Raw genomic sequence first — 72089 nt, 5'->3', positions numbered from 1 at the left:
GACTCACCCTTCTTCTATTACCTGCATCTGATTCTCCTGATATTACAAAATGTTTAGACATTTTCTTTCTTTCTTTCTTTCTTTCTTTCTTTCTTTCTTTCTTTCTTTCTTTCTTTCTTTCTTTCTTTCTTTCTTTCTTTCTTTCTTTCCCAGAAGTTGCTTTCGTTTTTTAAAAAGCCTATATAAAATCTGATTTTCTGTCACTACATGGAAAATTAAACGGAACCAAATGGTCTCCAATAATATCAATAGCGATGTTTGTTCCATCCACCGACTCAAGCTGAGCTCCTTTCCCATTTCCCTCTATTCAATAATACAAAGTATCTGATAAATTGACTTCCTTCAGAAACCCATACCAAAAGCACTAGTTTGTCCCATAGTTTGTATCATATTGCTCAGCTGAAACTATTGTTGATGTTGTTGCTAAGCAGCTAGATTTATAGACACTGATAGAATTATGCAATTTATCCAGCCAAGTTCAAATTAAAGGTCAGCCATCTCCAGTAGTAGAGAAAATGAAGTAAAATAAACAGCCATCTTCCTAAATAATGTTGTTTTTCATAATACAGCTAGCACAGGTGTATCACAACATGATTATGCAACTGAACTAAACATCTTTGGCTCTGCTTTCCTCTGATTTGATTACCGAGACAGTGTAAACCTATCTGACCCTATTTTGTTCCCATTTCTTTTGCGGTTTACTCTGAAAGTGCAAGACAAATTTGTATGCTCATTTGGAGAGAGAATATTTTAAAAAAAGTTTCAAATTTTAACAATATAGTATTTAAATCTTCAAAAAAGCGAAGAAGGTAAAGAGCTGTTCATTTAACTGTAAGCCCTAGAAGCATCTGCAACATGCCTCCCTTCATGCACAGTGAAGGCAATTAGTGATACATTTGAAGATAAATGATGATGTGGTGAATGCAATGGTTTGTCCCCCAAACATACCAAGGTGCCTCATAGGAACATGGAAGGTCAGACCATCTGGCTCAGTACTGTCTACCATGAGTGGCAGTGGCTTTCCAGGCAGGGGACATTATGTCCACTGCAAACAATCCACAACTCTAATGATGTTCAGGAGTAGCCAGGCTTCCATGGCAGCCCCCTCCATTTCCTAGGCAAACCCATAATGTGAAGAGAGGGAACCAGAGAGGAAACTGGCAATGCAACAGAGGCCCTGTAGACCACATCCTTAGGGCCTCAATGCCCCTGAGAATATTTCTGAGCATCAGTCACCATTGGGACGCATGGGAATAGTAGCTGTTTCCAAAGGCATCTGATTCAATGAGTAAGGCTGGGAAGCATTAGAAACTGCAGTTTCCATGCAACCCAGTGGCAATGGATGATCCTGAGCATGTTTAGGAACATCCAAGCTGTCTGTTTTGCCAGACCTCTTCCTCCCGCAGCAATACATTTGCCCGGGAAAGAGAAAAATGCGGAGGTCTGTCCAGGAGCTCATCTGAGCTTTGTCTTTCCAACCTTTCTTGGTTTATTCTAAGAAAGCCATGAAGCATTCTCTGAAAGTTGTCTGAGAGAGCTTGGAAAAACCAAGCAAATTGCAAGGTGAGCCGGGGAATCTCACCCATTCTCAAAGCAGGAGCAGGTCACCTAGTGGGTCTCAGGCTGTATGGCAAAATATGTGTTTTCCATTTTTGGTTTTGTATTAATCAACTTGCTGGCAAAACACAGCATCATTCTGTCAGAGGGAGATGGAAAATTGCTTTACTATGAAAATTATGTTTGCAAGCTTCAGATAAGAAAATAACTGTGAACAATTCTCATTTTTAACATAAAAAGTCAAAATTAGAGGAAAGCACATAATTCATCTGGGGAAGTGTTTTTAAAGTAAAAACATTGGAGGGAGTAAACAAGATGTGTTCAGTCTGTCCTTAATACCAACTGTGCATTATTAAACTCTTGGCAATGTAAAATGCAGACATTATAACGCGTTTGAGAGTATATTGATTTTTTCATTATTAGCTAAAGGTTTGCAAGCAGGATAAACCTTGTTCAAACACCATAGCAGCAAGCAGTCATGTTTCTAGGATTCTTTTGTAGAATGCAGCAGGAGAGCAAAGAGCACTTTGCTTTAGTTAAGTCAGTTGTGTGGTTTGATTTCTTTTTAAAGAAGTAGGAGGCTCAGGTTTTCTTCTCCATTTTCATGATGACAGCTGTGCATCAATCACGTTAAAGTCTCTTTAGCATGGCTTTGCTTCTCCTTCTAATCCTGAAAAGGATAAAATCAGGGGCATGATCCGCCCACCCCTCAGCTGCGTGACAAGATTGGCATACGGATCAATGGGCCCCTTCATCTCCTCCCAACTCCATGACAGACTGGTCCTTGCACAGAAGTAGCTTGTGGCCCTTGGCTCCAGGAAGGGGACCATCAGCAGGATCAGTAGAAACCAGGGATGTACAGATGTGCCTCAGTCCATTTCAATGTTCATTTGCACGTTCATCTGGTATTTTCCATTCAGCTGCAATTGGTCTATTTTACAGAAGCCTTTCTTCTGTTTCATTTCCACTGATGTGGAAATAGAACTTTAAAAAAAAACTTTTTTCACAGCAGATAATATACATGGATATCTCAGCCATCGACAGATATTTACATATCAGTTGCCTTCCCAGTGTGTTCCTTTCTGAAACTAATGATTATCCAGATATTTGCAGCAAAACCAACAAAAGTCTTGTGGCACCTTAACGAAGTGGCTAATGGTCCATCTCAAAGCCATCTACGGCTGCAGTTCTAACCATGCTCCATTGAATGCAGTGATCCATAGATCAGTGTAAACTTGTCATTCTGTGTCAAGCATCCTGTTGATATTTTGCTTTTTGTATTCTGGATTGTATTAATTACTCCTTCACTCAGGGTAATGTCAAATTTCTTTTTTTATTGTAATGTTTTCTTTCATCAGTGCCTATTTTATTCAGAAAATGGTTGTGCTGAAACATAACACTCAACCTAATTTAAAAAATAAATGTTTGCAGTAAACATGATTTTATGTGTGATAGCTTTAAGTCCTTTCTTGTGCTCATGTATTCCTGCCATGTGAAAAAGAACAATAATGAATGACGGGAGTGGTGCAAGGGCACTTAGTTGGTAGATGGATGGTCAAATATGAGCAGTGAAATCCAGATGGGACTCCCCCACTTTGACAAAGAGGCTCAAACTTTAACTAAGGAGCACAGATAACGTATCAAAAGATACCATTTCTTTCCATATGAAAGAACTATAATGCACAATGCATTACATTGGTTTTTAAAATTCACAGTAGGAAGCAGATTAATGGCACAATCCAACTCGCATTTACACTGGGCTGAGGGGAGCTGAATGTGGCAGATCTCAGCTCAGCCGGGTTACGCCGGCATAAGTCCCTCAGCCTGGCTTAGCCAGGGCTCAGCTGGCCCAGCCAAGGCTGGCGAAAGTGAAGCTGGCATAAGCTTGCGTAAGTCTCAAAAAAGGGCCATTCCAGGAGTGTGTTGGGAGCATGTCAGGGGAGGGGCTGAGGTGAGGGACTTAGGCCACATCCAACTCGTGCTCAGCATTCCTGCAGGTCCCAATCCAGGCAAAATTTATGCTGGAAAAAAGGTCGGTCTAAGAAAATAAATAAAGTAGAAGTCAATGAAGAGGGCTTACTTCCCAGTAGGGAGAGCAGGCGTTTACTTTCTGGTCCATATGCGCAGCTCCTGGCTGAGCTAGTGTTCAACCAACCTAGAGGCTCCTTAATGGCAATTAGATGCGGTGGAACTTTATGCCGGCTTCTCTTGCGCCAGCACCACTTACACCTGCTTTCCCTGAGTTGGATTGCTCTTTAAGGCTGTAATAGAAACTCACTGGCCTGAGAGAAAGTCCTGTTGAATTTCAGTGGGACTGATGTCTGAGTATACATGGCTAGGATTGCTGTCTTAGTGCATATAGGCTGCCTTTTCCAGTGAACAACTTACACAAAGTCAGCAACCAACTCCTCAGAAAAAAATAAAAGCAATAAGGCACATGTTGGGACAGCACCAATTATACCTCTGTGAATAGGTAATTATGTACATTGTAAAACAAGTTACGCATCTATTTATATAATGTGTGAATGTTAAAAAAAACTTTTCGGTTGTAGAAAGCTAAGATGAAAAGCATTCATAGCAACAGCCCATGCCATGATGGGTGACAAATGGACAGAAGGAAGGAAATATGCTTGATAGTCTGTTTTCAGCAGATTCCTTGAAAAACTCTAGTAGAACTGAGGGGGGTTTTCCCTTTCCAATAAATATTTATACAGTATTCTGCATCCTGCCTGGATACCAGTGTTTCCTGAACTGAAAAAGTATCACAGGAGGACAGGGATGTAGTGGTCCAGGCTTTATGGGGGTCTTAGACCCCTTACTTTTTTGGGAGCAGGGTCCCTATGTCTCCAATGTCCTATGAGCGAGCATGAAAGGAGAGCATGTGAGCCACTGAGAAGAGTCTTCTAACATGCTTCCTTGTCCTTTCCTGCTGATTGGAGTCAAACAGAGTGAAAGGAGATGAGGCAGTCACTGAGAAGACACTTCTCAGTAGCTAACACACTCCCGTTTCATGCTGATTGGCTCCTAGGGACATCTGTTGTTGTGGGAGAAGTTGCACATGGGAAGAACTGAGGAGTGTGGAGATGATAATGGAGAGCAAGCGAATGAGGGAAGGGGTGTGGCTGTGAGGGGATGTGGTATGACTATCAGGAAGGGATCCTGCATTTGTCACTACCCTATTGCGGAAGGAATTACTTCATGTTGTCTTCTGGATTTTAACTGAAGCAATGGAAGGCTTGCTACCAAGTGCCCGAGACTGGTTCACCTGCTGATTTTGTTTTTAATAGAAGCCTTTTCTTTTCTTTTAATGAACATCTTTTCACCCTGATTTTCTAAAAGTAAAGAGAATTCACTTTTAAAAATTAACAGTGAAGAGCTGCCAGGCACATGGTAGGCAGCCTCCCTGGTTTTCTGTGCTTACAGGAAAGCCCAGCCAAGGACATCATGGGGTTTTCAGGAAGCATGGACACTCGGGAAGGCTGCAGAATGAAGAATCCCAGAGGAATGATTTGTATAATGAAAGAAAAGAAAAATTTAAAACCTCACAGCCACCTTGATAAGTGTAAAAAAGACCCTGCATCCCATCCATGACAATCTGAATAATTTTTTCTCTCCTCTTTTGAATGCAATTTATTTTCTCATTAATTGACAGAGGCCTGAAAAAAATGCAGGAGACATTTTCAGCACAGCACTAGATCACAACAACTTGTTTTTGTTGCTGTTGTAGATTCAGTGAGACAAGATGTGTGTTTTTGAATGTATTGACATTAATTTTATGAAGATAATTTCTACAGTTATGCTCCACAGTGCACTTTCCAGAAAGCAGCACAAATAAAGTTATTATGCTGAAATGAAAAAAATGATAGTTAACAGCATTTTGAATGTATTGGTAAAACACTAAGATCAAGTTTCTTTTCGCAAAGCAACAGTGACAACAGTATCTTCACTTAGTCAGCTTTTTCTCTTCATTCCCAACAGTGTTCCCCTTACTTGTTACTCAGTCGTGTTTGTTCCTGCTGAATGGAGCAAATCCTCCGTTGTACTACATATGCACAAACAGTTTGTACTGTTAAGAAAACAGTTTTATGTTTGACCACACTGAACAACAGCATGACACTTCATCCATCTGGGAAATAAGATTTGATCAGAATTGCATAAAAAATTACAAGCAATTTAGGAGGCAGGGCTGTGGCTCAGTAGTATAGATCTGTTTTGCATGCAGAAGGTCCCAGATTCAATCCCTGGCATCTCCAGGTAGGGCTGGGAATGTCCACTGTCTGGTTTGGGTGAGTCACTGCCAGTACGTTTTGCTAATACTGAGCTAGATTAACCAGTGGTACAAGGCAGCCACCTGGGTTCTGACAATGATGACAGACAGGTGAATAGTATACATCACTGCCGCTGTGAACCACAAACCAGTTAAATCTTGCAGCGAGATTGCTCACAAACATTTTTGTTTGGTGGCATAGCGTGTTAACAGTGCCAGTGTGGAGATTGTACACACGATCAACCCAATCCAAATCCAAGTGATAGACAGTTTCCTTTGGCCCTTGCATGGGCACGCTCTATTAATTTTCAGACCACAACTGTGAATTGCACATGCAAAGGCACCTGGAATTGCCTGAAATCCAAGAACTCTTAATTTTAACAGTGGTTTCTGGATTGGGCTGCCAGAAGATATAATTTTCATTCATAAGATTAGAGTGATTAAATCCTATTAGTAGAAGATTTCTTCCAAAGGCTACCTAGACTTGCAGCCTGAACTAGCCCTATTTGCTCAACAATTGTGGGCATGAAGGGGGAGTGAAATAATGGAAGCAAGCCCTGTTCCCATCCTCCATGCAAACAGTGACTCTTCTGTTCAGAAACTACAAGCTGTATGTATGTAGGTTCTGTAGTCACAATCTGGAACCCTACAAGCAAACAAATCTAATCACAGAAACAGAGCCTACATTTGTACAATTTGCAGACTAACCCCTACCCTGCCTCTGTGGTCCTACTTTCCCCTTGCTTAGACATAGAAATGTCTTGCATGAGCAGAAGGCTGCCTGCACAAGGCACCCTGTCAATCTCTCCTAATTTCCTCATACCATTGCAGCACATACATCTCATGCCATTCCAGAAGGTCTCTCAACCATTGGTAATGACCTTTTGAGGGGTTCAGAGAGCTGTGCTGAGGAGAGGGGCCAGGAAAGCCCAGTTGCACACACGTTGTACACATGGAGTTCTGCTTATGTGTCTTTGCATCAGACCCACTATATCCGCACGGTTTGTTGGTTTGAGGGTAGGTGGAAGCGTCTGCATAATGCTTTCTTATTTTAATGTGCCCTTACCTTCTGTTGGCCATAACTCATAACTTATTCTGGTCCAGCCACAGAGTAATGGATGGCATTGACTTCTGACAGAACTGGAAGCTACTTGGAGCTGCAACAAATCTAGAAGTGTGTATGCAACAGAATCCTGTGTATGCTTACTCAGAAATAAATCTCACTGCCTTCAGTGGGGCTCCCTCCATAGTAAGTGTTTAGGATTGCAACCTAAAATGAATAAAGTCTGGTTGGATCCAGACTTTGCCTTCATATGTTTCTAAGAGGATGCATACAGACTGGAACCTGCTGCAAAATATTACAAGCAGCCAGCATCTAATGCCAACTTGAGCTGGGCCTCTTTCCAATCGATCAAGTTAATGTGGTTATGCAACACCAATATGTACAATAGACAAGGACATGAAATGTCCATCCCCGTGGCTAAGTAACTACCCTAACCTAATGTCTCCAAGACCCAGGGACTGCTGAACAGAGAAAGCAAAAGCAGCGATCCAGTGTGATAAGTGCCGCCTTAACAATGTGATCACCACAGTCCATTTTAAATAGTGGTTGGCAAGCACAAAAGCTTGTATGAAGATTCTCTCTCTCTCTCTCATTTAGAAAGTAGTGTACATTCAGTATTCCTTAGAACAGCCTTTCCCAACTAGTGTGCCTCCAGATGTTGTTGGACCACAACTCCCATCAGCCTCAGCCAGCATTGCCAATGGTCAGGAAATATGGGAATTGTGGTCCAACAACATCTGGTGGCCCACTAGTTGGGAAAGGCTGCCTTAGAACATGAGTCTTTAGCTTTCTGTGCTTCTGGTCCATTTTCAGCCCATTGACAGGCCACCTTGATCTTCTTAAATACTGGTTATTTTCAGTACATTTTACATTACATGACATAGTTTCTTTTTTATGCGGGGCAGAATGTAAAACAAAATACAGAATAGATAAATTAGCAAATCAATCAAGGAAAGAAAACAAAACAAACAGGAATAGTAAACTTAGGTTTGCTTGGATACCTGCATAAAATAATTTTGTAACAAGTATATATCATGTAATCAGTAAGCTCCTTTTGAAGCATTGCATTTCTAGTTAGCCACGTCAGCTATAGAACCAGGCACCATTTTTCTATGAAACCATCATTATATCTGGGATTAACTGTAGCCATTAATTGATGTGTGATCTTATCCATAGTTAATATTTCTGTTCAGGTGATGCTGAGAGAAGGGGAAGAAATCACTTTTGCTGATTCCCCCTCCCTTGCAGTTCCCAGCCCCCTCTCCCACTGTGCTGGGGGGTACAAGTGGAGGGAGAATTAGCAAAAGTTACCTACCACCCCAGTCCATTAGTGGGATTCCTCTGCTGGAACAAAAGCCTTCTGTGGACAGAAATAGCCTTTCCACCTGTAGAAGGCAAAGTCTGGATCCAACCCAATATATTTTTCATGTTTCTTAAAAATATGCACCAGGCAGATTCTGACATCTTATGCTCATGGCTGAGTCTGCATATGATAGTACATGCTTGTACCTGACCATATTTTCAAGAAGGGCTTGTTTTTAATTAATTTATTTAAAATATTTCTATCCCGCCCTTCTACCCTATAATACCCTGACTGAAACAAATCGCATCCTTACAGCGATCTTGAATAGATTCGATAATAAGGAGCATATTGTATCAACCACTCAACATTCTATTCCTGATCCTTTAATTCGATACCCAGATGCAATCGAAAAGACAAACAACTTAATGGCGAATAATTTATCTTTGAAGAAACCTTTTCCAAATCAAAAGCCTACAAGAAGAAAACCTGCTGATAAAAAACCATTATTAAAAAAAACTAGCAACATCAAAAAATATAAACATCAACAAAGAAAAATGAACTTTGGGAAACTATTTAAATTAATTGATCAAAGCGCAGCCTCTAAAAACCATCTGGGCCCATTAAAAAAGACAGGACTATCTGCTCAAAAAATTGAAGAAAAACAACTCTTGGGTATTAAGCCAGCAAAAAGAAACCTCGGGACCTCTGAACTGACGACGGAAATATCAAACCTTCAGGATGAAGCCCTACCATCGAGAACGGATTCTCCCAATATACCTTTGACTTTGCAGAGTAATACTCAAAAAGAAGTGGAGAATTGTCAAGACCCGTGGTCTGAAATATTGCTGAAACAGCCATTACAGCCATCTTCCAACAAAAGCTCCTGGTCCATAACTTTGGAAGCATCGTATCTAGTGTTTATAAATTTTCCAAAACCGACGGGTTTTTAAAAACAACACGATCGTATTCTTCATATTTGCAATTTCCTAAAGCCAGTGATAATGTTGTCTCCATCCGATGTGCAACAGGTACAATACTTGTACTATAATAGTCAAAATGCTTGTGCCATAGTCGAATTTTCTTCTCAATCTACTGTTCAAAAACTGTTAAAGTTTAGACCCTTTTTTCTAGTCTAAATATTAATATAAGTAGATATTTTGTTAACAAAGCTTTACCTATACCACTGGCAGTGAAGTTCTCCAAAGTCGGAAATTTGAAACAACCACTGAATGACTTGTTGTCACTTAGCCAACCACTTATAGATCTTAAATCAGATCCGTTGGCCCAATTGCAAATTCCTGATCCTCTAGCACCAATACAGGTTAATAATAATAATTTTACCTTGGAAGAATTAACGTTAATAAATACTTTTGGCACACTGTCAGAAACAGCCCAAAATGAGATATTGGCAAGACTGGATTGCCTAAAAATGCATCTTGATACAATCAAAGATTCGAAATTAGGTCTTAATAGACCAGAAATGGCAAACCCTATGACAACTAAGACTATTGAGCCCATTGAACCATTGGCTAACATACTTAAGACCACTGAGCTCAAGGAAATTTGTTCGCTGGGAACTTATAAAGATTTAAACAGGGAATCAGGTGTCACGAGCACTCGCAGGCAGCTGAGTGTTGAGATTAACATGATGAATGTTCCCTCTATCCCCACGGAAGAAAATAATCAAGGGGAAATTTCCCCCCGCTATAAACTTGCCAAACAGGCGAAAATTGACCCTCTCGGGAGGTGGAAAGAATGCGTGTTTTGGAGGCGACTGAATTAGGGTCTCCGCCTAACATCTTGGAGCCCAGGGAAATAGAATCTCAGGAGGTCAAACAAAAAAAGGACGACAAAACTACAAAATTGTCTAGATGTAAAAGTAAGCTTTTGCATCAATCTAGAATTTTACCAACCCCTAATGGATGTATAGTCAGTACAGGTCCGTTTGATGAGATCTCAGCTGTATGACGGATACCATTGTTATCATGGAATATCAATGGATGGACCAACAAATGTGAGGATCCTGATTTCCTGATTTTTATAACTAAATTTAAAATTATTTGTTTTCAGGAAACATGGACTACTTCCTCAAATACCCCGCATCTATCTGGTTACTGTTCTTTTTCAAGCCCAGCAATAAAGTCTCTGGGCAGAGGCCGCCCCAAAGGGGGCCTATTAACTTTGATATCAAATAACAGCTCACTAGCGGCTGATCTTTTACCATCTGTACATCCTCAATCGTTCCTGGTACTCAGAATAAGAGGTATAGGAAAGAAGGCTCTAATATGTATAAATATCTACATCCCCCCTTTTCGAACTTCAGCTGTGGATGCCATAAAAACATGGGATATGCTGGATGAAATGCTCAAGCATTACGAAAAGCAATATCCAAATGACAAACTGCTATTGTGCGGAGATCTCAATGCCAGAATTGGGACCTCCGGGCAACATAACATTGATTCTTCCAATTGGGCCCCTTCCAGTCAGTATGAGTTTGAAAACCGAAACCTAAAAGATAATAAAATAAACAAACAGGGTTCTCTTTTGCTAGACTTAGTGGCATCACACGCATTGGAAATCTTAAACGGTTCCGTAGCTGACCACTCTGCCGGTTCGTTCACTTACTGGTCCTCTTTCGGGGCAAGTGTAATCGATTATATAATTACATCTCAATCATTGTTACCTGATATTATCGATTTCAATGTACTTTGTAGGTCAGAGAGCGATCATTTTCCTTTGCAATTAATCCTGCTGTATCCTCTGCCCAATGCACCCTCAATTTCCCACCAGGTGAAATTCAGACCACTAAAAAGAGTTTGCTGGTCTGAAAAAAAGAGGGATCAGCTAACACATAGTCTTTGGAGCCATCCTATTGAATCTATTCGTCAGGGAATATTAAAAGATGCTCTAGACCCGATACTGGCTTTCCAAAATATTGCCTCTTTACTTAAACCAATACTGACACAGAAGGTGGAGGCAATAAATAGGACCCAAATTTCTCCCAAATGGTTTGACTTGGAATGTAGATCAGCGAAAAGAAATCTTAGAGCTCAACTTCGGCTAACTCTTAAACAGGATACTGACAAAACCCAGACTCTCATATTTAGAACAATGAAGGCGGCTTATAAAAATCTGTTGAGCCAAAAGAAACTGGATTTTGCAGTTTCTTGTTGGCAGAAGTTAGCCAACGCGGTCTCTTTAAACCAAGAGCATCTATTCTGGAATATAGCTAAGCAGGGGATGGGTTTGTTAAACCAGAAAAAACTACCCCAAATATCAATTATGACTTGGTATTCTCACTTTCACAATTTGTACTCCTCTATATCATCTTCCCAGATTAATACTCTCGATTTGGATATTGGAAATCTTCATCACTGGCCCCCCGTTTCTGCGGATGATATTACATCATTAATACAATCGTTGAAACTTGGGAAAGCGCCAGGGGAAGATTTTTTACCCCCTGAAACTGGTTGCCAGTTTTACCCCCTGAAACTGGTTGCCAGTTGTATACCGGGCCCAATTCAAGGTGTTGGTTTTAACCTTTAAAACTCTATACGGTTCCGGCCCAGTTTATCTGAAGGAGCGCCTCCAGTATCACCAAATATGCCGCCAAACAAGATCAGCCTCACAGGACCTTCTCTCGGTCCCACCGACTAAGACAGCTAGGTTGGTGCGGACCAGGGAGAGGGCTTTTTCGATCGTGGCCCCCACCCTCTGGAACTTACTTCCTTTTGACCTTGGGCATGCCCCCTCCCTACTGACTTTTCGCCAAGCCTTGAAGACCTGGCTTTTCAGGCAGGCCTATGGGATCTCTGGGGTGGGTTAGGTTTTACATTGTATTAATGTAAGATGGTCTTCAGATGAGATGTTATGATATTAATAATGTGATGATTATGTATATGAGTAGATTGTATTTTATATTGTATTTTATATTGTAAGTCGCCCAGAGTGTCCGTTCAGTCGGACAGATGGGCGTCTGCTAAATAAAATTTTATTATTATTTTATTATTATTATAAATATTTCTCAGATTGGTGGGCTCCTTTATTAGCACGGTTATTCACCAGAATTAACAACACTGGTGTTATCCCTGATGGATGGAGATCTAGCATCAGCGTTCCAATTTATAAAAAAAACGATCCTGCTGACCCATCCAATTATTGTCCCATCAGTTTAATAAATGTGATAGCCAAGATGTACGGTAAATTCCTTCTCCAGAAACTAGAACAGTGGGCGGAAAAAAACCAGCTCATATCCCCTGAACAGATTGGATTCAGGAAAGGGTCTTCAGCGATAGACTATTGTCTCACATTATATTTTCTGGCAAAAAAGAATATTATGGGCCCAGTAAAACATCTTTATGCAGCTTTCGTAGACCTGGCTGCAGCATTCGATTCAGTGGATAGAAATACCTTATGGTTCAAACTATTTAACATGGGAATTGACCGACGGCTATTATTTCTTATAAGAGCCTTATATAATGATACTAATGCTCAGGTCAGGATTGACCAACAGGGAAACATGACCCCCCCGATAGTGGCAGAGAGGGGTGTCAAGCAGGGTTGCCCATTAGCTCCCTTATTATTCAATCTGTTCGTAAATAAAATAATTCTAAATCTTTCAGATCAGCAATACTTCCCTCCCTCTATCGGGCAAAGGAAGGTAGCTACATTATTCTATGCTGACAACATGGTTTTGCTCTCTTTGGCCCCTATTGGCATGAGAAAGATGATAAAAAGCCTACATGCTCTTTGCAAAACAGAAAGATTGAATATAAATTATGGAAAAACAAAAATTATGGTTTTCGGCAAAAGACCCGTGATTCATCGCTGGTCTCTGGAAAATCACAATCTAGAACAGTGCCGAAACTTTAAGTATCTGGGGGTGACCTTCTCAGACACCCTCTCCTGGAAACACCACCTTTACTCCATAAAGCAACTAGCAATAAAAACTGTGGGGGCAATCTTAAAATTCTACCGATCCCCCGGGGGCAACCTGATTCTGCCAGCCTTAAAGATATTCGAGGCCAAAGTAATTTCGCGTGTTATATATGGCGCACCGGTCTGGGGATGGGAAGCTGCATCTATTACAACCCTAGAGACCATCCAGACAAACTTTCTTAGGCGCCTATTATTTCTCCCTCCTGGAACTTCTGCAGCTATGCTTCGGGCGGAGATCGGTATCCCTCCGCTCAGCGCCCACATACACCTAGCTCTTCTGAGATTTGCGAGAACCTTTACCGCGATACAAGGTAAAGAATTACTAAAATGTTGTTTTTGCCACCCCTTCTCAAACAAAATTTGGGGCAGCAAAATAGAAGAATTATTGCACAGATACCACCTAACTCCTCAGCAATTTTATACTATAGGCTCAAATAAGACGCTCCGAGAAACGATTTTTAACCATTGTAAATATTTAGACAGACTTACTTTACTTAATTCTCATGCAGCCCCATGGTATTGGAGATTTAAAACGGACCCTATTTGTTCCCAATATCTTCTGCACCCGCTTCACATTAATTTAAGACATGCATTCACTGCACTTCGATTTTTCACTCTTCCTAATGCTGACAGACTGGGCTCAATAGCAAACGTTCCTAAGAATTTGAGAAAATGTGTATGCGATTTAAATGTGAAGGAAGATCTCCCGCACATTTTGCTATATTGCCCAATATATTACAATCTTAGGCTTCACCTTTTGCAGGAATTGTTGGATGCAGATGGGTTGATTACGGATGAGGAAAAAATAGTCTTTTTAATGTCAGATCAAAATTTTCAAATAACATGTAAGGTAGCTTTATTTGCTTTAATAGCTCAGAAACTGAGAGTTAAATTTATTTATTTATTTATTTATTTAATTTCATTTTTAAACCGCCCATAGCGAATAGCTCTCTGGGCGGTGTACAAAAGATTAAAAGTACAGAAATACAAAATATCACAATAAATAAACTGAAACAAAGAGAAACAAATTTATCGCAGAATCATCTTCCATAAATGCTACGAATATAATAAATGATAATATAAGAACATGATTATTGTTATTGTTATTGTTATTTACTGACCTGCTGTTATAAACATTTTTAGCTTATTCCTTTTTTTTTTGCACATATATATACATATACATATGTAAGTATATTCATTGTATTTTTTGTATCGAATATTATATCTTTGTGTATATTGCGTTGGCCTATGACCCTGCAATTAATAAACTATGCTATGCTATGCTATAATAGGGCGCTCAAAAATAAAATCAAACACATATATAATAAAATTGTAAACAATAAAATCACAAAAACATTAAAATAAATTAAAATACATAAAATACAATTAAAATATATAAAATACAATATGCACACATATATACATATAGAGAGAGAGCGGTACTAAAATTTAACGAAGGCATAAAATCATAAAATCAGTGTCAGGCTATTTAATGGGACTGTCAGAACGCTGAATTGCCCTTGTCTATGAGCTTTGCCATGTCCTCAACTAGAGAATCACATTTCTGTTAAGAAGATAAACTGAGGAAGCATAGCCAGGAACTCTGCATGGGCAATATATTCCCTAATCTAGCTTTCATAAAAAGGATATGAAGTCAGACCATTAGTCCTTCTAGCTCAGTAGACTGGCATCTGCTCTCCAGGGTTTCAGACGGGGCATTCCCATCCCTACCTAGAGATGCTGGGGATTGAACCTCCTGCATGCAAACCAGATGCTCCAACAATTTAGCCACAGATTTTCCCCTTTCAGCTGTAAGGGGCATATCCCAGCAGAAAATACAATACTGTGACTCACACAGATTAAGACCTAGCAGCAAGAAGAGTCTGTTTTGACACAGAGGCAGTGGACACTCTTCCAGCATAATAGGAATGAAGCATTTTGTGTCTCCTTAAGGGGGCAGGCGGCTGAATTCAGCGGATCCCATGGAACACCACAGAGCCAAATAATGTGATGGTTATTTCAAGCTGAAGCAGATGCTTGTGTGCTTATTTGTGTCCCGGTGCTTTGCTCTGAAATGCTAAGAACTCTTTTAAACATGCACTACAGTGAATTGGGAAAGATGATGGAATGACAGTGGGCCCCTCATGGCTGAATTGGAAGGCAATGACTGCTCAGAGTATTTTGACACAGTAATCAGACGAATACATGTATTACTTGAACTTGTGCATCCTAAAGTGATTGCATCAGAATATCACTTCTTCCTTTTTTTTCTGTTTTGTTAAGCACAAAACTCGGCTCAGAATTCAATTTGGCAGGTGCTGAGCTTCCTTAATATAGTAGCAGATGAACCCAGGCAAGGCACAGATCTATCACTGTATCTGACTGATCTTTCTGCTTATGCACAGTGACAAGATTCTCACCTCTCCATATAGATCAGCAGGCACTGTAACCAGTCAGTCACACAAAAGTTGTGACAGCACATCACATGCTTGGCAATGTGGAGCCCTGGAGAACAAGGTGAAACATGTATTTCTTTTACATGAAAACAGCAGCTTTTCCCACAGCAATTGGCTGGGTTTTGATGCATCCTGTTGCAAAAGGGTGTAAATGTTCTCCTCATTAATTCTAAAATATATACAAAAATGTCTCAACGAGGGAGACATCTCTTTCTTCATGGAGTCAATAATTATACATAATTTTAAACTAAATTAGGAAGAGTAGAATAATCTGTGATAGTACTCTCGTTTATCCACTTTTGCCTCTCTGGAATATATGGGCGGAATCCACCTATTGTGTCTCATCAGCAAAAGGGTTTCCACTTGTGCAATGGGATTTCCCCTCTCCTCAGCCACCTGCAACCCACACCCTCCCCAAATCTGCTCCAGAGGGCTGCAGGAGGGGACACATATGTATACACGCACACATGCCTGCTTTCCAATTTGCAAAATAATGCAGAATGGGGGGGGGGAATCATTAATTATATCTTCATATACCCACTCACCCATCCATTCTATGGCTTGGCACATATCACTGGGTCAAGTCTTTTTCCATGTGGCTCATCTAAAATCCCTATACAAAATTGGGACTCTTTGAAAACAAGTTTCTGCCTATTAGATTCATTTTTTATAAAAGATAAAAGCACTAAAATAGCTTTAACTTTTTATACATTTTATCCATTTTCATATCCAGGTGTCATTTTGAGAGGGAACAACGGGGGAAAAAGAGTCCTTTGAGGCACAGGAAGGAACAGTGACTCTTAGATTACACAGAACCCCCTGAGGTTTTATTATCTACTTACAATGTGTTAAAACTCTAAAAAACCTCCCATCCCATAATATGGATAAATTCCATTAGACTGACCTTTATAGATGACAGAGCCTTTTTACACATCGAGAGATAGCCAAGGACAAAGCTGGTTTAAAACTCTGGACTAGTCCATCTCTCTAATCTGAAAGGAATTTCATAACCATCTAGTATCTCTTTCAAGCACAGTAGCAGTTCCCAAACTTTTTGAGGAAAGAAGATCTTCTGAAGCACTGGAGAAGTAACTTGCTACAAATTCTCCCTGTCATGCATTGACATTTGCCTAATATGAAACAAAGTTGATATTATAGATGGATGAACTCACTCAAAAGAATTCCATGGGGAAATCCACCCCACTGCTCCATGGAATTTGGGAGATCCTGCAAAGTGAGACTTGTCCAAGTCCATCACCCAATTAGTCTATACCTGAAATTGGATTTAAAATGGTGGTCAAACACTTGGACCATTGGTATATCTGATTACTAACATGAGTAGAAAATGCAGGTGGATCTTCTGAAAAGTATGGCATTCAGAAGACATGTTGACTCATTAACTGAATCTTAGAGTCAAACTACACATTTTGTCTAAGGCTGCAATCCAATACATGTCTGCTCAGAAGTAAGCTGCATTGGGTTCAGTGGGGCTTACTCCCAAAGTAAGTGTGTATTGGAGTGCAGCCTTAGTAGGGACGGGGGAGAAATTCAGTTCAGATCACATTGAAAGGGAATTCCACCTAATGTCCATTTTTGGAAGCTATGCACAACCCAAAACACAGCCATCCTTCAACATTTGCACTTCTCTGGATTTTGCATCAGTTATGCAGTCAAGTAATGTATATAAAAATGCATATAACTAGGGTAAAGTGTTCATAAAAATGCACATATTAGTGAAAATAACAGACAAAAATGCATCACATTAAGGAACATTGCTTTGCCAAAATGTGCATAGTAGGCAAAATCACATACAGATATTAGGAGAAATTTGCATGAAAATGCTGATGACTTTTCATGAGGACTTTTTTAAGAAAGAAAATTCTCAAACTGGTGTGGAAATGTGGAGATCTAAAATTGGAAAAATGAGAATCTGAGAGAAACTGAAATTGACAGGTTTGCCCATCCCTATGTCTAAGCTATGTATGCACTTTATTCTGACTCAAAACTAATTGCAGGGCTGTGATCCAGATGAGGGACCATAGGAAAAGAGATTTAATCCTTCCCTCCCCAGCTACAACTTGCAAACTCTCAAACCTCTCCCCACCTCTGGTGACATGACTGTCAGTTTAAAGCAGATAATTTAAAGTAGCTAATCTATGGCTCTTGAGATGTTTCTGGACTCCAATGCCCATCATTCCTGATCACTGCCCATGGTAGCTGGGGCTGATGGGAGGTGGGCTCCAGCAACATCTAGAGAGCTACAGGTTCCCCATCACTAATTGAAAGAAGACATAAACTGACATTTGTGTGTAGCTGCCATCCTATGACAGGTCACGTCAATCAGAGATAAGAAATGCATTTTCCCTCCAACATCCATTCTTGTGAGTGAGCAAATTACGATGTTTCTCTTCATCAGTGAGATTTTAGGTGTTGTTGCTTGGATCATACACAACTGGGGTACGCTGATATGTTCATATGCAAGGGGGGGAGAGATAAGGTTCTGAATTTCACATTTTTTTTTTTAACTTCAGCAGTTTTCCTATAGAGTTTGGGTAAATCCCTCGTGCCCCCCCCCCATGTTGGTTACCTTCAGCATATATATGTGAAGCCATTTCTTGTCACAGCTGTTTCCTACAAGATGGACATCCAGTTCAAGCAAATTGGGGAAGCTTCCGCTGAAGTTTTGTTGTTTCTACTCCAAAACCTTTGGTGCTTAAAAGCTCAGTCCTATGTGTGTTTATGTGAAAATAAGTTTAACAATGTTCAAGGGCAGGTAATGCTAGGGAAGGGGGCATATACTTTCCCAGACATTCCAGATGACACCAGGGATGGAGCCTGAGACCTTTATTTAGTTCAGTTCAGTTCAGTCACATCTTTCCTCTAAGCTCAAGGTGGGATACATGGTTCTCCCCCTTACTCATTTCATCCTCACAATGCCATCCCTGTGAGGAAAGTTAGGCTGAGAGACTGTGACTGGTCACCTGAGGAGGATTTGAACCCTGGTCTCCTGGTCCTAGTCTATCACTCTAACCACTACACAATACTAGCTCTCTAAAAGATTGTCTTTCTCCAGAGTGATTGGTAAAAGAAACATGGGAGGCTACCCTATACTAAATCAGATCATTGGTTCATTCAGCTCACTATTATTGACACTGACAGGAAGCATCTCTCCAGAATTTCAGACATAGGAGCATAAGATTGTATTCAACCTAGTGCCAAGGAGATTGTTCCATCAGTGCAAGGATTTCTCCTAGCACAACATAATGTTTTCACCTTCTGTTCTCCCCATAAGCCCCTTAAATTATTATTATTTATTAGATTTATATCCCACCCTTTCTCCCAGTAGAAGCCCAGAACAAAGTCTGTTCTGGGGTTTTCCCTAACCCTCCAGAGCACATTTGGGATGGTGCAGGGCATGCACAGGGAAAGAAGGGAGGAATCTCATTGCAGTAACCCTTGCACTGGCACAACTGTTTAGGTGAATACAATCCATAGGAAGTTGCCTTATACTGAGTCAGAACATTTTGCTCAGTATTGTCAACACTGACTGGCAGCAGCTGTCCAGGATTTCAGACAGAAATCTTTCCCCAGCCCTACCTGGAGACATCATGGACTGAACCTGAGGGCTTTTGCATACAAAGTAGATGCTCTACCATTGAGCTATGAGCTTCCTCAGAGGTAGGTTAAGCTGAAAGGGATTAATAGTCCCAAAGCCATCAAGTGGGGGTTCGAACCTCCATGTGCTCGCAGCCTAAACCTTGTTACAAGTTTCAGCTTCTGGGATGTATCTTTGTATGTATTTATTTATGTATGCTAGATGCTTTCATCAGACTTCCGTTTTCTAAAATGTTGCTTCCATTGCTAGCTATTTTCTCTTTTGGCATTTTATTAATGCTGGTGCTTTGTTTTGGTTGAACAATTAAAAAGCGGCAATCTCCAGTGTATCATGAAGTAAACCTGAGAAGACTGCCAAGGGTTACTTGGGGTTTCCGTTTCTGCAGAAATCCAGTTTCAATATTTCCCCCTTTTTTAAGAGTGAAAGGCTGGTGTCTTATTTCATTATAGTCACTTATCTGATTGCTGCGTCGAGACAAGCCACTTTTTGTTGAAGAACAAGTTGAGGAGAGATTTAGGGGGCTGGGAGGATCTGAAATACTAGCCTGAAAATTTCTGATGACCCAAAGTAATATTTGGTAGGCATCTACCACTTTCATTGATTCTCTTCCACTCACGTCCTTTTTGTTCCCCCTTCTCCATCAAAACTGTATAACTAACTAAAAGCAGGTCCGGGATGCCTAAAATGGAAATTGTGTCATGCTATTATTCAGTATTGTTTGGAGCATCTCATTTTCAAGAGGGAAAGAAAATACAAACAGGTGCAAACTAAATCTTGGGAATCATATCATAAACCTACTGCTGCTGCTGCTGCTGCTGCTACTACTACTACTATTAATAGTAATAATTATTATTATAGAATTTACATCCCACCCTTCCTTTTGACGGAGCCCAGAGAGGCAAACATATCAATAGAACAACTCAACAACAACAACAGCAACAACAACAAAGCATTCTGAAAAACAGTTAAAAACACAATTACAATTAAAAACATTGTTTGTCCAGTGATTTCCAGGTTGCCAAGAACAGTCCCCTTCACCCATCAAATGCCTGGGTAAACAGAAATGTTTTCAAATTCCTCATGAAAGTTAAAAGAAAGATGGATGCACCTCACTGGGGAGGACATTCTACAAGCGGGAAGCCACCACTGAAAAGGCTCTGTCACAGGTCAGCACCAACCAGGCAGCCCCTGGAGGCGGTGGCACCCACAAAGCCTAGCCTGCTGATTGTAGGATCCGAGGTGGTTGATTATGGGGATGATGCTGTTTTAGATGCTTGAGTCTCAAGCCATTTTAGGGCTATTTTATATGCTAGTACTAACATCTTAAAGCAAGTGGTACCCTGCTTCCTACATTGCTTCTCCCCATCTCCCTCAACTTTCTTGACAGCTACAGCAGGATCTATAGGTCTAAATTCAAACATGCATGCAGTTTTGCTTCAGTCTCTCACAGATACAATGTACTTTGCTCCATTCAGGAAAGCTGTTCAGCTCTCTCTGCATAGCATATGACTCTAAATCTTATTTTTCTACAAACTACAGTAGAGACCTTTGTCCCTGCTGTGATTTAGCTTTTTTTATTAGACCATGACGGGGCTGGTATCCAAGAAATGAGGGGATTTACTAATCTTGGAACAATTGAAAAGCAGGAACTAAAAAACCCACAAATCAGATCCAGCTTATATGTTCTATTATATTCTATAATAGCAAAAGTAAACTTTTGAAAAACTCTGGTTTTATTTTCATGGCAAGTTTCCAGTTTGACATTAAAAAAAAGAAGAAAGAGAGAGAGAGAGAGAGAGAGAGAGAGAGAGAGAGAGAATGCTGGGTGACTCAAAAAGGAAAATAATTCCAGTATTCACGCTTCAGTCAGAGCTGCTCTTCTGACTCTCTGGGAGTGAGGTGGAGGCCCAAATAGATAATTAGCAAGGCAATCCTATATTTGCCTACTCGCAGATATGTCTCACTGATTTCAGTAAGATTAACTCCCAGGTAGGTGAGTATAGGATTGCAGTCTAAGACTGAATTCCTATATTCACTTACTTCTGTAAGTCCAATTAAACAGAAGTGGACATGCACAGGAATGGCCTATTAAACAATTAAAATGTACAGATGTTTGTGGCCTTCAAGTAATTGCTAAGAGGATACATGGTTGGGATATCCCCTCCATAATGCAAGGCTGCTACGCTGTGGAACTAGCCAGGTCTTACCAAATCCAGTGAGTCTAGCACTCTTTTGCAATTGCCATACAGGAATGACTGCTGAGGTTTGGGACTATGTTAGTGTGATGCAGGTTATCTGAACCCAAAGCAATGCTGTGTGGTATAAAGGGTTATATTTACATACACACCACACCCTTTTCTGTGATGTATGGGAGAACTGGGGTCCAGGAAAGTGCACCTTGCAGCTTGTACCCCTGATTCTGAATGGGTTCAGAGGAGGGCAGCAATGATGATCAGAGGACTGGAAACAAAGCCCTATGAGAAGAGACTGAAAGAACTGGGCATGTTTAGCCTTGAGAAGAGAAGACTAACGGGAGATATGATAGCACTATTCAAGTACTTGAAAGGTTGCCACACAGAGGAGGGCCAGGATCTCTTCTTGATCATCCCAGAGTGCAGGGCATGGAATAATGGGCTCAAGTTACAGGAAGCCAGATTTCAGCTGAACATCAGGAAAAACTAACAGAGCAGTAAGACAATGGAACCAATTACCTAGGGAGGTGGTGAGCTCTCCAGTACTGCTGTTGGCTACCTCTGCTTTACAACAATGATCACCCCAGTGGCATGTGAAAGGCACCATGCAGAAACATTTCTAGTGGCAGTTGTGCGATAAAGTAATATCACTCTTCCTGAAAGGAAATACTTTAAGCTTTTAGGGTGTTATGCCCTGTTCAAGTTTAAATCATGGACAAACCCAAACTTCTCTTCTCTGAAGTGGAAAAGAGGGCTGTACCTTTAGGAAAAGACTTTGGGAAAGGGCCATTGCTCATTGGTAGAGAGCATTCTTTGAATGCAGAAGATCTCAAGTTCAATCTCCGGTCCATCCAATTAAAAGGACCAGGTGACACTTTATGGGAAAGTCCTCTGCCAGAGGTCCTTGTAGAGCTGCTGCCAGTCAGACTAGATAATACTAGATGAGATGGACAAATAACATAAGACAGGTTCCTTTGAAGATGTGGATCTGGTTACACCACATCCACTGCAGGAGTGGTAAAACATTTTTGGTCCACCCTCTGGTCAACCTTCTGGGAGCCACATTGTACTGGTGGGCGGGTTCAGAGGCAAAAGCGGTCAGGGGAACAAATGTAAATGTTACTTTTGTACAGTAGCCTAGTTTCTACACATGCTCAACTCTCTATCCTCTACCCAGGTGAGCAAGAAGCCTGATCAGAGTTCCAGGACACATCCCAGCCAGGCAAAAACACTCAAGGCCACTGCAAAGCAAGTGTCATGAGAGGCATGGCCCAGAGACAGAGGTGTGACTGGGAATGTGAATAGGGAGAATCTTGAGGCTACACGGCGGCTGCATTTGGCCCCCAGGCCTGAGCTTCCTCATCCCTGATCTACAGTGACCCCAGAAGACTCGTCCTGCTTGCAACCGCTTAATATTGTACAGTGCTATCCTAGCCATGTCTGCTCATAAAGAGTTCTTTTTGAATTCATTGGAGCTTATGCCCAGGGAAGTGGGGTTAGGATTGCACCCTTAAGCCTTAGGAAGTTAGTCCAATCAAACTACACACTGCCAAGCAATTCCAGTTAGGACTGCAAACAGGAGCTAACATTGCTGCCTTCTGCTGCTTACAAATGTAGGCGTAGGCAGAGCAGCTTGCGTACAAAGTCTGCATGGAAGAATGGAGGAGGACTAACCAGGAACAGCTATCTAATCAGCCAAGCAAAGGTTTCCATGAAAGGTACACATCAAGCTCCGACTGCAGAACACACTATTGCAACACTTATGTTTAAGCTCTTAAAATCCCACTGTGTGTAGATGACTTGCCAGTCTTCAGTTCAGCTTCTCTAAAAGTCATGCACTGTCTAACAGTGTCAGTTGTCTTCTGCATATATTTCATCTCAATTTTCTCAGCAAAGCATTTTTATTTTATTTTTTAGAGATTAGAACAGCAACATTAACTCATCCTATGCAGAAGCAGCTCAAACTGGGACCATCTTGGTCAGCGATGTCCTGGGGGAAGCCTTCACTTTACTAAGGAAAGGCCAGTGCTCCCCTCCCAGCAAAAACAATGGACTCCTCCTCTGCCCTTCCTTTCTGCTCTTAGTACATCCCCAGGGGGCCCTGAAATAATGCTTTTCTCCCTCCAAATACTGAACTGCCCAAGCCTGCTGAACCTTAGAGAGTGACCTCTGGGCTATTATTCTTCAGGCAACCTCACCATTGATCCATGAAGGCTCCTGGCATGGATGTTGCTGATCACACAATAAGTTTTGTCATTTAAATAGCTTGACCATCCATGCAGACCATACACACCCTTTTTTTGCAGACTTTACCCTCCAATCACACATGGGTTGATTAGGGGTTTTAAGCTGGATTTTCCAGGTCCACATTTAGCATCTTGGATCTGACTGACTCTGTGTGAAGGTTTGTGTCCTTTATTGCTTATAGATTCTGCACGCGTTGCTTCAGGCATCACACAAAAATGAAGCACGGATATTGGCAGGATAACACTGTTTACCATTGCTGTCTTCAGTATTCCTCATATTAAACATAATCTGGATACACACACATGTGCCATTACCAGCTCTTGCAGGTGGACCTACATGTACACACACAGCTGATTCTTTCCAATAGCTGGCAATGCAGAATTCCTACTTGTGTGTTCAGGGCTACCTTAAACAACCATTGTCATTGTGGGGGGGATGCCAAAAAGAATTTACTTTATATATGCGCTACACTTGGGTTTCAGGTGTTTCTATATCTCGGGCAGTGCAATTCCATGCATGTCTACTTAGAAATAAGCCCAACTCAATTCAATGAGACTTACTCCTAGTAAGTGTTTATGGGAATGCCACCTATATGATATTAATAATGGTTTTCAAAAGATTTTGATATCCTTGAATTTCACTTCATGGCAACCACCCTCATTCTTGGCCCACATTACATTAATGAAGCCTTTGGTAATTTTGTAATGTGTACTACTCAATTAAATTTCATTTTGAAGAATTATAATTGCCCCTGCTAATTATATGATGAAATTATAATCAACTAGGCATCATAAAATTGTGACCTAACTATTTAATCCCAGAATGCTTAGAGGAAGTTATAATATTTTTGAATTAAATTAAGATAGCGGGCAGGGGGGTAGGAGAGAAATTTTAACAGAAAGTCAAAGGCAAGGGTAATATGTTTATGTATTTTTGAGATGCATTTCATTTAACTGAAAAACTACTACAGGTTTTTAAGCACAGAAAAAAGATACAACAGTGCCAGGTAATAGAGAGAAGAAAGGTAAAACCAAAGCCTAGGATCAAAAACAGAAGTGACATTTTGGCCAGCCATCAATGTTACAGGTTAGATTGGCTGCAGATAAATGAAGAAAGTCTGATGCTTTCCCTGTGCTCTGTTTTTAACAGAGCAAGGGCCATCACCCAGTGGCAGAGCATCTGTTTGCATGCAGAAGATCGCAGGTTCAGTCCCCAGTATCTTCAGGTAGGACTGGAAATGTCCCTGGTGTGAAACCCTGGAGAGCTACTGCCAGTCAGTGTAGACAATACTGAGCTCAATGGACCAATTATCTAATTGAGTATAAGGCATCTTCCTATGACTCTTTGTGGGAGGAAAGACACCAACAGCCTAGTGACCTTTGGGAAGGGCCAGAGTTCAACAGTAGAGCATCTGCTTTGCGTGCAGAAGGTCCCAGATTCAATCCCCAGCATCTTCAGGTAAGGCTGGGAGAGGCCCTTAACTGAAACCTACTGCCAGCCAGTGCAGACAGTAGTAAGTTAAATGGACCTATGGTTCGGCCATTCCCCTGACTGACCTCCTGCCCCTGACATTCCCATTTTCACCCAAGGGGAAAAATTGCTGTGGGGGAAGGTGCACAGGAGAACAGTGGGAATGAAATGCTTGCAAAGGAAAGAGTACCCTAAAGGAAGAAAACGGTTGTACCAGTCCAGGAAATGTAGTGCTGCTCCAGCAGCCCTCTGGAACTAGATCAGGCATATGTTAGTGTCCTGCTCATTCCACAGGAGATCCTTACATGACACAGCTGTGCCTCACAGAGCTGGTGTTGGTGGTCCATAAGAACACAAAAAGAGCCCTGCGGATCAGGCCAAAGGGCCTACGGATCCAGCATCCTGTTCTCACAATTGCCAGCCAGATACCTACGGGAAGCCTGAAAGCAGGACATGAACATAATCACAATCTCTCATCTGATACTCATCTGATACTAGCTATCGCTAGTCGGGCGGTATATAAATTTAATAAATAATAAATAATAATAATAACTAGTATTCAGACCATATGGCCTCTGATACTGGAGGTAATGCACACCCATGATGGCTAGTAGCCATTGATAGCCATATCCTCCATGAATCTGTCTAACCCTCTTTTAATGCCGTCCAAGTTAGTGGCCACCACTACATCTTGTGTGAGTGAATTCCATAGTTTGACTATATGCTGTGTGAAGAAGTACTTCCTTTTATCCATCCTGAATCTTCCAACATTCATTGGATGGCCATAGCTTCTAGTATTATGAGAGAGAGAGAGAGAGAGAGTATCTCTGTCTATTTGCTCCACATCATGCATATTTGTGTACACCTCTGTCATGTCCCCTTGCTTTCTCATCATTTTTCTAAACCAGAAAGCCCCAAATGTTGTGATATTCCTCATCAGAGAGTTGTTTCGGCCCCGTGATCATTTTGGTTGCCCCTTTCCATTACACACGCATTAGGACTCTGCCATTCAATTCCTAGTGGTAGAGCTGGGTTGCCACCTTGCATCTCAGACTTAAATTTTCTTTGTCAGGGATCATGTTTTAAGTTCCGCTAGATAAAGTCTGAATATGAATGCTTGGGAATGATATGAATATATTTTACTAGTGGAAAGAATGAACTACCCACTGTTGCAATGTTCTGTTTAGAACTCTTTGTCAGGCTGTATTTTAGGATTGCAACCTATATTCCTCATCCTCAATAAAAATGAAATGCACTTTTCTTAACAAAGAAGCAGTTTCTGATCTTAATGTGGAAATTGGAATTATTGTGCTTCAAAAATCCAGAAGATCTAGGCTATTGTTTTCTTTGCCAATATAGTGACAAATAGAAACATAGGATTTGGTACTGATCTTTTTTATATATTTGATTTAAAACAATTTTTGTATATTTTATTTAAAAATGGCTCTTTTATATATATTATATATTCCTTTAAACAATTTACAATTAAAACAATGGGGAAATGGAATAAAAACAAAGAAAAAATTAATATGGTTGCATCAGTCTATGGCATTCTAAATGTATAGACATTTGCCACTTAAATAATTAATCTTTTAAAAAATCTGTTTTAAGCTTTTAATTGTGTAAGAGATGACATTTTCTCTTCCTATTGGGTTTGTGTGTGTGTATTATTTTTAATGTCTTTGTACGATGGTGAATTGCTAAGAGGTAAATAAACTCCATTCCTCTTCACCAAGATCTAAATGGAATCTCTTAGAAAACAAGGCAGAAATGATACTCTATCCCTTGCTCATCATGAAGTCTTACAACTTGATCCATAAACCAGTTGCACCAGAGTTCTTGGTGCTCAAGCCATAAAACATTATTATATTCAGTTCAAGTTTCCCCACTACTTGTATTTTTGTTCTTCTGAACTCATTATTACAGGTGAAGTGAAATAACTGTTAACATACCTTCTCTTAAATTAATAAAATTTCAATTAGGCAATCCAGTTTCTCTGTGTGTCCCTGAATGCAACAAGAGATTGTACTTAATCCCTGTTCTCCCTTTTAAGCCTAAAGCTGTAGCTCAGTAGTAGAGCACATGCTTTGCATGCAGAAGGTTCCAGGTTCAATCCCCAGCATTTGCAGGTAAGGCTCAGAAAAACTGTGGAGAGCTGCTGACAGTCAATGCATAAAAATGCATACATGAGCTCTAAGGAACAATGGTCCCAGTCAGTATAAGGCACCTTCCTATAGTTGCCCATCTCTGGCCTACAATGGCAAAAAAAGAAAGAAAGACCATGATCTAGAAGTAAACACAGCACAACCAAGTTTTTCAGTAAGAATTCCTATGAGCATATTCCTGCACAAATCAGAGCTTGGAAGTAATTCGTTACAAGTAACACATTACTTGTAATTCATTACTTTTTTGAGGAACAAGTGGGTAATTCCTTTACATATTGATTGTAATAGAACTAGGAGTAATTTTATTACTATTGTGGAGTAATTGTAATGTTTCCAGCATTACTTTGGGGCATTACTTGGGGGGAGCAGGGGAAGTCTTCGGCTCCTCTAATTTGTGGATGACAATCATGTTCCTCAAACTGGGCTTCTGTGCAGCATTGCTCTTCCCTCATGCTCTGTGGGTGGGTAGGAGGCGACGAGGGAGGAGGTGGAGAGTTAGACAGGGTGGAGTGGAGAAACCAATTGTTTAAAAAAATGGATGGTGGTGGTGAAGAATGGAGTGGAGGGAAAAAGGAGCCGGAGGGCAAGAATATGAATAAAGGAGGAGAAGCAGGCAGCAGCAGAATAACGATAAAGAACTGTGGAGGTGAAAGATGACAACGTGTGTGTGTGTGCATGCGTGCGTGCGTGCGTGTGAATACTGTGTTTGCACTTGGCACACAAAGTGGCCTCCACCACCCTTTCTGGCTACTGTGCTGCATTTGCAGTATTTTAACTTTTTTGCATCTCAGGGGAAAATGTTTGCTTGGGTGAGTGTCCCTTAGTTGGTGGCAGGGCAGGGTCCGGGAGGTGGTTAAGTGAGAGAGATTATGTTTGCTGGCTGCGGAGGGGGTGCACTTGGTTTGACGTGCAAAGATCTGAGTAGTGGCCTCTGCCTCCCTCCCCACCTCCCTTACCAGTGGAGAGACCACCATGGCTATCTTATGGATAAAAAGAATTATTCTACTACCTCTGTATGTGTGTGTTTATTTTTAATGTTGCTTTAGGCTACTCAGATGTGCAGCAGCCAAGGCCAGCACCTTGTAGACATTTTTCAAAAAAGTAACGGAAATGTAATTGTAGTGATTACCTTTGAGAAAAAGTAATCAGTTACTTTCAGAGCAATTGTAATTGTAACGATAATTACTACTTTTTGGGGCCATGTAATTGTAACTGTAATTTATTACTTTTTAAAAGTAATCTTCCAAGCTCTGGCACAAATACTCTGCATTTTAAACTAATTCAGAGTGAAACCCTGTGTAGGAGCAGGAGGAATTCTGAACAACAATGTGTGGTCACTGGAGGCAGTTTCTCCCTTCAAGGGATGTTTGGGATTTGCAGGTGCAGAGCTGTAGATAGGAAGCTATTAGCTTCTAGAGGTGTAGCAGACATATTAGTCTGTTGCAGTTAGGGATGGGGAGAAATTGCAGTCAGTTCACATTTAAAGGCAAATTTACCTAATTTGCACTTTCCGAAACAAGAACTGAAACACAGTCATCCTTTGAAATTTGCACTTCTCTGAATATTGCTGTGCATTTCTCCAGCCAAGTAATATACACAAAGGTGTGCAAACTGGAGTAAAGTGTCCATAGAAATGCATCATTTTAGGTGAAAATAACATACAAAATGCATTATTTTAGGAGAAAATGCTTTGTAAAAATTGTACATTACTCAGAACTGAACACAAATATGTATATGATGAGAAATTCACACCAAAATACTGGTGAATTTTCATGAGGACTTTGGAAACAAAGATTCACCAACTGATGTGGCAATGTGGAAACTTAAGACCGGAAAAATGAGAAAGTGGGAGAAACCAAAATGGACACATGCACCCACCCCTAGTTGCAGCATAAACAACAAAGATTTTTTTATGATGTTTTAAAGTGTTTTTAGCGCTTTGTTTGCCGCCCTGGGCTCCTGCTGGGAGGAAGGGTGGGATACAAACAAACAAACAAATAAATCCACATTAGGGCACTGCCTTTATTGGGCCAACCAAAATGTCACAACACGGCATGCAGGCTTTTGAGTTCTCTAGGAATCTTCATCAGGCTAGATGGTAAACAAAGCAAGGTGGGGGAAAATCGAATATTGGTTGGTGGTAAAGTCATGGAGTGAGCACAGTCTTAAGCTGGAATGTTGAGAGGAAGTAGATGCAGTTGGTGGCTCCATGTTAGTGGGGCAGTGGAATCTGCTCCAGATTTTAGCCCAGATTTTCAAGGTGCTGAAGCTGAAGCACCTTGAAAGCTGTAGTGCCTTGGATAGGCCCTCGACAGTTCAGACTAAAACCTGGAGCGCATTCCACCTGCCCACTGACGTAGAGCCACCAGGTGCCACTAGGAAACCAATATTCAAACAAGGTATTAGTCTTTGCCGGCTGAGTTGAAATAGTTTGTAGCAGCAATAAAGGAATTAACAAATAACGGCCAGCAGCCTAGTCGTAAACCTGTCAGGCTTGAGTTGAGGAGGAATGGCCAGCAAACACAGCAAGTGTTGAAAGAGGCTGCAAGAGCCGAGACAGTGAGGAACAGATGAGTCCTTGGGCAGTCCAAAAGTCAAGGTACCAGAGATCCAGTCAGGCAGGGTGAAGTTGAAGGCACGGGATCACAAGCAGGGCTGGTGACTATTTGACATGAGAATCTGATGTCATTTCCAGCAAGAGTACACGCCACTCACAGCCTTTTAAGCTCAGCATCTGAGGCTAGGTGTTTGCAATCAGCCTTCCCTCTTGTGAGCGCTTGTGGTTCTTAAATGGACCGACTGCCTTTGTTGTTCCAACACCCATTGGCATTTCCTCTCTGCTGGGGTTGGAGTCCTGGTTGCTCCCTGAATCTGACAGGAGGGCTCCAGCAAGGTCCTCCTCCTTGTCTGATGGCAAAGAGTCTTGAGCTGCCTCTCTGCTCATCCCTTCCCCTGGGTCTGAGGTCTTCCATTCCTCTTCATCCTCTGATGAATCCTCCGAGGGAGGCATGACACAAGGCTTTACCAGGTGCTCAGCAGGGTTCAGGTTGCACTGAGGACTGCTGGGATGACAAAACATACAAAAGCCGAGTCCTCAGTTTTGAAAATATAAAATCCAGAATTAGAGAAAACTCCAGTTCCTTGGCAGGTGGAAAACAGGAATAAAGAGAAACCAGGAAGGATGTTGTTCTTGTTGTTGTTTAACTCAGCTAAATATCAGTTTTAGGTGGTGTACTGGGTAAAAAAATGTCATTAGAATCCAAATTGAGTAATTTTACCTAGTAGTTGGAGGGAGTGTTCTCTCCAAGAATACATCGTGTGGTGTGGACGGAGGCAGCATGGAAACAAGTGCACTAGCTCACCATCACTCTCCAGAAGTGAGGAGTCTGCTTCACACAGGATCCCTTCACATGTCAAATTCTTGTGTGGAATAGATCCCTGATTTTTCACAGGGAGAAACAGGCCCCCTGCTTCACAGTTACCCTCCAACTTATGGAGAGTGATGGGGATGGGGCAGAGTTAGGGCACTTATCCCCATCACCCCCACATATAATTTATTTATATGTTTTTGCATACTGTGTTTCCTCCAAAAGGAGCCCGGGGCAGTGCTCAGCTCAGTCAAAATTCAACAATAATTAAAATATCTAAAAGTTACAAAATTAAAAACAATACAGCACAGCAAGACAATGCTAGCACCACTAGATTCATATCAGACCTATGTCCCAAATGCCCAGGCATACAAATATGTCTTCAGTTGATGTCTGAAAGTGACCAGTGTGTGGAACAAGGAAGAGAATTCTGCAATTGGGAAGCCACCGTAGAGAAAGCCCAGTCCTGGGTCGCCACTCCGTTGGCGATACCTATTGTCAGGATCATGAGCAGGGCCTCTCCTGCTTATCTCAGAGCAGGGCCAGCAGGTTTACCCTTTTGCCAGAATCCTTAAGGAGCTAGAACTGAATTGGCTGATTAATTGCAATTCATGCTTGGAGTTTCCTTGCAAAAATTCCTTTGCTCAAGGATGGCCTACATGTATTATTCTCTGGATCCTGCTGAGGTTCTTAGGCCTGCAAAGCCCTGATGATTTATCCACCAGGATCAATGTGTTTACACCCAGCTATGATATGCCAGAAAGAAGCTTTTTCTTTCTCCTGTTACAGGACATGTAGGGCTTGTTCGTACATCTTGTGCAACAAACGTTTCCAGTGGGCGAGACCCAAGGAAGAAACACTGAAGGGGCAACTACACTGACTATTTAGTAAGTCAGAATGGTGCGTGGGGACTAAAACGAAGACTACTTTTTAAACTGGACAGCAGCTAATCAGTTGGGCAGTAGGGCACAGGAAGTAACCCTACTAGCCATGATGACTATGCTCTACATCCACTGTCAGAGGCAATATGCTCTGAATACCAGTTGCTGGGGACTGCAGGTAGGGAGAATGCTGTTGCACTCAGGTCCTGCTTGCAAGCTTCCCACAGGCATCTGATTGACCCCTATGAGATCAGGATGCTGGACTAGAGGGGCCTTTGCTTCTTTGTATTTTTTCATGAAAACATTTCACTGCCATGAAAATATTGAGTAAAGCTATAGCCCGTTGCACATTTGCTCCCCCGGTGTGTTCATGTTGCTCTTTGGCTTCTGGCAAAAACATTTTTTTAAGCATGTATGGATGTGCTTGATTTATATTATACCAAGAGTTCTCCAAATGCCTTTGTCAAATGTGAGAGAATTTAAACTGACCAATAATGCAATGAACAGATGCAGTGATCCTTTATTATACATGTTGAGCCAGCATGGTGTAGTGTTTAGAGAGCCTCAGACTAGGTATGAGCAGACCCAGATTCAAACTGCTGCTCAGCTGTGATGGTCACTGAATGGCTTGGGCCACTGCCTTGCTCTCAGTCTAATGAACCTCATGGGGCTGCTGTGGGAAGAAAGAGTCTTGTACATCACCTTGAGCTTATAATTAATAAGTAGATCTAGCTCCTATACCCAGTCGCTACGGAACAACAGTGGGAGAGGGCTATTGCACAGGGTCCTGTTTGCAGGCTTGCCAAAGGCAACTGGCAGGCTAATGTGGGGCACAGGATGCTGGACTAGATGGGTCTTTGGTGTGATCCAGCAGGTCTCTTCTTAGGTTCTTTGCTCCAGGAAGGCAGGTGGAATTCTTTATTTTAAATGTATAAACTGCCTTTCTGTCTTATAAGGGTGCCCAAGACATTTCACAATATCCAAGGTGGTTTAATATACACTATAGAATTTGCTGCCTTGAAACAAGTTTAACAAACAAAACAAAAATTCAGCACTGGACAGCACTTTCTGACAGCCAAGTAATTCCTTTCTGCATTTGCCTGCTGTGTGCATTTACATTCATTTTTCAGAAGTGAATGTAATTATTCTTGTTATTATTCACATTCCTGTTTTGTCTAGTGAAACAACAAAATGACAGAAGTATATTGGGCTGAGAACAGAATTGCCAGTTCCTTTGCCACAGCACAATCAAATATAGTATAACTTTCCCTCTTCCCCCACCAGCCCATAATACATATTCTCCAGGTTTTCAGCCCATATCTGAGGAAAACAGAAATGCCACATCCAATTAAAGCCAAGTTTAAAGGAGCAGGGCCTTAATAAGTACAGAACTGCCACAGCTTACTGATCAAAATAAAGCTGTCCAAATCTGTATTTAAGAGATTCAGATATTTGCAGTGCATGCTGTACATCTACAACCATGAAAGTAGGTAGTCACAACTTCGCACATTTGGTGCTGAAGTGTTCATGAAAAACCCCTTATATTACAGGATTACTGGCTGCTTGTATGTCATAGTAATCTACAGTGTCCTGCAAAGATGTATTTTGAGGAATGTGCAAATGGCAAGGTTATTACACAGCAGTCAGAGCCTGTTAGGGAATCAGCCCAGTACCGCTGATATGCTATGCATGTTGGGCTGTATCAAAATCACAGTAGGATCAGACACATAGTGTGTGATTCAACTACTTTGTCAGTGTGCATCTGGGAGAGTAGTCAATCATGTGTATCTAACGTCTGCTCACCTAAGTTTCTTTCAAACTGAAAACAATGGAAGGTGACAAATGCTATGGACACAACATTCCCTGCATTAGAGATGCACAGAAGCCTTGCCAGTCTTGAATCAGCTGCTTTGTGTGAAATGCCTGTTCTCTTTTGGACACGAACCTATCTTTCTTTAAAGCCACCAAAGAGCTGATTGTCAAAATATTTCAGTGGCTGCAAGAGAAACACCTTGCACTCTTCCCTCCCCTGTCACAAAATAGCTGTTTTGATATTCAGTGGTCTGGATTTCAGGATAGTGTAAATCTCCTCCCCACTCCCACTTCTCTTTCTGCTGCCAGCAGCTTCGTTTCAAAGCAATTCAAGAAATCATCTGTCATGCACTGCCAAGTTTTACTCAAAGATCCACATCTTTGCAAGAGAGAACTCTCTATTCTGTCACCCACCATTGTGTGCACAGGAGGAACAAGTAGAAGGAAAGTTTCTGTCACCCTGTTCAGAGAGATGCAGCTAGTGAAAGGGGAAACCTAGTCTTCCAGTTCCAGTTCCAAGACATGGAATGCAGCTTACGCTTTCATGCTTGATCATGCATCTGACAAAAGGGGGTTCTGGCACATGTAAGCAGTGCACGTAATTAATGTAATTAACATTACAGTTGTTAATCTTTAAGGTGCCATGAGTTGGTATATTATTATTGTTGCTGTTGTTTTTTAGCCCACCCTTCTGCCCCAAAGACCTCAGAACAGCGAACAACAAAGCAATAAAAGAAATACATTTTTTAAACAAAATTAATTTTCTGCTGCAATGTGACTGTGCACCTGGAATTTCCAGTTCTGTTTTCTGTTCCATATTTTTGGAGAGATTTAATATGATTTGAGTAGACCTTCCATCTATACACATTTATTTATTTATTTATTATTAAATTTATTAGTCGCCCATCTGGCTGGTTGTCCAGCCACTCTGGGCGACGTACAAGATAAAAACAGTACATAAAACAATTAAAAAATTTAAAAAACAGTAAGAACCTAACCCGCCCCAAAAGCCTGCCTGAAAAGCCAGGTCTTCAAGGTCCGGCGGAAGTTCATCATAGACGGGGCATGGCGTAGATCATTTGGGAGAGAATTCCACAGGGTGGGGGCCACTATTGAGAAGGCCCTCTCTCTAGTCCTCACCAGTCTAGCTGTTTTAACCGGTGGGATCAAGAGAAGGTCTTCTGAGGCTGATCTTGTTGAGCGGCATCCCTGCCGATGCTGGAGGCGCTCCTTCAGTCAAACTGGGCCACAACCGTATAGGGTTTTAAAGGTTAAGACCAACACCTTGAATTGGGCTCGGTAAACAACCGGTAACCAGTGCAACTCCTTCAACACAGGAGTGATGTGATCTTGCTGGCGGCTGCCTTTAATCAGACGAGCCACCGCATTCTGTACCAGTTGTAATTTCCAAACCGTTTTCAAGGGTAACCCCTCGTAGAGCACATTACAGTAGTCTAGGCGAGTGGTGACCAGGGCATGTACCACCGGTGGGAGCAGATGGTTGGGAAGGTAGGGGCGTAGCCTCCGTATCAGATGAAGTTGATCCAGAGCTGCCCAGCTCACCGCTGAAACTTGAGCCTCCATGGACAGCTGGGAGTCAAGAACGACCCCCAGGCTACGGACCTGGTCTTTCAGGGGCAAACGTAGCCAGTTAAGCACCAGGTCTGTATCCCCCAACCTTCCCTTGTCTCCCACAAACAGCACTTCGGTTTTGTCAGGATTCAGCTTCAGCTTATTCCTTCCCATCCAGCTACTCACCAACTCCAGACACTTGGACAGGGTTTCCACAGCCAACCTCGGTGAAGATTTAAATGAGAGATAGAGCTGCGTGTCATCCGCATATTGATGACACTTCAGCCCAAATCTCCTGATGATTGCCCCCAGCGGCTTTATATAGATGTTAAAGAGCATTGGAGAGAGGATAGAACCCTGTGGCACCCCACAAGTGAGAGGCCAAGGATCCAAAACCTCCTCCTCCAGTGCTACTCTTTGGTATCTCCCAGAGAGGAAGGAATGGAACCACTGTAATACAGTGCCCCCTATGCCTAACCTCTGCAGGCGGTCCAAGAGGATAGCGTGGTCAATGGTATCAAAAGCCGCTGAGAGATCAAGGAGGACAAGGAAGGTGCATTCGCCTCTATCCCACGCCCTCTTCATATCATCTACCAAGGCGACCAAGGCTGTTTCCGTCCCATGCCCCGGTCTGAAGCCCGACTGAAATGGATCCAGATAATCCGCTTCTTCCAAGTGTGCTTGCAACTGTTTAGCCACCACCCGCTCAATCGCCTTGCCTAAGAATGGCACATTTGAGACTGGGCGAAAGTTATTCAGATCTTGAGGGTCCAAGGAGGGCTTTTTTAAGATTGGTTTTATTATCGCCTCCTTGAGCAGTGATGGCATTACTCCCTCTTCAAGCGATGTATTTACCACCAGCTTGATCTCTTCACCCAGTCTATCTTTGCAGCTCATAATGAGCCACGAAGGGCAAGGATCGAGTAGGCAGGTGGTTGGCTTTAGGGTTGAAAGCACCTTGTCCACTTCATCAGAGGGAAGAAGCTGGAACCGATCCCACGCCACCGAAGCAACACTGGTCACCTCTGGCTCACTCCCTGTATCCACAGTGTATGGAATATCACCTTTAATATGATCGATTTTATTCGCAAAGTGTTTAGCAAACTCGTCACAGGAGACTGTGAGGCGTCCTTCCCTGGCTCTCCCTGTCAGGTTCCTACCTGCTCGTGGTTACTGCCTGTCTCTAGGCACCACCAGGGACTCCACCAGTCCGGACCGCTCTCTCTTATGTTTTCTCTCGCCGCTCTAGCACAGATCTCAACAGATCCCCCTGCTAGGCAACCACCAGTAACGTCCCAATACTAGTATTCCCAGAGACTCTGAATACTGGTATTGTTGTTCTCTTCACCGCTGCCACCATTTGTTACAGTTCCCCTTCAGCCTTGGTCATTACCTTACCCTCCCTTCTGGTCTGTGAAACCCCAGCCAAGGATCAGGCCTTTGGTAAACCAAATTAAGTATTTATTAAAGATAACAAAGCTAACAAGATTAACAAGATTTCTTCTTAAGGCACATAAGCATATGGTTTTACTCAATACTAATCTGAACTCCACCCCCCTCCTTCTTCACTCTCTCCTGGCAAACAACTCTCTCAAACCCCACCAAGCAATCCACTCTTTCTCTTCTCCCCCCAGATTCCACAATTCACCACCTCACATTCACCCAGATTTACCTGTCATCCTTTCATTTATACTGTCAGCCATTTTAAACATTCAGCCAATCATCAAGCATTCTATTGCCCATTCACTCCCCCTCCTCTTTCACTACTTACCATGTATACTCTAAACAACCAGCACTTACCATATATACACTAATATATAGGAACATCACATTTCCCCCCCCTTAAACAACTGCAGAGTATTATTCCTGTTCCAGGATTTACACGTCGCGTTAACAAATAAAAGTCTCTATGGGGAAAATGTCTTTCTTTGTTCCTCTGTCTGGTCACGTCACTGCAGTCCCAGCCACTTGCCTGGAAAATCCATCGGCCAGTACATTGTCCTTGCCTTTTATGAACTGGAAGTCCACTTGATAGTCCTGTAGGGCCCAGGACCACCTCTGCAGCATAGTGTTATGGTTTTTCATAGTCTGAAACCATAACAAGGCCCGATGATCCATAATCACTGTGAATCTTCGTCCCCATACATATGGGTGCAACTTGTTCAGTCCCCACACGACCGCTAGGCACTCCTTCTGGACCGACGAATAGTTTTTCTCCCTCGGCGTCAGCTTGCGACTCAGATACGCCACTGGATGTCTGGTGCCTTCTCTCTCCTGCAGCAAGACGACTCCCAGCGCGAGGTCTGACGCATCTGTAGCCACGATGAATGGTTGCTCATAGTCTGGTGCTATTAATATGGGTCCTTGGCACAAGGCTTGCTTCAGCAGATCAAAAGCCTTCTGACATTCATCCGTCCATACCACACGTTCAGAACACTTCTTCTTGGTCAATTCATGCAAGGGGGTTGCTATTTCCCCAAAATTTCTCACAAACTTCCTATAAAATCCAGCCACACCCAGAAATGCCCTTACTTGTTTTTTGGTTAAAGGGATCGGCCACGCTTGTATTGCCTCCACCTTGCTCCATAAGGGGGTGATTTTCCCACTCCCCACCTTATGTCCTAAATAGATTATTTCCTTTAGTCCAAACTGGCATTTCTTAGCTTTTATTGTGAGGCCTGCTTTTCTTAAGGCCTCCAATACTGTTGTCAGGTGTTGGACATGCTCAGGCACCGACTTGCTAAAAATGGCCACGTCATCGATATAGGCCACTGCAAAATCTGACATGCCTCGCAACACAGTATTGATTAGCCTCTGAAATGAACTTGGTGAGTTCCTTAGTCCCATGGGTAAGGTCACAAACTCATATAACCCATCTGGTGTACTGAAGGCAGTTTTGGCTCTGGATTGCTTGTCTAGTTCCATTTGCCAAAATCCTTTACAGAGATCTAGTGTAGAGATAATGGTTGCTGCCCCCAATAACTCTAACATAGCGTCTACCCTAGGCATAGGGTACGCATCTGGGACAGTAATTTTATTGGTTAGCCAATAATCAATGCAAAACCTTGTCGTTCCATCTTTTTTCGGAACCAGGACAATACTTGAGGCCCAGGGACTGATGGATTCCCTGATCACTCCTAATTCCAGCATATCTTCCACCTCCTTTTTGATCTCATTCAAAACTTTCCCATTCGCACGGTACGGAACAGATCTGATTGGGGCATGATCTCCAGTATCAATGGAATGTATAACTATACTGGTTCGGCCAGGTTTGTTGCTAAAGAGATTCCTATAGGTTTTCAAAACTCTCAGAATCTCTTCTTTTACTTCCTCCTCTACCTCCTCTGACCATTCCACTTGATCTACCCCTCCTTTGTCTTTGCTTTCCTGTACCAAATCTGGAAGTTCAGGCCCACTTCCCTCAGGGAATAAGGTAACTTGCAACACCTGTGCATCCCTGGTATGGTAAGGCTTCAACATATTTACATGAACCACTTTGCTTTTGTTTAATTGGTCTGTGGTGATTACATATGTCACTGTGTCAAGCCTTTCTCTGATGGTATATGGTCCTTCCCAGTTAGTCTGTAATTTGTCATGTTTCCTGGGTTTGAACGCCATAACCATATCTCCCACATCATACACACATTCTCTGGCTGTTCTGTCATACCAGTAACTTTGCTTCTGCTGAGCTTGACTCAAATTCCCTTTCACCACTTCCATCATTTGTTTCACTGGTTCACATTCACCCCCTCTCTCAGCAGGCATCCACAGTCCACATAAAATCCCATTCTCACACACAACTTGACTCCTCAGCTTGTCAGCGAAAGGAATCTGCTGGGTCAGGGCTTGTTCCTTTACCTGCTTCAAACTGATATCTTTATGCAGCTCTTCCCTGAATTGCTCTGCTTCTTCCCCAGAGACCACTTGATACAGTTTGTCTTCTTCAGCAGGCCTGCTAGTGGTTGCTATGGTGACCTGAGGCTGGTTAACAGATTCCACCCTGTTTGTTTCAGCCCCCCTTAATATGGCTTCTTTTTCTCTGCCAATTTGCTGTCTGGTCACTACATAGATCTTTCCTTGGGTGCCCATTACATCCCTTCCCAGTATTACTGGTTCTTGTTGCTGGGCATTAATGCCTACTTTATATCGGCCCTCTCGGCCTCTCCAAGTCATTTCCACCAGGGCCACAGGCAAACCTTCTGGTTGACCCCTCACTCCTTGGATAGTCACAGTTTCCTGAGGTAATATTACCTCAGATTTTATTAAATCTGGCCTCAGTAATGTCTGAGCGGCACCAGTATCAAGCAATGCCCAATAATTTGCCCCTTGTACTCTCACTTCCTCTCTCAGACTTGAATCAAGGTCTGTTACTTCTGTCCAGTTTATCTGGCAAAACTGAACCTTTTTCGCTGTTTCTAAAGCCTTGGGCTCTGTTTTCACTGCCCTTGTCTGAGCAGGATTACTAATGGGGTTGGCAACCTCACATTGAAAACGTAGGTGCCCTGGTCTACCACATTTGTAGCATAATTTCTCCTCACTTTTAGGGTACACAGATCCACTCTGGGGTGTCCTGTGCCCTTCAGATTTTAATGGAGGACTCACTCGCTGTGGTACCACATCCCTTCTGCCAGCACTATATGGTCTGGGTTTAAACTCTCTTGATGTTTTCCCCACCCAGCCAGTTCTATTAGAGGCGAAGTGATCCGCCATCTCTGCGGCCTCCTGCACAGATGTAGGGGAACGGTCTTTGACCAGGAGCCTTATTTCTGGTGGTAACTGATGGTATAATTGATCCAGTATCATGAGGCTTTTCACCTCTTCCACTGACTGAGCTTTGGCACTACTCATCCACTTTCCAAATATATCCATCAACTTTGCTCCCAGTTCCACAAAAGACCTCCCTGTCTGTATCTGGCAATTTCTGAAAAGCTTTCTAAAATAATCAGGCCCCAGTCTGAATCTTTTAAACACTGCTTCTTTGAATTCAGCATAGGTGACGGGCTTGTCTGAGGGGAAATATTGGTATACCTCAGCCAATTCCCCTTTAATCAGGTTTGATAAATACTGCATGTATTTATCTTCAGGTAGCCCCCACAACTGAGCTGCTTTTTCAAAGGTGCTGAGGTAAATTTGAGGATCTTGACCAGGCTCATAGACAGCAAAGTCCTTTGGAGTAATTTTTATTTTTGCTCCATCTCTCTCTTTCCTTGTCTCCTCAGAGTGAAATTTCTCTCTATCAAATTTTAACTTTTCTACTTGTAATTCAGCATCCAATGCTCGTTGCTTCTCCCTCTCCTCAAACCCCAATCTCATTCTCTCAATTTCCAACTCCCTCTGTTTTTCCTTCTCTGCACCTTCCATCCTCAATCTCTCAGCTTCCAACTCCCGCTGTTTATCTTTTTCCTCAGCCTCCATCCTCAATCTCTCAGCTTCCAACTCTCTCTGCTTGTCTTTTTCCTCAGCCTCCATCCTCAATCTCTCAGCTTCCAACTCTCTCTGTTTTTCCTTCTCTGCACCTTCCATCCTCAACTTCTCTCTCAAGTACTCTATATAAGCGGGATTGCTTAAATATCCTTCTGGGGTCTCTTCTCTGACAGGTTGTTTTTGCTGGGCAGTTGCAAATCCTATAAGTGCTACCCTCAATTCATCTACCCCTTTACCCTCATGAGGTAAATTGAATGTTATGCACTTCTCCACCAGCTCCTCTCTTTTCATTTTATGTATTCAGCCATGGTGTTTGAGTTCACTCACTCTTTGCCAGTCACTCTCACAAGAAATCTTGTTTTGTTATTTCTGTTTGCCACACAACTATTAGGGATTGTCTAGTATTCGTATCTCACTGCTACAGCCAACACCTGTGACGTAGTCTCCTTTGTCACCACGTGTCTTTGGGACTCTCTTTGGTTCGTATCTGGATTCTCTGTTGTTCGTATCCCACCGCTACTGACACCACATGTGAGGCGTCCTTTCCTGGCTCTCCCTGTCAGGTTCCTACCTGCTCGTGGTTACTGCCTGTCTCTAGGCACCACCAGGGACTCCACCAGTCCGGACCACTCTCTCTTATGTTTTCTCTCCCCGCTCTAGCACAGATCTCAACAGATCCCCCTGCTAGGCAACCACCAGTAACGTCCCAATACTAGTATTCCCAGAGACTCTGAATACTGGTATTGTTGTTCTCTTCACCGCTGCCACCATTTGTTACAGTTCCCCTTCAGCCTTGGTCATTACCTTACCCTCCCTTCTGGTCTGTGAAACCCCAGCCAAGGATCAGGCCTTTGGTAAACCAAATTAAGTATTTATTAAAGATAACAAAGCTAACAAGATTAACAAGATTTCTTCTTAAGGCACATAAGCATATGGTTTTACTCAATACTAATCTGAACTCCACCCCCCTCCTTCTTCACTCTCTCCTGGCAAACAACTCTCTCAAACCCCACCAAGCAATCCACTCTTTCTCTTCTCCCCCCCCCAGATTCCACTCTCACTCTTCCTTTTATACATTCAGCCATTTTAAACACTCAGCCAATCATCTCGCATTCTACTGCCCAGTCACTCCCCCTCTTTCACTCCACTTACCATGTATCTTCTAAAACAACAACACTTACCATATATACATTAATATAGGAACATCACAGAGACCTTATCATGCTCCACTGGTGCCGGAGCAACTGGACCGACCAGGCTCCGGACCACTTGGAACAGTCTCTTGGGACAACACTCTGCAGATGCAATAGAGGCAGCATAAAAGTCTTCTTTTGCTGCCCTTATTGCCACATGATAGGCTGCTGCAGCAGCTCTAACATGTGTTCGATCGTCCTCACAGCGAGATTTCCGCCACCGGTGCTCTAGCCGTCTCACCTCCCGCCTCAGAGTTCGCAACCGTGGGGTAAACCACAGTGCCGTCTGAGTTCTGTTCAGGGGGAGAAGGCGTTTTGGAGCCACTCAGTCTAATGCCCCGGTGATCGTGGCATTCCAGCCCTCCACCAGGGCTTCAGCCGAGTGGCTGTGTGCTTGCTCCAACGTATCCCCAAGCGCATTCAGGAATCCATCAGGATCCATCAGATGCCTGGGGCAGACCATCTTAATGGGCCCTCCAACCCCACGGAGGGTTTGTGGTAGCAAAAGGTCCATCCTCACCAGATAGTGGTCTGACCATGACAAGGGGGTGATGGATGTACCCCCAATTTTCAAATCACTCCCCTCCTCTCCCGAGACAAACACAAGGTCGAGTGCATGACCGGCTACATGGGTGGGCCCCACTGAAATAAGGTGCAGCTCCCAGGAAGCCATGGTTTCCAAGAAGTCCTGAGGTGCCCCAGTGAGACTGGCCTCCAAATGTACGTTAAAGTCCCCCAATACCAGAAGGTTTGGGGACTGCACTCGCACATCCGAGACCACCCCCAGCACCTCAGCCAGGGAGTCCATCGTGCAGCGGGGTGGGCGGTACACGAGCAGAATCCCTAGACTGCCCTTTGGGCCCAACCTCCAGTACATGCAATCAGCCACCTTGGTCCCATAGAGAGGGGGTCTGGTGAGAACCAAGGACCTTTGATAAATAACCACCACTCCCCCTCCCCGACTACCGACCCTTGGCTGCTGTGCATACGAAAACCCAGCCAGGCGTATGGCAGCCAGAATAGGAGCAGAAGCTTCATCTAGCCAGGTTTCTGTAATACATGCCAGGTCTGCGCCCTCATCCAATATCATATCATGGATGAGAGATGTCTTTTGGGTGACAGACCTGGCATTGCACAGCAGCAATCGAAGGCCAGAGTATGGAGTCAAGCATCCCCCAGCTATCTGTTGGTTCTGGGCAGGCCTGGAATGAGGGACAGATATTATGCATCTCTCTCTGGTTCCTCTTATCTGACCTGACCTGCCCCTAGCTCTCCCCCAGCATCTGCTGCCCAGCCTCGGTATACAATGGCCTCCCACCCTTTCCCCCTCACTCCCCTGCGAGTAGCACATGCCCCAGTGTCAGCTTCCGCCGCTCAGGCAGATGCCCGCCCTTAAAACAGCCCCCCAAAAAGTGGTGGAGATGGTGATGATAATCCACCAGCAGCAGTAGCAGCAAGTTCCTTTTCCCTAGGTGTGATGTTCTCCTCTTCCTGCCAGCCCTAGGTCTTCCAGACCACCTCAGCCAACTTATGCATCCCTCCAAGCGGGACAGATGGTAAAAGTCAGACCGAGCTGGATGGGTATCTGGGGCCGGTCTCACAAGATACTCGTGTGCCAGGCAGAGGTCCCACAGGGAAGGACGATGATCTAACAGCAACAACGGCCGCAACTCTCCTTCCCTTAGCAGCAATGTTCTCCTCCCACACACCACCACAAACAATAGTGGAGGGTGGGGTCGGCTTGTCTGATAGATCTCTCTTCCCCACGGGCCAGATAGCGTAGGACGGCAGTAGCAACGACGGCGGCAAGAACCCTCACAGCTGCTGTGCCCATCCAGCTGCCTAAGATCAGGCGGCGGGCGGGTAAACTTTCTCGCAAGTCACGGGCGTGTCCCGGCACGGCACAATAGACCGGCGATGAAATAAACGGACCCAGTTGCTCGCTCGGAGTTCATTCTTCCTCGCCGTCCGCCCCTTCCCTGCTTCACCTTCCGTTCCTAGCTTCACTTTTTCATCGCCTGTAGCTCAATACGAACAATGCCCCAATAACGACGGCGTTGTCAGCGGCCGCAGCTCCTCGCAGTCTCTTCCCCCTCTCCGTCTCTCCAAACCCAAACAGGGAGATGATGGCAGGACGGGAGGGTCCTTAGCAAGGTAAGGAGGGGGTAGCGGCAGGAAAAGCTTAGTCGGTTCTGTTATTTTACAGCTTTCCATTGTTTCCATACCGACTCGGTGTAAACGTTGGAGCAGGTGTCGCCATCTTGTTTTCTTTTTTTCTTTTTTTTACAATAATTTTTATTCAAATTTTCATAAAACATACAAAACAAAATCATAAAACATTCAAAGACAAAAAACAAAACAAAACAAAAATGATTAAACAAAAAAATAAAATGTTGACTTCCCATTTGTCGCAGATCAAATCAGTTGTAGGTCTACAATATATAACAATCCTGTCTCTTAAATTATATTATAAAATCACTTTCCTCCAGTAGTTATCTTAATTAATCATCAAATCTCATAAACATTACTTTATTCTTTCCACAAAAAGTCAAAGAGAGGTTTCAATTCTTTAAGAAATATATCTATCAATTTTTCTCCAAATAAACATGTCAATTAATCCATCTCGTTAATAATAATAATAATCTTATTGTCATAACCATAGTCTAAATAAACATATCAATTAATCCATCTCATCAAAATCTGTTAGGTCCAATAATTTCAATAGCCATTATTCCATTATCCATATTAATTCCATCTTCCATCTTCAATAGTCCTGTTAAGTCCAGTAATTTCAGTGTCCAATCTTCCATTATCAGTATTCCATAATAATCTTGCTGTCATAGCCATAGTCATATAATAAGAGTCTGATGGGAATTTCCTCTATCCCAAATATTTTCTTGCCATCAATTCTGAATAAGTTGCTGAAATATTGTTGTAAAGTCATATCTGTGTTCTTCTTTTTTACAAAATGCACTGGCTCATCTCTTGAGAGTTTTTCCATTGTCACATGGCTGCAGTTAATTCCATAGATTTTCTCTATATCAAGCTCCATCACGTCATTCCAGTCCAGAAGATTATCCAAGCCATTGATAACTTTATCTCTAATATCTTCATTAATTTCTTCAGAGATAACGTTAAATTCCAAACAGTAGATTTTATTTCTAATATCCATAAACTCCAGATCTTTTTCCAATTCCACATTTGTTCCAATCTCCAGGGCTTGTATCTTCCCTTTATTTTTTCTTTTCTCATCTCTGATCTCATTCTCCTCTCTCACAGGATCCCCTATTTCTTTAAGCTCCTGCGTCATTTTGCTCAGTTCAATTTTCAGCTCCTTACTGCCCTGTCGCAGGGTTTGTTTCGTTATCTCAATCTCATCCATTATTTTCTGAAACATAATTACTTCCAGATTCTCAGCCACTTTCTTGATTGCCATTTTTAAAACCACGAAAACAAAACAAAACAAAAATAAAGAAGAACCACTTCTTATTTCAGCAACAATTGGGTTAATATTCCAGGCTTGATAACATCACAGTATAAACAGAGCAGCCTGCCTTATCTCTCTATGTTCAAGAACACAAAACAAATTTAGTTCCCAGCATCAAAACAGTTAGTGGCGTCGTGAAGAAGCAGATTCGTCAAAATAAAATAGACCAAAAAGAGAATAGTCCCAGACAATATAATGTTCCTCGGAATAGAAATCCCTCTTCTGTTTATATCTTTAGAATGCACTTCCAGGACAGCTTTTTGCTGAAACAGAGATAAGCTGTTAATTTCGTGAATAACAGAGAAGAGTTATAGCCCACCCAGAAGTTCTTTAAAGCTGATTCATTTGACAAATCTCTTTTTGCTGCAACAATTTAAACCAAGTAAAAAAAATAATAGAAAGAAGGGTGCTTGCCTGTTAGTCCGTTCTCTCTTTAAAGAAAAGATAAACGTATCGCATTAAACAGATAGAGCTTGTTCGGAAGTCCGTCCGGCATTGCTGGCTGGACCTTTTCTCATAAATTAATGAAATCCAGTCCTCCCAACAAAAACAGGCTTTTGAGGTTGATCTCTACGTTTCTCCCTGCCCGGGAGAAATTTCATCAGTCAAAAAAAAAATGTTCTGACTGATTTATATCTGAATAAGCTTCTTTTGAGGTGGGAGCCCGTCTCAAAAGCAGGCACAAGCGAAGTCACCCTTCCCGGAAGTCGTCGCCATCTTGTTTTCAATGCATTAGCATCCCTTAGGCCTGTATCCCTTTTTGGCAGATGCACAAGGGCTTCCCATCAGCTTGTGCCAAACAAGTAGAGTTGTTTATACATGGATTGTAGGGAGCATCGCATGGGTTGTAGCGATACTGGCAGGTTCTTCCAATATAAAATGGAGGGCAAACATATAGAAATTGTCCATAGGTAGTGGACTCATGGCAGGTGGCTCCATTCAGGCATGGCTCAGAATCACATTCATTTATATCCTCACTGCACTGCTGTCCTGCCCAGCCTGCTGCACACAAACAAACTTTCATCTCCTTACACATCTGTAAAGGAAAGTCATTGCACATGAGGCAGCCTCACGTGTGTGTGTGTGTGTGTGTGTGTGTGTGTGTGTGTCCATCCAAACCAGTGCTGGAAAGCACATGACTTCTGTTCTTCCATCACTTTACAGAGTGAAAGTTATGTTTCTCTACAGCATGTGAACGAATGCCCATTTCTTTAAGGAAATATGGTATATTTTAATTCAAGGATGGGGAACCTCTGGCCCTCTAACTCCCATGATTGCTTGGCCACTCTGGGTGGGGCTGAATGGAGTTGGAATCCATCAACATCTGGAGGGCCAGTGATTCTCTACTGCTACTTTAACTTTCACAGAATGGCTGCAAGTGCATACTGCCTGAAGCAAGAGAAGAGGCATTTCTGCAATACCTCTGAAGGACTGTTAATTTTAGTAGCTGAATGCAACTGGGCTTGTCTCCAAACTCAGAGGGAGCCCAAAGAAAGAGGGCTGGAGATGTGCCATGGCTCACCAGTGGCGAGTCCTCACAATTTAAAGGAGAACTCTCATAATTCCCCATGACAAGAGGAGTCAGATGGCATACAAATACAAATGATCACCACCACCTTGGTCTAGCCACCCAAGTGCTAATTAAAACATTAATATAATATATTCAATATTATCAAGAATGTTCTGCGGTATTTTAACATCTCAGTTTCTCAAGAAAATCATTTTGACAAAGCAAAAGCTTTACAAATAAGCCAAGTGCTTCATTTGGAGATGTGTTTCTTCATGAGGAAATGTATACAGCTGTTCTAAGTACCTTCAATCCCACTGCCTGTTGAATATTTCATTGTCCCGCATTAGGAGAGAAAAACTTATACAATTAAGAGGCTTGTGCCATTTAACTCAGAAAAAAAATTACATCCATTGGACAAACTGCTCATGACATTCCTATGCCTTTAGCAACATATCACACAGTAAGGAACAAGAAGTGCCACACCAAATTTTTGCAAACAAATATCACATATATGTGCACGTACACCATGAAATGAAGATGCACAAAGAAATTATAGATCAAACTAAGAGCTGCAGCTTTTCTAAGAGGCACAACTTTACCAAATTAACATAGGTGACCTGCAACACAATTAACTAATGAAATGCTGGACTTCTCCATTATGCAGTGCAGGATATCTGCTACTAAACTGAGAGCCAGGAAATAACATCTGTTCCACTGAGCTCAGGTGACCTCCACCCTGGATCAAAGCATCAGATTAGTTCATTTTAACTGTTCTTTGTTGCTCGTGCACATAGTCATCAGCTGCCCCATCCCAACTGCTGAGCCTTGCGGCAGTGAGGCCAGCAAGCCCAAAGATGGTTCCTGTCCCAATATCTATTGAACTGGTAAGGTGCCTCTCCTTACTATTTCCAGTGTCTACCTCCTGTGCCTCAGGCTGTCATTTACCTCTGCCTCCCCTTTCCTCCCCTTTCTCTGCTGTGTTGAATTTTAGTTTGCATGCTTCTCAGGGCAGTCCTGGCTCCCACCAACAGAATCAAGGTGCAGGACTCTCAGCTTGATTATTGCCAACAGCTTTAATATACAGGTTAGCACACAACTTGACCTTAGGTCAGGATACTGCTTACAAGATCTAACATCCAGGGCCTCTGAGAGCTGGCAGTGGGCTCAGGGCAAGACACATGATTGGGGGACCCTCCCTAAATCTTCCTACAAACCAAATGTTACAGGCTTTAGTCCAAGCTTTTTTTCTACTGCCTAAGCAGCCAGCACACTGCCTGCCCCCAAGCTTGTCAAGTATTTGTCCATCATATACTATTAGCAGGTCTTTTTTTGAGACAGTACAAAAAAAGTACAGTGTAAAGTACCAGCACCCCCATGGGAGACATTTTGTGCTGCACCCATGGTACTTTTATCTAGGTATGAGTAGCGGCACATCATTTCTTCTTTTAACCAAAAACGCACTGCCTAGTAGTATAAGGTTATGAAGATTTGAAAGGAACCAGTATTTATCTTCATTTTCTATTTTTTTTCTTTTCTCCTCTTCTTTTGAAGAAACTCCCTAGTTCCTTATTAAATCCCATATGCTCAGCTGCACAAAAACTTATTTCACAGGACACAATTTTTTTTTGACTCTGCAAAAAAAGTCTAGCTGCACTTTAGAAAAAACTGAAATGTTACTACTTTCTTTAAACAAGTTTTTAAGTGACTTAGGCTTAACTTAGGGCGAGATCAGAATGGGACAGTTAATATGTTTATTAAAAATAACTCTGTTCAAAATAACCCTTGAAAAATTGCATTTTCAACAATGAGATATGAGACCAATCTATCCTTAGGCTGAGCAGTGCTAATGCATCTCTGTGCTTCTACTTCAGCAGACTCCTCGTTAGCCTTTTCTTTTCAAATAATGCTTGAGTGTCCAATGCCTGGCTTTCACTATCTCTCTCATCACTTCAAGATGATTTTGAAATAAAGCCCAGGTTGAATAATCTTGCCAGACCTTTTTAAACTTTTACATAGTTTTCCCATTTTTTCTCTCTTCCATGCTCTAGACTTATATTTGTACTCCAGTGTGGCGTAGCGGTTAGCATGTTGGACTATGACCTGGGAAACCAGGGTTCAAATCCCCACATAGCCATGAAGCTCACTAGGTAACCTTGGGCCAGTCACTGCCTTCCAGTCTCAGAGGAAGGCAATGCTAAACCACCTCTGAATACCACTTACCATAAAGAGCCTATTCATAGGGTCACCATAAGTCAGAATTGACTTGAAGGCAGTTCATTTTCAATGTTAATTTCACCTTAAACAGGGCAGAAGAGAGGGAGGGCAAGGGGGGCCATAATCCCCAGAGCCCAGACCTCAGGAGGGCCTAAGCTTCTGGGAGCCTGGACCATAAAAAACAAACAATACTTTACAAAATAATTTTTGGTATCTCAACAGACCAGAGAGTGGGTATAATGTTTGTTGCTAAATCTCAGTATATCCAAGTCTTCTATAAGCACCCACATCTATTACTATGATTCAGACATGGCGAAGTGCAACATACACCTTGAGAGTCTCAAGCTGAGACCAGTACTACTAGGTCCCAGTTCAGTTTACAGAACTACTAGGCTCCAGTTCAGTTTACAGAACAGGTGGTGGGGATGATTCTGTCAGATCCTCTGGCCCTGCCTCTGATGTCCCTCCTGAGCTGCAGGTGAGTCTACCAAAGGAGGCAGACATAGCTGAGGATCAGCCTCATGAATGGTGTGATCAGAGGGGCCAGCTGTTCAACCCCTTCATCCACACTGGCAACCTACCAACCGACCTCAGGGGCAGAGCTGACAACAGGTAGACTACTGGGCTCCCCCAGATCCTCATCCATGGTGTCTAGACCACTGGGCCCCTCCCTGGGATCCCAAGCCTCCTCCACCTCCTCTTCCTCCTCAGATCAGTCCTGCCAAGAGCTCTCCATGGAGTTTATGCCACTTATACTCTGTAAAGTGCCATGCATATGGATGCTGCCCTTCAAACAAATAAATGCTACACTATGTCTCCCCTCCAGCCCTCACTGAACTGTGAGTTGTGACCTAGTTGAAATGCCCCAGCCTAAGTCAACTGAATCAAATCCCATCCTGACACTCCAACAGGGTAGAGAAGAACACAACACAAAAACCATCCCACCTAATCAATTAGAGAAGCCAATGGACTTCTCAGTCTGTTCAATGACCACCTAGTCAGTGCAATGTCTGGCAGTTCAGTGACAGGGTGGCTGCTGAGGACTAGGATAGTGAGATGGGGTCACCTTAGCTAGTCACATCCATACTGACTTCTTCTTGCATGCACTGTATAAGACTTGACTACAAACCTAATCCCTGGCCCTGAATCTGTAATTCTACTCCTTACCAAGGATAAAGGCAAAGCCACTACCACCCCACATGCTATGGGCTCATAAGCTATGGAGTATTGTTTCACTGCAATAGTGCTCGGCGTGGGGGAATATTCCATAAAACCCTTCCTCATCTTGCTTGCAGGGTTATTGGCGGCGGCGGTGGAGAGGGCAGCCTTTTGCATCCCTAATCACCTTTGGCACCATTTTTTAAAAAATACCATTCTTCGAACTGAAGAATAATTCCAGCAAATGGGGGGTCATGTAGCATTATGATGGCATGTAGCCTGTCAGATATGTCTACATGGCATCCCAAAGCCAAGTCAGAGTCAGTGAAGGCTGGAAGCATTGCCCTCCCTTTTACTTCTCACTTACAGCCCTATCTGGGGGTGAGGATGCTGTTTACAGCTAATGAAAAATTGCACATATCCCCAAAGAGCAACTCCCCAAAGAGCATAACAAGTTGCCTTTAAACTCTTGGGTAATTTTAGCCTTACCTTAGAAGTGCTGATGCTTGTACTAAAAAAATGAAAAAATAAGTCATGTTGTGAATGCAGATCTCATGCTTATGCTTGTTTGGGACTCTGGTGATAACTGCAGTAATTGATCCTTATGAAAAAAACCATAGATTGAAGAGTGCTGAGATATCTTCATGCTGTTTTTAAGTAGAAACATTTTGCTATTGCATTCATTTAAGTCATTGCCTGTACTTTATTTTCAAAAGATCAGATATCCAAGAATAGTCAAGAGCAGTGTTTGTGCATGGCATATTTGAACAGATGCATTGCTGCTTGCATTTTAGAATTTAGATAGGCATTGTAATGCAGAGCTCCCGTGAGCTTGATCTGACAACCTTCAGCACAAAGGCAAAGCTCCTGTTGTTAGACAACCAGACTTAATGATCACAGCAAGTAGAACTGAAATTATATTGGAGTTCTTCGGTGTGACTGTGATAACGTTGACACTAAATCAAATTCAATTAGCAAGGGCTTGCTAATGAGTTACACAGCTTTGCAAAGGAGAAAGGACAGAGCATTCTACCATCACCAGAATGGAGACTAGTTACTAAATTGGGGTTAACTGAGCAATAGCACAATGAAGCTGAAAGATTTTCTCCTGAGGCTACTGTGAAAAAAGAGAGAAGTTTTTCTAATTAACATTTTAATAAACATGTTGTCCATGCTCTTGGAGAATGTGGTGATGGGAAAAAACATTCAGGATGCTTTATAGTCAAGAGATTTTGGAATTATTTTTTAAATGGTGATGTGGGGAGGGGAAGCAGGCATAGGTTTGTATTCAACCTTGTGCTAAGTATATTGTTCCATCAGTGCAAGGATTTCTGCTTGTGCAACAGATCTTTTGCCCCCTCTCGTCCGTTCTAGGGATTCTTCTAACCTTCTGCAGCAGATCTGGGTAGGGTGCAGGGGCGTACGGGGAGAGGAGACAGGGACAATCTGGATGCACTAGCAGTAATCCTTGCACTGATGGGGTGGGTTGCTAGAATACTGTCCATAGTATCTACTCCAGAATTTCTTTTACAAGCTTCTTTGGCCCAGTTCAGATTTAGCAACTGAATCCGCATTTAATAATGGGGAGAAGGTCATGGCCTCCACTGCTTTCTCTCCTTGCTCTTTGTGCAGTTGTTTTCTACCCACCCCCCCTTTACTCTGCTTTGGAGTTACCTGTGATCACCAACTCAGGTTAAAAGGTAATCATGTACACTCCTAGGTCACAGGGCATGTTTTGAAAGCATGAGACGAAGACACCTTGCTGAAAACTAAGTTGGTCTGGATCTAAGCAATGCCTGGATGGGAGGCTCCCATTTACTGCCTTGAGATCCTGGATGGAAGGAAGATGGGATATTAGTGAAATGGGAAAATGGGAAATAAATTCATTATGGAGCCCTCAAGGTTTGTTGAAGGGATAGCCCGGTGGTGGTGGTTACATATAAGGTCAAAACTGGGATTGGGAGCTGGGGTCATCAACACTTGATAGGGGACAGGCAAGGAGAGGGTATATGCAACCCCACAGCTACCCTCAATCCTGCTCCTACTCACAGGCTCTGACTGATTTGGGCCTCCTCTCCTGTAGTGTCACCGGTGGGGAGAAGAGAAGTAGTATAAGTAAGGGAATCTGCTGATGGAAGCCCCAGTTTGGAGGGTGGAAGATGACAGGAAGAAGTGCATTTGAAGTGCAAGGTAAATTAGAAATTAAAAATCTCAATCCCAGAAAGGAATAAATGTGAAGCTTCAATCTCCTTTCCCTTAATACATCTGAACAAACACCATTCAGTGTGCCTTGAGCCTTTCTGTCATAGAAAGGCACTATAGAAGTTTTAAAATAAATAATGTACATTTTTTATAAAAACTTCCAGCATGGTGACCAACCAAGCTATGTCTATTTAGGCACTATAGGAGGGCTCAGTAATGATGATTTTGACAATGATGTTTCTATTGTCCACTGTTATATAAAGCTTTTGTAATGCTTGTGAATTTGAGCTTTTATTTATACAGGAACTTTCCCATCCCCTCCACCTTGCAGTACAAAAGTGTTTTTTTTTCCACTGAGAGAATTTCAAGGATATAATGTTACATTAAATAGGCTCTCTACTGTTAAGAAGATTCTTCTAGGTGACTAAATGGCAGCAGTGTAATGGGAGCAGTTTGATCTTTAATCATAGCGTTCTATCACCTTTTTCATATTGTTTCTGCAGTTGATAATGAAGTTGACATTTTATATTTATATTGAGGGTGGGGATTTTTTTAAAAGACTGTGCACTGTTCTGCAAAAGACTTTTTGTAGTGGTTCAAAAAATTGTAGCTCATCTGTTTCTATAGATCCTCATGCCTTTTATCTAAAGACTTCACAATGTAGCACAGCTTTTATGTAAGTATCACAATTCTTCAGAAGGGCAACTAAACACTTCTTTTAGAATTGTTGAATTGGGAAGGTGGGGGAAGAAGCTCAAATGGACATGAAGGTTCTATATGCATATACGTGACCAATTTTTATATACCCAAGAATTCCTAACAAATCAGACTACAGATCAGAAGGCCAACTATGATTTGTGACCATCTTAGATCAAGTGCAACACACACAGAAAGGTAGAGTGAAAAAAGGTATGATATGCCAAAGATGTCCCTCTGACAAGGAAAACTTTTAGTAGAACACTTTGAATTGGCTTATGAATGTCCAACAATCAGAGACAGACAACCACCACCAGGGAACACCGAGAACGTTGCAAGCATCACAGGATGATAGAATTATACCTCAGCAAATGTTGACAATGACTATGTAGTGATTGCCCACATTTTAAACACTTTTTATTCATAAGATTTGAATGTATATTTTTATAAGATAAAAGTTCATGTTCACTTATCTGTCTCACGCTGCTTTCACACTGCACTTTATCCCGTTATTCTGATGATTTCTTACCTGGTAATTTGTGCATTATATTTGAGCTTTCACATGACGCACAAGCTAGCTCCAGAATTCTAGCGGAAGGTAGTGGAAGTTTAGCACTAATTTCCATGATAAATGATACCAGAAATAATCCATTAGCAAGGCTGGGAACTCGGAAGATTGCAGGAGTTTATTGCTAGCTGCAGCCTCTCATGCGACAGGCATTCCAGCATGCAGTGCGTTCCCGCCTTTTAGTTGCGCGGGTTTTTTTTTTTACCTGATTAACATTGTACCAGTATTCAGTCATCGGTGCAGATAGCAGCAGCATTTACCACACATACCCCTGCCTAGATACAACTAAAACAATTTAAAAAGTCAGATCCTAAAGGGAGAGGGCTTGCATGGCAACGGGACGAGATCTTAGACCTCCTACACAGTGAGGAACAGTGTGCATGGGTGAGGGACGAAAACAAGTCGTGTGAAAGACAGTTGCAAAATGCCGGTATATTGGCTAAAAAAGCTGCTGTTCCTTAACGCAACAGGTACTGCAGTGTGAAAGGGATTTTAGAAATCGGGACAGAAGCGCTACCTTTTTAATCCGTTAAACTAACGCAATCAGTCCCATGTGTGAAAGCAGCCTTAGTATTTACAGGCCTCCAAATGTGTGAGGAAATGTTGACATCCCAGAGTGCAGGACACAGAAATAATGGGCTCAAGTTACAGGAAGCCAGATTTTTCTGATAGTCAGGAAAAACTTCCTAACTGTTAGAGCAGTTAAGACAATAGAACCAATTACCTAGGGAGGTGGTGGGCTCTTCAACACCGGAAACATTCAAGAAGCAGCTGAACAACCACCTGTCAGGTATTCTTTAAATTGGATTCCTGCATTGAGCAGGGGGTTGGACTCGATGGCCTTATGGGCCCCTTCCAACTCTACTATTCTATGATTCTTGTGGCTTTCAACACTCTCTGAAATCTGAATATCCAGTGTAACATTCATTCATACAAACGGACTGATTTCAGTACTTCCCTGGCCCAAAGGCTTGGAGCAGATTATGACAGAGTCATGACACGAAACTATAGAAAAAAGTAAGCTCAAGCTTGCCACCTGCAAGGCAAAAATTGTACCCCAAAAATCAAAGTAGAAAATGTACTGAGCATACAAGCCAAACATGTCCTGTTAGTCTCCCCATGGCTCGGTTTTATACTGAGTCTGGAGTCATAAGCAACAATAGTCCATTTAAAGAGGGATTATTCTACAGAATCCTCCACAGTTCCAAACCACTGAAGCAGCAATGCCAGAACTTATACTTTGAACTCTAATTTTCTTGCTGTCAGAACTACGTGGAATTAAAGGTGGAGTGATGTGATGGGTGAAGCCAGCTTCCAGTATGACACTGCTACTGTATTAGCTATGTGTGTTTTATGTGAATTGGTTTTAATTGATTCTATTATGTATTATGTGTGTTGCATTTTATTTTACTGTACTCCATCCTGTGCAGCAAAATGATTTTCCTCAGCACTGCAGTTGGTGAGGAAAGGGTTAAACCTCCTTGCACACTGCAATTCTGATTAAAATTAGGATCAACCTGCTATCTACACCTACTGCTGCATTCAAAAAATGTAGGTGTGTTTCCAAGTGGCATTTTAGCTTTCAATGTAGCTTTGCCCCTGAGTCACAAGAAAAGAGGTACAAGAAAAGATTGAGAGGAGGAACAGAAAGATGAAGCTGAAGGCAAGATAGCTTCAAGGATTATAATCAGGATACAGAATAGAATTCCCATATGGGTAAAATATATAACGATAACATGCAAAACTATGAGCAAAAGATATTCTCTTGTAGAAGATATGTCTTTCAAAGGGACCCAAGCTTGTTCCAATGTATTTGCCTTTGTCAATGAAATCATGGGGGGACTATGGCAGGCATAGGGAAGCCTTGGCCCTCCAGATGATGCTGAACTACTATCATCCTTGGCCACTGGACATGCTTGCTGGACAGAACTACAACTCCTGTCAGCCCCAGCAATCATGGCCAATAGGCAGGGATGATGGGTGTTGTAGTTTAGCAACATCCAGAGGGCCAAGGGTTCCTCACACCTGGTCTGTGATATGTTTTTAGTGAGTGTTACATGTTTGAAATGTTTTTAAATATATCTTCCACTCCAAACCCAAACATGTTGCATTAGACTAAGCTCCAGTGAAAACAATAACAGTTCCTCAAATATAACATATAAAAAGATTGTGAATCAGTGGGATTAAGATGAAGGAAATCTCTGACACACATGGCAATGTGCATTTTTATCCCACTTTTCCTCAAGGAGCTCAAGTTGGTGTACATGAGAGAAGAGGAAATTTTATTGTTTGTAGCCAGTGGCCATCACAATATAGTACAACCAATCAAATAGGAAAAGGCGAATAAAACCATATAAAATGTAAAAGACACCTATTACAAGAGATCACACACAATACCTAAAATGCATTAAAAGAAAAACAAGCCAAGGGGCTTATAGTTAAAATAGACTAGTCAGGGGCGGGCTCCGGACGCATACCCACAGTTGCTAAATGACCAGCTCTCAATTTCCCCACCGCCAAGGCAAATTTTGCCACTTGAAGTATTACCCATGGATCGGAGGGAGCAAGAAGAGCACACGTTTGCTCCAAAGGTGGTCTGTATTCCAGGAGTATAAAATGGCGGCAAGGAATTTCCTTCTAGGCTCGGGATACAGCGCACATCGTAGTAAATAGTGCGTGATGTCCTCCACTTCAGGAAATTCACAAATACAGAGTCTTTGATGAATAGGGCGTTTTGCGTATCCAAAAAAGCGGAGGGCATAGTTTGAAAGCGTAAGGCCGTAAAGGCTTTTCTTAAAGCAGTGGAGGTCAGATAGACGAAATATTGTTCAAACCCAAAAGATGTTTTAACTAAGGGATACCACCGGGAAAAGGCTGACTGAGTGGAAGCACATACATCCTTCCTTCTTGAGTAGAACAGAATTCTGTCCTTATAAAGAAATCTTACTTGAGGGGTGACACAGGAGGGCAAAATTTCTGTGTTTATCCCATATGAGGACAGCATTAATTTAGTGCGCATAGCCCAAGTGTTAGAAGAGGGGCTCTGTAACTGCTCCAGAAAGCATTTCTTAATAAGGCGGGCATCGTTCAAGGATGAGAGTTTTAGCCAGTAACTGGCAAGGGCTGCATGTACAAGGGATTCTATTGACTGGAGCCCAGTTTCCATCCTTAAAAGCGGGGCAGGCGTGCCTCTTGGGAGGGCAAGGATGGAGCGCAAAAAGGAATTCTGTATTATCTCAAGAACGGCAAAGTTGTCATGCCCCCAAATTTGGGCTCCATAAAGGAGCTGAGGGATCACTTTTCCCCAGAAAACCTCAGTAATAGGGGAAACTAAACTGCCCCCATTAAACCTAAAAAAATGAAGAAGAGAGTGTACCGAGGGGGATGCTTTTAATTTCACTGCCTGCAGGTGAGATTTCCAAGATTGGTTGGCCGTGAAGTTAACACCTAAGTATCTAGCATGGTGGCATTGGGCAATAACCTGGTTGTTCAATTTCCAGCTATGGAATTTCCTTCTCTTTCCGAATACCACTACATTGGTTTTTCAATAGTTAATTAAGAGATGTTCTTTGTTGCAAAATTCTCCCAGAGCTCTTAGTAGCCTCCTCATTCCAACCAAGGTGACGGCAACCAAGGCCAAATCATCGGCATAAAGTAAAATTGAGAGTTTAGTGCCCAAGATGGAAACAGGAAAGAACTGTGGGCCACTCAAGTCTTGCACGATATCATTAACATAGAAATTAAAAAGAAAGGGTGCCAAAAGGCAGCCCTGCCCTACCCCTTTAGTCGTTGAAACTGACTCCGATAGACAGCCACTAGCGCCAACTCTAACCCTAAGTGAGGTGTTCGTATGTAGTATACGTAGTAAGCAAAGAAGTCTTCTATCAATGTTAGTCAAGGAGAGTTTGAACCATAATCAATCTCTATCGATAAGGTCAAATGCGGATGTGAAATCCACAAAGGTGACAAATAATTCCTTGTTTCCCCTTCCAGCGTATTTTTGAATGAAATGGGATAGGATAAAGCAATGATCTGTTGCTGACTTCCCTTTTGTAAAACCCGCCTGTTCCTCTGCAATAATTACATTTTTGGCAGCCCAATCTTCAAGCCTGCATAGCAGATACTTGGCATACAGTTTGGCCACTATATCCAGTAGGCTGATTGGTCGAAAGTTTTTTTGGGTCAGCCTTGGATCCCTTTTTGTGGATTGGTACAATTATGCTGACTCCCCACCCAGGAGGAACTTCACCTCAATGGTTTATGAAGGTGAACATTTTGGCGAGAATTGGTGCCCACCAGTGGGAATTTGCTCTAAATAACTCTGCAGGGAGCATGTCCTCACCTGGAGCTTTCTTTACGGGTAAGGACAAAATCAGAGTGGAAATTTCTTGGGGAGTAACGGGTTCCCACTCCAGACAATGGGAGAGGGTGAAAGATTCACCAACAAGAGAGGGATAAACCTATGGCAAGCAAAGGTGGCGGTCGTAGAGGGCATTAAAATAGGAGCACCATTGAGAGGAGGTAATTTGATTATCAAGGGGGAAGTAATTCCCCCTAGTCCCTTTAGACACTAGAGCCCAAAATCTATCTGTGTTCTTTTCTTGAGAGGCCAGACCAAGGTCCAGCCATTGCCATCAGATATACCATTCTTTTTTTCTTTGTAGAAGATTTTTATATTCTCTTCGAGCAGAGATGTAGGAGTTAAAATTTGCTAGGGAGTCAACTCTCCTGAGCTTCCTTATTGCTCTTGTGAGAGATCGTTTTATTCTGGCACAGTGATTATCATACCAGCCAGATTTTTTTGGCCTAGGGACATAACATTTACTCATCAACGGTTTTATCTCTGATGTTATTAAGCAATAGTGATCCAAAGGATTGTCCACAGCCAGGAGTTGACCTCTCAGCACCTGTAGTCTGGGGGAGGATAACAATAAATTAGTGGCCGTTTGAATAGTGCCATTCCAACGAATCCCTCTAACGCCCTGCAGCGAGAGTGTCTCCATTGGCGCCACAGGAATCGAATTATAGTCCATCGGAAGCGTGAAGCAGGCACGGATGGGCATATGATCACTCTCAGTTCTAGCCCAGACTGCGAATGATTCACAGAAGGCATTGCAAGGGCGAGAGAGTATCATATAATCTATAACGCTTTTTCCATTCGGACCAATATACGTGTAATAGTCCAAGGATGGATTATTAGGTGTGCCGTTACATATAACTAAATGGTATTTGAAGATAATCCAAAGAGTGAGTGATCTGCAGTATTCATGCCCGAATCTCGTGAGTCTCTGTCCGGAAGGGCTGCCAGATCTTCTAGGGTCAGTCCAAGTTTATCACCAATTATGGAGTTGTTTGGGCCGATCCTAGCATTCATATCCCCAACCATTATAATTAAAGGGTCAGAATTAGCTTGATATAAAAGATCAAAAACCCTATCTATATCTGACCAAAATGACAAACATGCATATTTAGAGTTAGCAGGGGGGCAGTAAACATTAATTAAAAAGATTTTACAGTCAGAGGGCCAAGTAATTTGCAAGATTAGTATATTACTGGAGGGGACCAACTCCAGCTGAAGGATAGCGGGGTTGTAGTCCACCTTAATTAGTGTCGCCAGGCCAGCTCGGGGCCTACCTCTCCGCCCAGGATTCGCTGCTGGTAGAGTAAAAGTAATATAACCAGGCAGCGAGGGGAAAGAAGATGAAATTACCCATGTTTCCTGGATGCAGAGAATTTGAAATTGCTGGCAGAAATCATAGAAGGGACAGTCAGCAAATTTAGAAGCCCAACCCGCGACATTCCATGAGACAATATTCGTAGATAAACACTGAGTGGAAGGGGGAGTTCAAAGGGGTGGTGGAACATTTTCAACTTCCCTTAAAGGGTCTGTATGTTCGTTCTCCCGCATGTGAATAATCGCCTCACAGGTATAATTAGGTCTACTGACATTGGAAAATCTAGGTCTGGGCAAGGGTTGGGACACCTTCAGTGAGTATTTGGGGGGGGAACCCAATTCATCCTTCTCTAAAAATCTAACGTCTGTCCATGAGGGAATAGAGTGAGTATTCAAGACGCAAGACCTCCGCACTAACTCTGATGAGGGCACAGTCTTTATACAAGAGGAGTCCGGCTTAATACAGCGGGGAGCAGCAGTTTCCTGAGTGGCGCTGATCTGTTTCTCTAGCAGCAAATGAGGAGGGTGTAGAACTTCCACTGCCTTCGTATCCTGTTGCAGGTCACGGTGATTAGGCAAGGTCAAATGGGAACAGATAGTTCTATTCGAAAGGTGGTAAGCTAGTCTGTGTAGTCTTTGGATAACGTCATGCTGTTCCGGGAGTGGTAGTGCGTCGAAAGCGTTAAAAAGGGATTCCTCCTCCACAGAAAACAGATCGATGGGAATATCGTTGTTGCACAGATTAGAGGGAATCTTTAAGGATGGGACACTTTCTTCACCAGATCCAGCAAGGAGACGATCTGCAGTGGTGATCTCAGTATAGCTCAGAGATAAGGCCATTTCCGGTTGTACATCCGAAGCTTTCTCAAGTGACCGAGTAAGGCTATTCTGTTCCTCCAAGACACAGGGGTTAGCTTTTCTCGGTAGATATAATACATGTGAAAACAACGGCAGGGGTCTGGCTGAATTTCTAAAGTATCTTTGTACCTCTATTCCATGTCTGCCTAATACATGTCTGTTTCCCCAAATGAGGTTCACTTGTTCCACATTCCTAAGTGTCAAAAGGATCTTAGAGTTCACCGGTATACTGTAAAGGGGTTCTAATTTAACAATATCCGAGGATCGCAGACACCCTGGAAGAAATGGGCGAAGTGTATTAATAATATATTTCCCAAGTGGATACTTATCAGATGTGTTTAGACCCTGCAGAAACAACAGTATTATTTTGTCTGGTATAAGTCTAAGCTTCCAAGATTTGACCACATGAGGCAACGAGTGGTCTACTGGTGCTTGACCAGGACAATCCATTTCCCCCTGTACCTCGGTAGAGTTGGACATATGAGGGCTAACAGGTCGAAAAGAGTCCGAGGGAGGCACAACAGGGGGGGACGCTGGCTCCATTTTAGTCAGGTCCTTACGTTTCCCCTGAACTGAAGTGCTATTGGAACGGGCATCCCTGGACTGTAGTAGTGATTCAAGAGTTCTAAATAGCTTAGAGAAATTCATTTTCCTTGACTTCATCATGTGCTAAATCGAGGTATTTTGCTTTAAACAATCAAACTGAAATCACTTTGCTCTGAATTTGGATTGCCTTAAATTGGCTTTGAGTGAGTTGCAGTTTGTACTTGTGAAGTAAACAATGAGTGTGTGGACTGAGGAGTTGATACAATTATGTAATTGTGAGGCTGCAGCAGAACACTAGCAAAGACTTCCTATGTAAAAGCTGTTTAACCATAGGTTTGGCCTATACTTTAGAATGAAATTTTAAATAGCTAATTTGTCTACTAAATTTTTCAGATTCCTAATCTATTCATTTTATCACTCTGAGCTGCTGTCTTTCAGAGGAGGAAATACTGCATCTCAAGCCATATTTTGGTTGTGATCAATAACACTTTTGAAGAAATAGTACTCTGAACTCAGACAATGTGGAAGCATTGAAATATAAATGTTCCATTGTAGAACAGGCTCCCCATTCATGATTCTGGAGGGATATGTACAGGATATGGAAACACCTAAAGGCTAGTTCAGATTTTAAAAATATTCTTCATAAACTCTGGCCATCTTCAGAGACACAGTCACAGAATGACATACTGAGGATCAGGCTGACCATGCAGCAATTTCTGCATTCATAACAGTTTGTGCAATCATAGCATCACATTAGGGATTGCTTCTAGGGAGCTGAAGATGTATCTATGGATGACTCAAGTTACATTTTTGTATGACTGGCCCTCTTGTGGGGCTTTACATGCAAAGTGTATTGTAAATCCCTGATCCCCCTTTTTATGACCAAAATATTGGATGATCCTATATATACAGAGAGCTTCGGCTATGGGGCGGTATACAAGTATAATAAATAAATAAATAAATACACTGCAACAGTTTCAAATGTAGATGACATAGTATTCATTTGGCATCAGGCATGTACCAGGAAAAGACCTGAAGGTTGCTGACACCCTTTCTAGGTAGCCATTGGCAGAATGTGGAAAAGGTGAACTGGAAAAAGAAATTAGGTCCTACATTCAGTCCATTGATGTGGGTCTTCCAGCATCATGCACAAAGCTGCAAGAAATCAAGGTAAACCAAAAAGAGGCTGCAGCAGTATGTGAGGTTGCAGAGTGTAGTGAAGAAGGCTGGCTTGGAAATGTTACTTAAATTAAGAGTGCCAGACTATTGTGGTAGCCTATGGCTCTGAACAATAAGGACTTCATCTTTCATTCATAAGAGTGCCAGACATATTGGGAAGTGCAGCATGGGAACTGCTCAAGACAGACTATGCTGAAGGGAAAATCACCTAATTATTTCAACCAATATACACAGGAAGATCCTTTGCTGTATCCATGGTGGACACTAGGAATATCACAAAGTGCTGGACACGGTTGCCCCAGATCTCAGCTGAAATAGGGGAAATGATGAAGAGATGCCTGGTGTGTAGACTACAGACCATGAATGCCATCTGAATATCCTGAAAGATCCTTGGAAAAGTTGCCACTAGATCTCTTTCATTGTCATAGGAACTGATACCTCCTGGTCAAAGGTTACTACTCCTGCTTTCCAGAAATTGCCAGTCTAACGAACAGGAATGCTAGCACAGAGATCCTACATTGTAAACCAGTATTTGTCAAACATGGGATCCCTAAGCTGGTCCCGAGTGATAGTGGACCCTAATTTCTATCTCTGAAGACACTGGAATTCCAGAAACTCACAAGTGTCCATGGACTTCACCACCAAACATCTAGTTCCCATTCCCACAGAGCAATGGGTTTGTGAAGGCAGCTATCAAAATAATGAGAATGCAACTGAAGAAGAATGTGAATCCATATATGGCCCTCATGGAATACAGAGCTTCTCATTTCTCTAATGCACTGTTATTCAACCTTGGGTCCCCAAATGTTCTTGGTCTAAAATTCCCACCATCCTCAGCCAGCTATGTCACTGGTAAAGGGATCATGGGAGTTGTAGTGCAACAACATCTAGGGACCCAAATTTGAAGAACCCTTCTCTAATGGATACATGCCTGCAAAGTTGCTCATGCACCACTGTATCTGAACAACTCTCCCAATGTCTCCAGTCCCACATCAGCTTTCCCCCTAGAAAGTAGATATTGTTGTGCGCCTCTCCCAATCTCCAAGTGGTGAGATTTTGGGGGTCCTTGCGCCCATCCAGGGTTTGGTTTGGTTTCCTTTGGGAAGAAGGTCAGCGGAGACTGCAGTGTCTTTATGAAATATGGTTTATATTTACACACATTCCAACCTGTGCTCAAGGATGGAGGGGTTCAAGGCATCAGCAGTCCAATATCCAGCTTTTCCATCTGGGTTGCAGGAGGCACCCCAAAGGCCATGGTGCAGAGAGCTAGTCTCTCTCTTCTTTGCTTTCCAGTTCCCAGCAATTCTCTAGACACACTAAAAACACAAAACTCTCCTGGGCTCCAGGAGGGGGGGGAAGGAGGCTCTCCTGAAGAGTTTCAATGAACAAGAGTCTTTGCCTTCACCTTACAGAACAAAGAATGGAAGGGAGTTCATCCACACAAATGATAAATTTGTAGAGTACAAATGACAACCCTCTTGGGGATATAAAAATTGCAATAACATTCAGGAAGAACTTTTATTTATTTATTTATTTATTAATTATTATTATTATTTATTTATTTGATTTGTTAGTCGCCCATCTGGCTGGTTGTCCAGTCGCTCTGAGCGACATACAGAAAAAGCATACAGATACATTAAAACAGTAAAATCTCAACCAAGAGTAATAAAAACCTAACCCTCCCCAAAGGCCTGCCTAAAAAGCCAGGTCTTCAAGGCCCTTCAACTTGGGGGAAGGGTAGATATAAGGGAAGTTCCTGGTTCAGGAGGCAGGGATTGGAGCTTGGAAGGATGCTGGGGAACAGTTTAGAGTATACTGTAGTTAACAAAGAGTCATTTGCTTTGATAGGTTGTGGAATTTCTTTATCAAGGGCCCCTAATAATACAAAGATGAATTGACAAGAAGTAAATTGATAAACCAAAGTAGAAGCTCAGAAGATTCAGTGTTGCCATAAGTCCCTTTACATGGCCACCCCAATGGCTGCATCCCAGATGTTGGACACACCACTGGCACTGCCCCCTGGAATTCACTTCTTATATACTAAGGAACCCTGCACACAATCAGCTGCTCACCCCATAGGCTTCCGTGGTGCAGACAACTGCACCAGTGCACAGACATACAGGGTATGGGGCAATGGTGTACCCAGTGCTGGGGAGGGGACTAGCACTATGGCTCTGCTTCATGGTAATTATGTGGGACTTCTTCATGTAATAAAAATGAAGAAGACTGATAAAGACTAGTCAAACAATGTTTAAGGATGATTTCATAAGAGAGCGATTCATCTATATTATTGCATCACACTGACCTAAACTATATTTAATGGCAAGGCAAACATGCTCTCATGTGCAGCTCCCATTCATTTCAAGGGGCTTTGAGAGAACTTGTTAGTGCCTTGTTTGCCATGCTCTGAGAAGATCCTAGCCACTGTGATGGACAAAGTGGTACATATAATGTGAATCTTTTAGAACATCTCCATTTACAGCAGGGATGGGTGAGAAATTCAATTCAGTTCACACTTCAAGCTGATTTTATTAATTTCACACTTTCTGAAACAATATAAGAACTGAAACAAAGGATGGCCTTCAAAATTTGCACATTTGAATTTTGCAATACAGTTTGACAACCAAACAATGTTTACAAAAATGCATATGTTAGGGAAAGTGAAAATGAATCTATGAGTGAAAGTATATGACAATACTTGCAAAAATGTGTACATTAGTCAAGGCTGCCGACAAAAATGTGTTCACAAGGAGAAATTCACACTAAAATTCTAGAGAACTTTCATGAGAATTTTTTTTGAAAAGCAAATTGCTTTAGAAATGTGGAGAACTGAATTTAAGATTAAAAATTAGAAAATGAGAGACCCAAAATTGACAGATATTTCCATCCCTGGTTCACAGGAACGGGAAAATTCAGATTAAGTAGTACATTTATAGGGACTATTATTTGAATGCAAAATGACAGTGCCACTGTACGATGCAGTGCACTAATGGCCTATACAACAGCCATAAGGGTCTCATAAGTGAATGTGCTAAAGCCAGGGAAGGTTAGTTCTACAGTTCTACAGATGCTTCTTTTTTGATATGCAGGAGTTTGTTCTCCTGTGGAAGAACACAGCAACTCCAAGCTTTTTGTGGTTTTGACCTTATGTAAAGATTTGGCTGTCTGGTGTCTTCATATACTTGTGTGCCAATATCCAAATTAATTAGCTGTATAATCCTAACCAGATATATAAACAAGCACCATGTAGTAAAAGGCTTTAGTATCTACTCCTTTTGGTACCTAGATTACATCGGATCTCAGAGATTCATCCCTGCAACAGAGGAAGACTTCTTCAAACTGTGGGAGTCATTGTCTGATGCAGCTTCTTCCACTTGATGAAGGCACCCTTTAGATCCAAGAGACTCCTTGTCTCTTTCAGAAATTCTACATTCCTAGTGCAATTACATGAGTGGGAAGTAGTTGGAGATCCCTACATTTGCCCATGCAAGCTCTGTACAAAGCAACCCAAAACATTTACCTACCTTTTCAAACAAGAGTAGTTTACTACCTGCATTAACTTCAGCAGAATTTTTCATCTCTGCATTGTTCAGTATCACATCACTGTTGTCCTTCTTTGCATGCACTTATGCTGATCAGAAAACTTGGGTCCATGAGATGGAGCTGTCCTCCTGACACCAGCATCACTGCCACTTTTCTGAACAGTGCAGGGATGGGGCAGGACAGTGGCAAGGTCAGGGCTGAATGGGCACATCAGTGGAGCCAATCTGTTGCTTCCACCAGTATGCCCACACAGTCCCAACTTTTGCCCTGCCCCTAACCTTGCTGGTAAGTGGCAGTGACACCAATGTCAGGAGGGTGGCTCCACATCACCGTCCCATCACACTGGCTGCTCCTGCCATGGGCCTATCAATCAGTACGCTCTTGCAAGAGGAAGGGGAGGCAAGTGAGGGATTCTGCCTTTGAAAAACTCAATACCCTGTGCTCAGGAGGAAGTTGCTTTCAGGTAGGAAAAAATGTAATGAATGAATGGTCCTAGAATCATTGTTATAAATAAATAAACAAAGTTTACCTGCTAAAGAACATTCGCTTTCTAGGTAGTGCTACAAAACTTTCACGTTGTATGTGTTTCTATCTTTTAATTTAGTCACACACTCCCTTTTACTCTGTAGCATTAGGTGCAAGGTGAGGAAATGATCATTTTTTATCCTCTTTAGTTTCAATAACCAGGTTGCCTGAATTGTCCTCACACATTTCTATTATGGGAGAGAGATGCCTGAACTTTTCATTGGCAGCCTACATAATAAACCTCATATGAAAGAGAGCTCCATGGCCATGTGGGTTTTGTGTAGGTGTGAGTCTTTTCTATCCAAGAGACAGAGATGTCGTATTTTTAAGAGATATGACTTCTGTACTTTCCCGGGATTTTAATTGGATTTTATGATCTGCAGAGGACCAATGCAAGACAGCGAATGTTTTTTGTCTGTGTGTATTTTGCTCCTCTTCTTGTTGGACCACTACCATTTCGTTTCCCAAGAGGTATAAGATGGCCTGGCTTTTACATTGCTTGGATTCAGGCCCCAAGCCATGGGTAGAGCAATCCAAAGGGTGTGGCAAGGAAAATCTAGGAACCACTAAATCCAAAGCTATGTCAAGCTTGTACTGACATGAATAAGGAGAATAAGAAGAGCCTGCTTGATCAGGCCAATGGCCCATCTCGTCCTATTCTCACAGTGACCAACCAGATGCCCATGAGAAGCCTGTGGATGTCTGCTCCCTCTTTTTTTTTTTGTCTTATTCCATCAGCCTGTCAGTTGCTGTTTTTTAAGATTTTCCATCCCATTGATCCCATTTGGAGGGAAAATCAGTATACCAGCTTTAGGAGTGATGTATTCTACCCCCCCTCCATTCTGCCAAAGCATTGATGATGGAGTGGCAAGAGAGTAAAGCTGGGGGAGAAATTTGATTCAGTTCACACTTAAAGGCAAATCTATCTAATTCGCACTTTCTAGAACCATACGTGAGCCAAAATGCAACCATCCTTTAAAAGTTGCACCTCTCTGAATTTTGCAATGCAGTTCTCCAGCCATGTAATGTGTACAAAAATGGATATATTAGGGTAAAAGGTCAATACAAATATTTGTTACTGAAAGTAGCATTATAATGCACTATATTAGGGGAAACTTGCTTCACAAAAATGAGTATAGATAGCAAAATTGCGTATAAAAGTGTATATATTAGTATATTAGGGACCACAGGATTGCACCCTTTGCTCATTATTTTACTACAATCAGAGCTTTTTTTGAAATCATGCATGCAATTGCATCTCTACAAGTGAGGCAACCCTGAGTCCTGGCTTTGGAAACAGAGGCCAAGATTGATCTCTAATAATCATGGCGGATGCATCTATTGTGTCTTTGCTACAGTGGTGCCATGAGGGAGGGCTTTGAGGCAGAAGTCCAGGGGCCCATTCAGCAGGATGAGCAGAAAGGTCTCCAAAGCAAGGCTGAGTTGCCACAGTGTGGAGAAATATACATTGCCATCTAAAGAAGGGAAGGAGTAAGATCATTCAGTTCAGAGTGTGCAGTGCAATCCTATGCCTATCTATTCATCACTAAGTCCCAATGAGTTCAATGGGGCTTACTCCCAAGTAAATGGCTGTAGGACTGCAACCTAAAATGGCCTAACTGTACAATTCCTGTGCTGTATTAAGTTCTTGGGGGATGGGGCAAAAAGGTTTGCCAGAAGCAGGAAGCTGCAAGCGAGAACTATTTTGATATGAAATGGAAGGAACCCAAATTGACGTTTTGTCCATGAACTGGAATTGTTGACACTGGCCATAAGGAAAACAAAATGCCATCTCTCTTGTAAGTAGATTCAACACAGCTGATTCGATTTGACAGACAGGCCAGAAATACGAAACCCTGCAGTGCTATTTTTAAAGATTCACTTCTAGAAATAGCAATTGCTTGTTGCTGAAGTTTTATATATCAATGCTGGGAACAGCACCCAATTTTTATTTTCTTTTTATTTCCCTTTATATATTTATTTTGCTGTATCGAACCTTTGTGAAGCAAAAGACTGAGATTTATCCACGTTTATGATAATAGAGGAAAAAATGACCCTCAAGTATTCAGAACTAAGTATCCTTTGAAACTAACTTCTCTTTGACAAACTAAGCCAGGTTATTTATCTCTGTATTCATTTAATCAATCTATTTCTCAAATTTATATTTATTGCTGCAGAGCAGAGAACAAATAGCAGAACAACTTTTAAAAATAATTAACTAGTTTTTTTAAAATTATTTATTAAATTATTATTATTTATTAAATTTATTAGTAGTTTCTTACCAAAAAAGTTTTCCAAGTGACTCCAAGTTCATATAAGACAAATTAAAACAGTATGATAAACAGCAATTATAACCTCAAAACAAAGCAAAAAGACACAGCAGCCATTTGAATCAATGAATGCTTTCTGCAAGAGAACTGTTTTTAAGGTACCTTCAAAAAAGATGAGAGTTCTATAATTTGGGTGCCACCACTAAGAAAGCCCCAGAATGTATAGCCTTCAGATGCCGCCCTGGGCTCCTACCCAGAGGAAGGGCAGGTTATAAATAAATAAATAAATAAATAAATAAATAAATAAATAAATAAATAAATAAATAAATAAATAAATAAATAAATAAATGCAAGGGCATCAGCAAAAGGGTCTCTTTGGAATCTCTCAGTGCACAAGTTCAGAGTAGGGTGTGGGGATATATGGGGGAGACATTCCTTCAAATGGCAGATTCTGGGAAGAACCAACCTTGGTTTTCCTCTATCATGATCACCTTTACTTATAAAGTATTAATATTATTTTTGCATCAAAATAGGCTATTAAGGCTACAATCCTATGATCACTTAATGAGACTTATTTTTAAGTAGACATGTGTTGGATTGCACTGTAAATGTTTTCCTCACAAACATGCATTTGAAAAGAGTGTTCACCAACCACAAGATTCAGTTCAGACCCTAATTTCTGCACTTTCAATGCACATTGGAAATCCTCTTTCAGTTTGCACAAGCCCCAAATCTGTCTGAAGTGGCCGCTTCCAATCCTGATTTGGTGTTTGAAACCTTGGGGGGGTGGGGGTGGAAATAGCTATGATGGGGCTTTGAAGTGAAAAAAATGGCAGAGAAAGTGATATGGTTAAAGCAACCACCACCCACTCAAATCACTTCATGTTTTTTTTTAAATGTCAAGGCTTGTTACATACATTTGCACACATGTATTTTGTATGTAATATGTATCAACAGCAGAGGCTCTGAGAACATCAGCATGGAGGTCAGGATAGGCCAGGAGTAGGTGAAGTCTTTCTTGCCATCTGGCTTCTGCTTCTATGTGCTGCATGCAAAGGCCCAGCCCAGTTGGTGGGAGGAGCATCAGTTGAGCCATCCTTAGCATGAGAGCCTCACCCATCCCCACAGCTGAAATAATTTGCTGAGAAGCTTCACTTTGTGGAGGGAGGGGTACTTCTCGCCAGGCTGAAATGCTACTGGGGCAGCTCCAAAGGAGATACCATTTTATAGGTTGGTGTGAGTGCCACCCTATTAACCTCTAAGGGGAGGGAAAAATTTAATTTTAAGGAAAGTTTGTTGACTTCTTGGCTACTGAAGTTATTTTAAATCAGCTATTATTGTTAACTGTGTGTCTTGGTTTGTCTGGTTTCTGGAGGACTTTTATACAGTTTGTGGGGGTGGATGGGTATTATGAGCCTAGGAGATTCAGTTAATGTCTTGCGGTGGCCTCTTATAATAGGAAGGGGAAAACACATGGTGTTGGTTATCTACAGGCAAGCAGAGTAGAAGAGTCTATTCCCTCTTCTATCCTGCCCCCTGACAAATGCCAGACAGCTTGTGGTAGCCTTACTACCTTGCCCTGTGGTTCATAATAAAATAGTCTTGCTAGCTTATTTGTTTATTAAATTTGTATGCCACCCTTCTTCCAAAGGAGTCCAGGGTGGTAAACATCAAACTGTAGAAGACAGAAGAGGCCTGCAGGACTGCATTCAGCCCTCACCTCTGAGGTTCCCTACTCCTGGTCTCTATATGTCTCTTTCCTATCGAGCTGAGTGACAATCTCAAGTGTTTGTAAGTTGTGTTGGGTTCTTGGAATAGATCGGGGATTCTGCTAGTGTACCACTCCCTCTGCTGCCCATCAGTCTCCCTGCCTGAGAGGACAGAGATGGTCTCTGATCTGCTGTTGAGGACTTCTAGGTCAATTGTCTTGGGGATCTCAACATTCACATAAGGTCATCAGGTCATACACAAGCTTTATTTATTAAAACTTCAGATTGGCCCTGGAACCATGTTCTCCATCCAAGCCCAGGTAAATCTGAATGGGGACCATCTCCTCCCTACATGTACCTACTTGCATTGTAACCACACAAACATTTTCTGAACTATTGCATTCCATATGGAGAAGAGGAAAAATTGAGTTGTGTTGGGGATTGAACAACCAAATAATTGTAAAAGGAATCAACACACCTGGCTGTCTAGATTTGCACATGCCACCTTCAAAAACAGCCAACACTGGAAGTATTGCGAAAAAAGCCATTTCTAAAAAAGGGCACAAGATGGCTTGTGAGCTTCAGTCTGGAACATGTCTTCTATTCTGGGCTTTGGTTATTCCATTGGGGAATGGGGATGTAACTCTAACCAGTTTAAACACATAGGGTTGTATCTAATGTTTTTAAAACTCAGAGTAGATCTATTGAAATGAATAAACATGACTATTAATTTCAGTAGGTCTACTCTGAGTAGACCTTAGTTGGCTACAAACCATGTGAAGGAAGCGGAAAATAGTAGAATTATTGCCAGAAAAGAGGCATGAAGAAAAATGGTTATTTACAGCCCTAAGAGGCAATTGTGAGTTTGATTTCTCTCACGTATTTTTCTGATCTTTCCTCTCTGACAAGGAGAGACTTTTCTATTATTAAGCAACATTTCACAGACACTGTTGCAGAATGGCCTCTGTGTTATTTCCTTCAAATTCACACCTCAACTAAAAGTGCAATATTTCCATCTGTCAGGGAAGGAGCGATTGCTTGTATTGAGTGAAAATGTGTGGAGTGAAAATAATTCAGACGACAAACAGAGTGAGTGTTGTGCTTCTTTTCCCGGGTCTTTGGCAGAGATGTGTCTCTTGGTGCAGAGCCTTGGCAGGAGATTTCGCTCGCCTGAGGTGTTCACGAGTCTTATATTTAATTTAATGAGTGAAATATTACTACCTGCTTGTACCTGATCACAGTACGTATATGACCCTATATTTACTCAGAAGTAAATCCCACTGACTTCAATTGGGCTTTCTTCCAAGTAAGTGGGCACAGGATTGCCACCTTAGATTCTCTTAGGAGCCTGCTCTTCCACCAGTTATTCAGCCCATAAGTTCATGAGAGCTAAGTACATTTACCAACACACATCTTTGCAGCACAGCTTCTATAGTGTTGGGTCCATCCCCCGTCCCCCCATGCTCAGATGAATTGGCCTTGTTTGGACATATTGCTAAACTATGGTTTTACACTAAATGAATGAGCCTTAAGCTTGTGAGATCTCCTCCAGTGTGAACATGAGAAGGAGATTAGATGCTTTTGTTTCCATTTTTAAATAAACACTGTTGCATAAACTAATTGTGGTTAGTTTTAACTAGGGTTTAGGGAAGTAAGCCAACTTCAAACTGTGGTTTACAATCCTGTCTTATTTTCCTAATCCATAGTTAAGATTGACCATTATTTTGGGTTCAGACATGACAATAAACGATAGGACAGACATGAAAACCTGGGCTCCTGCTGGGAGGAAGGGTGGGATATAAATCAAATAATAAATAAAATAAATAAATAAAACTTCTGATTTGCTCTTCATGTCTTCACTAGAGAAATGGAAAGTGCCTATGTCTATGTACATAATAATAACGTTTAGAGCTATGTCCAAACCAGATCATTCACTTCATCTAAATTTATTTTGAGTCCACTCTTTCTACCCATGTAAGAAGCAGTCCAGCCCTTTATATAGCCCCATACAGAGCTGCAGATTTCATATGAGGCACTCACATTTGACAAAGAAACAAACAATGCATTCCAAAGCACAGAAAAATGAGAAAAATCTGAAAATGAATGTTCCATAATTGGTCATATGAGACCAGGGCAGACCTTATCTTCAGTTACAAAAGCAGAGAATCAGGTTTCCATGTGGAAAAAGTAAAAGTTCTGCTTCTTCAATGGAGAACAAAGCAGCAAGTGTGACAGTTACATCCACACAGAATCCCTTGCAAAAACTATTGGCCTATGGATGGGCCCCATTGAAATTATTACTCTGGACAAACTTATTCCTTAAGGTAGATTTGTGCAACCCAATCAAACAGCTAGTCCTTTTTCAAGGTAAATTCTTACATTCATGTTATGGGAGTGTGGATGTGCTAAAATTCCACCCAATTTGG

The sequence above is a fragment of the Rhineura floridana genome, chromosome 1 (genome assembly GCF_030035675.1).
Source record: "Rhineura floridana isolate rRhiFlo1 chromosome 1, rRhiFlo1.hap2, whole genome shotgun sequence".
Lineage (NCBI taxonomy): Eukaryota > Metazoa > Chordata > Lepidosauria > Squamata > Rhineuridae > Rhineura > Rhineura floridana.
The sequence above is the reverse complement of the archived record's forward strand: the minus strand, read 5'-3'. Positions refer to the sequence as shown.